Genomic DNA, 72,089 nt, shown 5'->3' with positions numbered 1-72,089 from the left:
AGTCTATTTGCCTGGTGGTTAAGGCGAGTGGCTTGATTTTTATGTTTCAAATTCAACTGCATTTCTTTCTAAAGCTAAGTTGGCTTTTAACTTATTGCAGCAAGAGAGTGGTAAGGATACAAAGACTAAACATACCAATGAGAATTTTTCTCGTGTTCTAAAGGCAGTGGTGCTCGGCAGTGCTGGATTTCGAAAGCAGGATGAGATTGCTATTTGCAAGTCGTTGAGCAAGAGTCAACCTAGCTTCTGATCCCTGCTTCCCACAGGAAAAAGGCCAAAGAGAGAATACACAAGGCAAACACCCCTAGATCATGTTCGTAACCAGTGTAAAGTGACTTCAAGTCCCGCCTTAATTTAAAGTGAAGATTTTTATGAATATCTGCCCAAAGGACCACTTTTGAATTCCATGATTATTGAAGTAAAAATGAGGTAGATGTTATGAAAAAGTCAAATAATAATCACAACATGTAGTGATAAGTTAAAGGGGTTTGAGGATGCATTGGTTGTCAAACAGGGTTCCCCAGAGCCCTGGTGTTCCCAAGTTGCTTCAGGTGGGGAGATGGGATGGAAAGGGGGGCAGCATTCTATCAGTTTATACCCCCACCACCCCAACAGAGCTACTCTGCTTTCTCTGTCTTCATATGTGAGACAATTAAATAGACTTACACACTTTATGACTTTGTGCTGCAGAGTTATACAATTATTTATCATTAGCTTATTTGTAATCCTTTCTGTGAAAGGTTCTGCATTAGCTACAGCCCTGAGCAGTTGGACCAGCATTTCACAGTGGCTGATAAACTGGTTAAGGTGGATCTGACCTGACAGAAATGCCAACTGCAAAAGAGACGACTGTGGGACAGTGAAGGAGGAAGGGGACTCTCAGCCAACTAAAGAAATGAGCCATATAATTTTCTGTGACCAGGTGGGTCGAAGGCCTCTTTTTGCTCCATAGAATGACCACCTCCATTTGGAGTTTGAAACGTTTAGTTTTCTCATACTTCATCTGAATATTTTCCCCAGGAGCTCAGATTTCAATAACCTTTTAATCAATTTACAAACAAACATATTTAATTCATGTTTCGTGCTTGTATAGGTACAAAATCTATGCTTCCAAGAGGATTAATGGCTTACCTAGGATCACACAACTAGAGTGAGGTGATTTCCTAGTTTATTATCCAGGATTATTTCTTCTACAACTGTAATTAAAACCCTCTTTAGAAGTTGATGGGTTCTTGTTTCTAATGCATTTTTACATAGAAGCCCTGTACCTGAAACATGAAATAGAAGAACTGCTTTAAGGGAAGCCACATTGGAGAGGGGCTCTTCAACCTACTCTACCCCTCCCTTTTTTGTCTCTTGCCTCCAGCAACAATCCTGGGGCTCCCGTGGATCACAATTGGAAAATGACTGTCCTGGGCATGGTATTAACAGTGGGTGTCCAAAACCTCTGAATTTCCTTCTTGCTGTACCTACTGTTTATGTAATATTGGTAGGACTGAATCTACTAGACTTTCCACCCTAAGATCTTGCCATGTAATATATTAAAAACACTTTTGCTTTAAATTTATATTATTAAGTGAAATTAAGACAGTACGACATTTACTAGAAGCTTAATGGCCTATTTGGTGAACATTTTATTGCTTAAATAATTTTGAATTAATTATATACTATGTACTTTAAGTCCACATGGTATCTTCTTTTACTTATTTAAATTTTTTTATTGACTTCATTGGGGTGACATTGGTTAACAAAATTATATAGGTTTCAGGTATACAATTTTATAACACATCATCTGAATACTGTATTGTGTGTTCACCACCCCAAGTCAAGTCTCCTTCCATCACCATTTATCCCCCGTTTACCCTCTCCTACCTCCCCCACCCCCTTTTCCCTCTGGTAATCACCATACTGTTATCTGTGTCTATGAATTTTTTTCCCTTTGCTTAATCCCTTCTCCTCTTGATATCATCTTTTACAACATTGTCATGCTTGTTCAAATGTTCCTCAATAGAAACAGCATAAAATCTAATTAAATATGTGAATTAAAAACATGATTAAATCTGTGCTGTATAATTCATTTGAAGATGATCATGTATAATATCACTTAGGTTTTTATGAAAATACTTAACCACAATTACTCTATTGGGTTAACCTAAAAGATGTCCATTCCTCCAATATTCTCCTTCTCCCTTCCCCCACCCCTAGCACACTCAAGTTTTTAAAGCACTTTTTAACTTAATGTCATGCTAACAGTAGACAAAAATATGTACTGTTATTCCTTTATAACAAAAAAGAAAAATGATGTTACAGAAGTTGGAAAACTTGCTGAGGTCACATACATAATAACTTGAAAAGTCAAAACTGGAATGATGGTCTCACTTTCTCAACTTTCTATTATTCCTCCAGTTCTATCAGAGGCACAAGGCATGTTGCTTATTGAGAGTCCACCTTTGTAGAGGAGGGAGTAACAGTGATGCCAGTTCTTACTGAGATGCTGTTTTTGAGAATCCTCCTACCTTGGGCTTTACGGTAAAGCAGGCTCATTGGTTTTCTCAAGATTCATCTACGTTGTCTCGAATAGTTATATTTCATCTTTTTTATGGCTGAGTGGTATTCCTTTCTATATATGCACCACATCTTCTTTATCCAGTCATCCGTTGAAGGACACTTAGGTTGTTTCCATGTCTTGGCCATTGTGAGTAATGCTGCAATGAACATAAGGGTATCTATATCTTTACAAATAAGGGTTTTCAAATTTTGGGGAGTAGATACCCAGAAGAGATTGTTGTTCACTCTGTTCATAATTTTTTGAGGAAAAAAATACTGTTTCTTTTTTATAGTGGCTGTACCAGTTTACAGTCCCACTAGCAGTGTGCAAGGGATCCCTTTTCTCCACGCCTTCACCAACACTTCTCATTTCTTGTCTTATTGATAATGGCCATTCTAACAGGTAGCTTCTCATTGTGGTTTTGATTTGTATTTTTCTTTTAGCTAGTGACACTGAGCACCTTTTCACATATCTGATGGCCATCTGTTTGTCTTCCTTGGAAAAGTGTCTACTGAGGTCCTCTGCCATTTTTTGTTGTTGTTGAGTTGCATGAGTTCTTTACATATTTTGGATTTTAGCCGCTCATCATATGTATCATTTGCAAATTACTTCTCCCATTTAGTTGGCTACCTTTTTTTTTTTTCTTTCTATGCAGAAATCTTTTAGTTTGGTATAGTCCCATTCATTTATTTTTGCTTTTACTTTCCGTGACTTTGCAATTAGGTTCACAAATACCTCTCTGAGACCAAGGTCCATAAGTTTAGTGCCTATGATTTCTTCTATGTACTTTATTGTTTCAGATCTTATATTTCAGTCTTTATTTTGAGTTAGTTTTTGTGTATAGCAGTGTAGTTTTATTCTTTCGCATGTGGCTTCCCAGTTTTCCCAACACCATTTATCGAAGAGGCTTTACTTTCTCCATTGTATGTTTTTGGTTCCTTTGTAAAAAATTAGTTGCCCATATATGTGTGGGCTTATTTCTGGGCTCTGTTCCATTGGTTTGTGTGTCTGCTATTTTTTCTGAAAAGAAAAAGAGGCTCTTTTTAATGCAGGAAATACTCTATGGGCCCTTGAGAAAATGGGTAATGCCAGCGAATCACTAGAATGATCACAACTTGTTTTGTTTTTTTTTTCTACAAAGTAGGCTGTCCTGATCTGATTTACCTTGATGATTAAAATGTATTCTCCCAGTATTATTCTCTCCTGTTTATGTCATTTGTACAGCCCTTGTCTTGGAAAAACAAGTGTTGTTGGTGGTTTAATATAACTCAAGAACAATTACTATATACTTCAAGCAAAGAACATTCTCTCCAGTCCACATTATTTCCTAAGTGAAAATTTGCTAAGCATTCATGGCACTCTCCCAACCTGTACAGAAAACATACTGGAAGTTCTCAAAGTGCAGAAGGCATGGTTGTTGCTATGATGTGAACACAAGAGAGTCAGAAGCTATCTGAGAGATGCAGTGCAACAGCTGGGCAGGGGCAATCGACCCGAAGATTCAAGGATCAAGTCCATGCCTGTGCAGGCACATCCAGCCTTGCTATGGGCCATACACTGGTCCACCAAGAATGCTGCTGTTTTGTTGTTGTGAAATGTTCAATAGCTTCATTCCATTGCTCAGGACGAAGAGTAGAGAAACAGGAAGTTGGAATTTGGGAGACATGGGCAAATCATGAGAACAGAATTCGAGGAACCAACTTGGAAGCCCACAGTGGGCAAGCAGCTGGCAAGAGGTAAGCTGCCTGTGAAAGATGGTAAAGATATAACAGCTTTGAACAAATACTTATTGAATACCTACTGCTGTCAAGGAATAACTTATAGATCCTGATGTTGTCTCAAAGCTGAATAAGCAGAGGTAAGAGCAAGAACAGTAATAAGACACTCAAAGGAAGAATGTAATCGTAGCCTGAGATGTAGAATGTTGGGGGTCAGATGGAGGTTCTGCTAGTGAGTGCATGAGATACCAAACTGCTCAAGGCTTTCAAGTTTATGATTTTTTAAAATTATCTGGCAAAATACTCCCCATTATAAATCTTTACTCCATCTTCTGACAGTCCTCAACCAGTGATGTTTCCCTCCTTTCAAATGCACAAGTAAATAACACTCTCACACAGGTCCTCTGGGCTTCACTGTACCATCCCCAATCTTCTTCATTTTCCTTAGCTCCAGCCTATATTAAGATGAATCATCAATTTTACACAAAATGCCAAAAACTGGCTATGACATATCTGCAATGTTGTTTTACTAAAACAACATCTATGATCCTGAAACTCTATTATTCTATCTCATATTAACAACACACGGCCCATGTGTGTTGTTAATATGAGATAAGTTGGAGTGTTGACGGTGAACGTTTTCCTGGACAGTGCAATTTGGAAGCTCCACCTAATTAAGCAGAGCCAGGGCATGTTCTATTCTGCTGTTGTCCTGCAATGCATCTGCTCCTGGAGGATCTAGGTGAGCACCCTTCACTCCCCCAATACTTCACCTGAGACTAATTTATCTCCCTGATAATTTCTTGCCTTGAGACAATTAGGTTTGATATGTATCCTCATTATAATTTTATGAAGCAGTAAATGCCACCACCTCTGTCTGCCAGGAGGCAGCATCTACTGAAGGGTGAGACTTAGAACCAAATTGGTTTCTGAAAATCATAAGAAATATATCATTCAGCTTGTGTTGCAAATTCTGTCACATTTGAAGTCCTAAGACGTGTATCTTTCTGTTCTTTACAAAACAACAGGAGAAGGAGTGGAGGCGCACTAAAGGGCATAGGCTTAATTTTTAACTGTGTTTGGTTGAAAAGCTTTTCCTCTGCCAGGGCCTTTGCTAGGGAACAGCTAAGGCTTTCTGAGGATATGAATCTAAGTCTTGCCAAAAGAGAGGGAGTGGAAGCAAGGGCAGAGAGGGAACACAGGGCTGGACTGGTTTAAGCTTTAGGATGACTCACAGGATCAAGAACCCTAAAATCAGAGGCAGACAACAGAAAAAGAAAACACTAAAGTTTTGGGCATATTACACAAAACTTCTTGAGTTGGCTATTTTATGGCATTTTGGCTGAGTAAGGCCGTGTGTAATCATTGTTATTAGTACAGTTGATAATTAGTGCCTCTTTAGCCTACTGATAAGTATAATTAATGTAGTCTATGCCTACCTGGAATGAAGCCCAGCAGTTTCTTAGAATGTTGGAATACTGGAGGTTTTGCTAAAAACGAGGAATTTTGCCTTATTCTGTCTAGTAGCAATAGTGTCAACCCAAATTAAATCATTGCTAAGTTACCAGTAAAATAACTGAGGCCCATTGTTGTGCATTGGATGATTCTCTTTAGTGGTTAAGAATCTGACATTTGGATTCATAATGCCTAGGTTCAAATTCTGGCTTTTCTGCTTCCTAACTGTGTGACTTTGGGCAGGTTATTTAATCTCTCTATGTTGTTCCTTCATATGTAAGTGGAAAATAACAATAGTACCTGAGTTATAATATTATAAGGTAAAGCACTTAGCACAGTATCTGACACGTAGAAAATGATTTATAAATATTATTAATGTTATTGACAATTAACTAATGTTAGGTAAATGCTATTTATCAATAGATTTAATAGTGAGCACTAGTAGCACCCTAGTTATATAAATACTAAAGTAGGCAACTTCTAAGGTACTAAAGTTGGCAAGTGTGCTTGTCTATTGATGCACAGTCTACAAGGCAGCAATGAATCAGCTGTAGAACTTTGTAAATCTCGTAAGCAACAAGGCTGTTGGTTCGTGTTCCCACCTATGTAGCTCGCCCCCAAACCATGTTCTTTTTAATTTATTAAACTTTAATCCCTTGAAGACAAGGACAATACCTTATATCTCTAATGCTCAGAACTCATGGTGTGATTTTAAAATGCCATGATTTTGCACTAAAAATTTTAATCACATGAGTAATGTTTTAAAATCAGCAAGGATTCTATTCTTTTTAGATAGCTGTAAAAGGGAAGACCCTTGCTTTGGGAAGGCACTCTCATAAGTCTACTGATTCAAACAAAGATGGTTGACACTAACACTGGGTCAAAGTGTTAGTGTCAACCATTGGGCAGGTGTTGCCCATTTTTATCACCAGAATTTTACACTTTTTTCCTTTTGGCCTCTTACTTTGCTTGAAAGAAACTCTGTATAGTTTATTTCCAGATGCCAGCTCTTATCATCTTGGAATTAGAAGCACATTAATTATTCTTTTTAATTTTAAAGTTCAGGATGCCGCACAGTGAGCATCATGATGGCCCCAAGTGGCTTCTGAATAAACATGTGGTCAGAGAGGTTTGCATATTTTTGAGAGAATTGAATAAGTTTTCTAATTCATAATGTGGGCATTTAGAAAGTATGGAACCTCATGAATACATCAAGAACTTGAGTTGTGAGCTCTCTCCTAACTTCTCCTAATTTCCATTTTTCCATAGCTTTATCTACTGATACGTACAATGTGTTCAGAAAGATTTCCCCCATTTTCTGAATTAAAAAAAGAGGAAGATATATAAAATTTACTGTCTTCCACCATTTAGTAGAGAAGATGTAATTAATCTTTTATTGATAGCTCCGCTCTTTGGTAGGTCAGAGATGCAGACTGGGCAGGGCACTATAGAGTGGGAGTTTCATCACTTTCCCTACCTCTGACATGATGGCTCATTGCATACTTCTTGTCCTCTCTTGAATTCTATGTCTAGCTCATGGCATCCTCCAGAGACTGGGAATTCTACCCTAAATACCATTTGATTAAAACACTGACTAGAACCTAAGCACTGCTTCCAGAAGCTCAGTCTCCCCCTAAGCTGTTCTCTCTACATCTGCAGAAGCCCTGCTGTGAGTACACTATCCCACAGAGTTAGACTGCTCCCCACTTATCTGTATGAATCCCCATGGGACAGAACTCTCTAACCTTGATTTTGCCTGCTTGCCATTTTTGTAGTTCAAATATCAATAGTCACCTACACCAGCATCTCCCAAATGTTAGTCCACAAAACACACGTTCTGGGAGATGCTAATAGATGCCCTTTCATTGTTATGTTTGGGAAATAATTTTTCTCTCTCTTAGAGAAACACATCACATATCAGCACATAAACAATTTGAGATGCGTTCCTTAGGAGAAAAAAGTGTACCTGTTTAATTTTGTTTAACTCACAATTATCAGATTTATTTGAATTTAAAACATTTGTAAAATTGCAATTCTTACCTTAAGTCCTATGAGGTAGTTTTCTATGGAACACCAGTCTGGAAAATGCTAGCCTGCTCCTGGGTTGTTGGAATTCAGCCACCTCTAAGAGATGACTCTTTGACCCTCAGGTTAACCATCTGTGGGTTCCTTTCCTCTTCAACACTTTCTGTTACTAGTATTCTGAAGTTCTTCCCACCACCACCAGCTACATTCATGACATGAGTCATAATCCAAAGATTTTGGCTTATTAGTATACTTCATATTTTTTAGTCCCAACTGTTCCTCCCACCCAAGTGTTCCTTTAGGAGAAAGAGGGCAATTTGTTTTTTTTCAGAGAATTTTTTCAGCTCTTCAACTTTCTAAGGGTATTTAAAGACACTGTTCATCTTCTGAGGCTAGAAAATATTTTCAACATGGCAACTAAAAGCATACCCTGCCAATTAGAGCATAACTATCCTCTCCTCACATCAGATCACAAGTACAGAGCAGGCCCTTGAGCTATACCTCTGTTATATGACATGTCAGCAAAATAATTTGTTGGTCATGTACTACCAATAATGACATTGTATTATCTCCAAACTCTGAATAAATCCATTACAGACACTCATTCGTACTTCAACCACAACTTTAATTGTGGCCCTCCCGATACCAGTAGTATTTTTACCTGTATTCATTATAGGTGAATATTTTGTTAAACTATTGGTTTTGAAAGGTTGTTTTATAGTCCTTCTCCAACAAGTGACATTTTATTATTATTATTTTTAATGTTTTATTGATTTTAGAGAGAGAAAGGAAGGGAGAAGTTTAGAGAGAGAGAAACAGCAATGATGAGAGTGAAACATTGATTGGCTACCTCCTGCATGCCCCTACAAGGGATTGAACCCGCAAGTTGGGCATGTGCCCCAACTGGGACTTGAACTGGAGACCTCTTGGTTCATGGAGCGGTGCTCAACCACTGAGCCATACCAGTTGGGCCAAGTGACATTTTAAAGCAGCAAGGTCACCCATAGCTGGCTAGCTCTCTGTGCTTTGAAGATTGTCCTAATTTATTGCTAGTTCCTTTCTCTATATTGACATTATTATTCCTACTGTCTCTCCAAGTATGCTTCTTATTTCATCAATTTTTTTTCTGTCTCACCTAACAAGAGCCCCTATAACATGTACTTCCACAATTCAGAACAGCAAATTGCACTTCATATATAATGATTAGGTCTTTTCAGACTTTCATCCCCAGCAGTGTACCTGACAGGTAGCCAATGGTCAATATATGTTAATTGAGTGAATAGGTGATTGCTGTACCTCGTTGACTGAAAAGCCATGGTTCTAACCTGTGGAGCTCTCTACTTCTATCTGTGCAACACCTCTTATTTTCCTTTTTATTTTCTTCATCAAGTAGATACCATATCACCTCCGAGAAAGGGGAGAGGGGAACGATTTATAGCAAATGTAGAGAACTGATCACGTCAATAAAGGAAATGAAGAGGGATTTCCAGGGACATTTCTGAATAGCTCAGTGAACGCAAAGGCTGATGAGCATATGGTGTAGCCTAGAGTAAGGCAGAACCTGGAGGGGGAAAGAAAGCATTAGAATGAAATTCCCTAGTGGGAGACAGACCATTTGGGGAATCAAGACTCTGAATTTAACTTTCCTCTTTTATAGCTGGGGTAGGGTGAGTCAACACCATCTGTTACAAATGGGACAAAGGCTGTAGACAAAATGAGGAACTGAGCAGGGAGGCAGGGAGGAATTAGGAAAAATTAAGAGGGGGAAAGTAAAAGAGAAGGAAAACAAGAGATAGCAGGACCTAAGGGATATCAGGGAGAGAGGGTGTAGTATTAAAACCAGCGGGGTGGGGGTGGGGGGAGAGGACTGGCTTTATAGGCTGTTCAGAGGCAGCTACTAATCCTAGTAATAACGCATAGTGTTGGGTCACCTTTGTTAAGTTGCTTGACTTGTTTAAATTTCCTCTTTATTAATAAAAGAGGATAATAACCCTTACTGCTGGAATTTGAGGAATGTATTTACAATAATAACAACAGTAGTGGTTATAGAGTCATTGTGGTAGAGTTGTAGTACTAGGTGCTGTTTATTGGGCCCTTACTCTGTACAAGGCCAGAGATCTTCATTTAATCCTTACAGCCACCAAATGAAGGTTCTGTAATCATCCTCGCCTACAGATTAATAAACTGCAGTCTGGACAAGTCGAACACACTGTCCAGTTCACACAGGCATTATGTAATACAGCTGGGACTTAAATCCAGTCTGCCTGACTCCAAAGCAAAGGCACGTAACCATTAGACCACATTATATTGTTCACTCATTGAAGAATCTCTAAGAATAGAAATTAAGAATAAGATTAAGAAGAAGGGAGTTTGATCTTAAAGAAGAAACAGAGAGGAGACGTAAAACCTGACCCAGAAGGATTTTGCAATATGCAGAGACCATGCAGGGTGAGCCAACACTTTCATTGCAGTACTTCTAATGGGAGAGGGAGAAAAATCATGTGTCCCTATACTCTAGAGGCAGGGAAACATAGCCAAAGTAATCCTTAGCAAGAGTGGCATTACTTAGGGACTCGAAGTATTTAAAAAAGTGCAGATTAGGCATTTTCTTCTGTGACATATCCTGGCTAATACAGCTATATGAGTAGAATTATTCCCTGGTGTGAAGGTAAACATGAAAGAGCACCAGGGTTTCCCAGAGTCTTAGACAAGGTAATCAATTATGCATCATAAAGTGATTTCTGTGTCCGCAGGTCTACAGAACTGCACTCCCAGAAGGGAGGGATAACAAAAGTCCCTTCTGGGGATGAACACCTGAATTAAGAGGCTTCCAAATAATTCCAATGAATTAGGAGAGATTATTTGCATGGAAACCAAGTCAGCATTGCAAATAATTCATAGAGTGTTTTTTTTTTCAATTCTGTGAGAGAAACATTGATCAGTTGCCTTCCATATGCTCCCCAACTGGGGATCAAACCCACAACCCAGGTATGTGCCCTGACAAGGAATCCAAAGAATCCAACCAGCAACTTTTGGTGCACAGAAGGGACTTTACTCAACCAACTGAGCCACTCTGGCTGTGCCATAGAGTTTTAAAAAGATGGGATGAGATGATATATATAAAATGATTAGTCCAGCTTTTCTTTTCCCCAGCCAGTTTTTCTGTCATCATCAACTGCCTGCCTCAGCATCTTCCCCTTACAGGGCAGAAAGATTCACTTTGAAGGAAATCAGATCAATTTCAGAAATTGCAACTTTGAGATAAGGACAAATGTATTAACTTGGGATGAAACCAAAAAATTTTTACTATAATTCAGATTTCTGTGACCAAGACCACAAGAAACTGGATTTAGTTTTGGGCTATTCCCCAAGCACAAAGGAGCAAAACATTGAGGAGAACTTTGTGATGGTTCACAAAATAAATCAGGATCTATTCTGTGCAGCTCAAAACAGTTTGGGGTAATTTATTAAAACCAAAATGAACTTAACACCCTCATATACATAGTTAATAATGGTTCTAATGGAAAGTTAAGCTTTCCTAGATGTTAAATCGGCTCCAATCATTTGGGTTGGTCACAGTTGGGAGAACTTTGCACAAATACCCATGAGTTTTATAATAATGGCTGATATGTTTACTAGGTTCTGACTCATTTAAACCAGCTCTGACTTACCCAAAGTTGTTCTCATTAGTTTAAATTAATGTGGCCTCATCTGGGTCTATTTAAACTTATCAAAACAACTTGAATCGTGTGAACCCTGTAAAGAAGTTTCCTTCAGTTCAAAATGTTTCTGAAACTGCAGGGTGAACTTAAAACTTTGTGATTAGTTGTACTTTCTTTTTAGATCCTACTGTTTCTGAGTAAAATCAGTGATAACTTTGTCTCATCTTGCTCAAACTGCACCAGGCCCATTTCATGAAATTGGACTGGTTTGTGCCAGAATTAGAGGAGAAAGCAGCCTAATGATACGTTGATATAAGTGCCATTATTAGGTCCCCAGGTACAATAAAAAAAATGGGAATATAGTCAACTGGGTATTCAGGAATAGATAAGGAAGGTAAAGAAGATGGATTCATATGGCTGTAGGAATGAATAGAAAATAAAACAAAGGCAAGCAATAAAAAAAAAAATAGTTGAGAGAACCTAGCTTCTGCTAAACAAAGGTGCGATGGCAGGCCTGCCTCACAGGCAACAGATACATCAGAGACAGGAAATAAGGAAAGTCAAAGACATCAGTATATTGTCCAAGATGAAGGGTATAGAAGTCAACCAAAACTCAATCATCACATTATATCACATTATAAATCTCTCAAGACTATTCACACAACAGAGAAGCTTAGTTAGAGTAGCTAGAAACTAGAGCAGGCAAAGAGAAGCTAAAAGAGGGAGTTTGTTGCAAACATCCAGGATCTAAATTAATTTAGAAATGTGATCAATTTACAACTAAAACAAATATTTGTAACACAAATGTTATTTAGACATAAGAGGCCATAGATGTATCCTAAAGGGCTATCAGATATAAAGGACATAAAATTTAGGGAGAAATATGTTTTATCTACGAAAAATACTGGGTTAGTAGTTTTCTGTTGTTCAGAAGAGTTGCAAGCAGATAGCACTCTGGTTCAGTGAATATTATATGGGCATTTGGAATACTTATATAAGACAATAGTTGATTTAAATGTGGACAGCTGACATTTTCACTGTAAGAATAGATATTTCTAAAAGCAATTAAAAACATACAAATGTGTACAAATAAAAGGGCAAAACTACGGGAAGAAGGAATGAGCAGAAAGTATATTAAAATTATAATGATGATAGAAACTAAAAATCTTAGGCATTATAGGTAAAGCAAACGTAAGAAGGATCTTTATTTCATTTCCCCCCCATGCCCACCTCCTCCCAGCCACCGTCCCCTCTGCCCGCTGGCCATCACCAAACTGTTGTCTGTGTCTATGGGTTATGCCTATATGTTCCTTGGTGGAGAGAAGGAGGACTTGCTAGAGACCTCAAGACCCACAAAACTACACAGTAGAAAGTTGTCTGGGTTTTCTTTCTTTTTTTTTCACCTAGACTTGGAGCTGTAGAAGCTAACCCAGAAATGCCAACAGGCTCAAACAAACAAACAAATAAGCCACAACAAAAGCTTCTTCTCTAGCCAATAATGAGAAAAGAGGCAGCCTAGCAAGACAAAAAACTTTGGGACAATAACTTCTGTACATACAAACACCACAGGAAAGGTCATGATCCCACTCCCACCTACAAGAGTAAAGGCTGGGTGGGGAGTCTGGATTTGCTGTCTAATAAGGCTGGAATGAGGTAACCAAACATCCCCCCTTCCCCGGGTGGGGACAGAGAAAGTCAAGGAGGGAACTTGAATTTCATCCCTACTAGATGCTACTAAGGACACCTCCACCCAGCAGTGTCCGTGGAGACCATGTGGGGTGTCTGGACTCCTATCCCAACTGTGCAGTAATGACACATCCCCTCACACCTGGCTGGGAATTTGTTACGTGAGGCCTAGCGGAGAGGCAGACTCTCAACAAGTGGTCATGAGGCCACCTCCACCATGTAGTGCTCAGTGCTAGCGTCTTTCCTTCTACTTATGTGTAATGAAGTTTGTAATATTATAGCACCTGTCTGAAACCAGGTGCTCCATACATGCTCGTTTCCCTCCCATGGAAAGTAAGTTTGCACGGCATATATCAAATCTCAATTCACGTGTGTTTCCTCTCCACTATGTGAGGGAAGTTGTACTAAGCTAGTAAATGGCACATACTAAGAGTTCATTTCATGCTTGTTTTGTGAGTGTAAGGTTCTCCTAAGATAGTACATGGCACACACTAGGTGCTCAATGCATTCCTGCTTCTTTCCCCTATGTCTGAGTAATGTTGCATGGCTAGTATCTAGCACATGTTAGGCACTCTGTGCATGCTAATTTTCCCCCTTTAGGGAATGTTGCACTAGAAGAGTGACTAACAGACTAGGCCTCAGTGAGTCCTTGCTGGTTTCCCTTATGACCGAGTAATGTTGTACTAGAATAAGTGTCTGGCCTGTAGGTGTTGCTCAACGGAATCTTCTTTCTTTCTTCTATGGATGAGTGACATTGTTTTCAAACAGGACTGTTCAGGCACCAGGTGCTCATGCATGCTCGTTTCTTGTTCCATTGTGTGAGTAATTATGCTAGAATCATACCTGGGATATACTTAGGTACTCTCTATATGCTTCTGTCAGTAATGTTGTATGTAGTAGAATAGGACTAGGCCTATAGAGGCTCAGTGGATGCTTATTTCCTTCTACCCGTATTAGAGTAAATCTGTATTGGAATAGTGCCTGCCTGCTATGAACTAGGATGTTGGAGAAGGTCAGCGAAAGGATGTGACTACTGACTGACCCATGGGCTGGACCCAAGCAACCAGAGGCTCCTCAGCTCCTTCCCTGGCCTTGGAATGCATGCAGGCTTCTTTCTGTGCAAGTTATGTTTTACTAGAGCACTGCCTGGCATATAGTAGGTGCTGAATGCATCCTTGTTTTCGTCTACTATCTGTAAGTTTGTACTAAAACAAGGTCTTGTAAAACAGTACATAATGATGCATTGTTTTTTCTTTCCCTTTGTGTAAGTGTTGATGCATTACGATAGTGCCTGGCGTAAACTAGTTACTGATTGCATACTCCTTTCTTTCCTTCAAGTGAGGGCAATATACTCCTGGAACACCACCTGACATATATTTGGCATTAATTCATACCTGTCCCTTTCTACAACATATGAGTTGCGTTATGCTAAAATAGTGCCAGGCATACACCATGTGTTCCTTGTATGTTTATTTCTTTCTCTGTATGAGCAATGACACCCCGGAACAGTGCCTGGCATACACACTGTGTATACTTCATGCATGCATGCTTTTTCCCCCTACACGGAAATAAGATGATACTAAAAAGTATCCACTGCATATTAGATGATTAATTCATGCTTGTTTCCTTCCCCTTTGTATAAGTAATATTAGTGTGGAATCATGTTTGACCTATGAGAGATGCTCAGTATAATCTTGCTTCCTTCCTTCTAATTAACAGCAATCTTATACGGGAATAGTGTCTGGCCTATACTGAGTTTACGCTCATTCCCTTTCCTTATGTGGGAACATTATATAATAGCACTGACATGTACAGGCTATGAATGCACGCTCATTCCCTTCCCTTAGTGTAAGTTTGTAATAGACTAGTCCCTGACATATACTGGGGAGTTAATGCAGCTTGTATCTTCCTATGTGTGACTAATGTTGTGCTAAAATAATGCCTGGCATATACTAAATGCTTCATGCAGACTCCCCTTTCCCCCTTGCGGGTGAGTAATGCACTAGCACAGTCCCTGGCATCTGGTGAGCTGCCAATACAAATTCATTTACTTTATGCATGTCGTGATGCTGTTGTAATATAATAGTAACTAACAGGTACTAGGTGCTTAGTGCGTGCCATTTATTTTGCCCTGCACACGAGTAATGCATTAAACTAGAGTCTATCATAAATTAGGTGTCCAAGGATGCTTGTTTTCCTTTCCTTCTACTTAAATAAGACCATATTAGATTATGCTTGGCATATGCTAGGTAATTAAAGCATGATTGGTTCCTTACGTCTGAGCAATGTTGTACTAGAATAGTTCCTGCCCACAGTAGGGACTTAATTCTTCCTAGTTTGCTTCCCTTTTGTATAAATGATCTTAAACTAGAATTGTGCTTGTAATTGGCGTTTCATGCATGCTCATACCCTATGCGGTCCATGCACGCTCATTTCCTCCCCCTACATGTTAGTAAAGGCTGGTCAGACTAGAGCCAGACACAGACTGGGAGCCCCATTCATTCTTTTTCTCCCTCTATGTGTGAGCAATGGCGTTATACCAGTGTCTTGTATATGCCAGCTGCTGCGTCTTGCTTTCCCTCACATGTGTGAATGGCATGGTCACATAACAACACCTGGAGCATATAAGGCTTCGGTATACACCTGTTTTCCCCTGTGGATAAGCAGTGTTAAAATAGAAGTGGTGCCTGGCATACACTGGACAGTCAGTGCATGCTGGTCTCCTTCCTATGTGTGAGCAGTGTGTCACTAGCATAGTGATGGACATATATTAGCTGCTTTATTCATGTTTATTTCATTATTATTATTAGAATAATACTTGGAATTTGCTGGGCATTTGATGTATGCTCATTTATTTCCAAGGATGTGTGAATAACATTATTCTAGAATCCAGCCTGATATGTACTGAAACCGAATGCAAACTCACTTCCTTTCCCCTAGAGGAGGAACAGTGTATTGGAATAGTGTCTGGCGCATGCCCAGGTGCTCACAGATGCTAGTTTCCTTCCACAGCGCTCAGCAATGTGGTGTGTGAAACTTGTGATTATTGATTCATGTTGAAACACTGTGTGTGCTAGTGTTTGATGTGTGTTATACCCTGGTCAGTGATGTGCATGTGAGACAGTGAGGTTAGTGGTGTGTGCTGTGTGTGATACCATCATCAGTGAGGTGTGCGAAGCACTGCGTTTAGTGGTATGTGGTGTATGCAATGCTGGTTTAGTGACGTTTGTGAGACACTGGTCTTAGTCATTTATAGCGTGTGATATTGCGTTTACTGTGGTGTATGTAACACACTGTGTTAATAATGTGTGTATGAGACAGTGCGCTTAGTGGAGTGTGATGTACGTGAGGCTGCGCTCTATATTGTCTGAGTCACTGATTTTGAAGCGGTTGTGAGACACTGTGTCTAATGAAGTGATATGTGATGTGGTATTTAGTGATGTGTGCGAGGTATTGTGTTAATAACCTGGGCATGACACCATAGTTAGTGATTGTTGGTGTGTGATCATCTGTTTAGTGATGAATTTGAGTCACCGTGTTTAGTGAAGTATGTGAGAGACACTGGGTTGAGTTTTATGTGGTGTGTGTAATCCTGGGTTTCGTGATGTGTGTGTGAAGCACTCTATCAATGTGTATGAGACGTGGTTTTAATGATATGCGAGGTGAGTAATACTATACTTATGACACTGTGTCATAAGTATGTGGTGGTGTTTTTATTGCATAGAACATTCAGGGCATTGCTTTAGTAATGTACGCAGCATTAATAAAATGTCTTAAGTGATAATGTGTTAAACAATATGTGTGTGATATGTGTTTAATAATATATGAGTGAAGCACTGTGTTTTAGGGAGTGTGTTTGAGGCAATTTTTCTAATAATTTGTGTTTGAGGTACTGTGCCTAGTGATGTGTTGCTTGTAATGGTCTTTTTATTGATGTTTTTGGGAGGCACAGAGTTAAGCCATGTGTGTATTAGTCATTGTGTTAGTGGTATGTTGTCTGTGTGTAATAATAATTTTCATGAACAGTGTGAAATGTTGTGTCTACGTGTATGTGTGTCTGAGGCACAGCGCTAGTGTTGTCTGTTGTGACAATGCATTTAGTGACGGGTGTGAGAGACACAGAATTTGTCCCTGTGTGTGTAAAACATGCGCTAACGTTATTAAACACCATGTATCAACATGTATCACTAAACAAACTAGGAGATGTACCATGTGTTGACAAACACAGTGTTTCATGTGTATGTGACTGTACACAGTGACACATGCATCTAGCACAAAAAGTTAGTGTGTCACATATAGAAAGTGAAACAAAACAGTTCGTGCACCAAATATTGCTAAATATATTGTTTCCCATGCATATCACTATGTATAGTAACTCACACATACACATGCCACTGTTAAACACAGTGTTTCAACATATTTCAACATATATGGCTAAACAGAGTATTGCACACACCACACGCTGCCAAACACGGTGCCGAGCAGTCATCAGCCCACATACACAGCACGTGCTGTAAACAGCTGTTCACACCAGTATCACCACATGCAGTAACACACATGTAAGACTATGAAATACAAGTTCAATATACGTCACTAAACAAAAGGCCCAAGTTCCACGCACTGTGAAATTCAGTGGTTCACACATACATCTCTCTAGAAATAACTCACACATCTAATGCTTTTCAACAGTTTTAACATCTATCACTGAGAGTGGAATCTACCATGTTCACCATGTGGTACCAAACAATGTGCTTCACACATATATCTTTATACACAGTGACAAAGAGCTGGAATTATTCGCACACTATGTCAAAATGTAATACTAGACCACGCAGTACACAGACCATGCGCTGCCAGACCTTTTACCTGGAACCATAGAGTCTTACACAAGTATCACGAAACACAGTTGAGTTTGGGGATTGTCTTCTGAGCTTGAAAAGTTTAGCATGTATCTCTGTGTAAAATTCTAAGAGGAGCATTTTTCTAAGTAATCTAATAATGATCCAATTTTCTAAAAAATATTTTTAATTGATTTTTAGAGAGAGAGGAAGGAAGAGGGAGAGAGAAACATCAAAGTTCCAGGGATTGAGCCTGCAACCCGGCAAGTGCCCTGACCAGGAATCAAACCGGCAACCTTTCCGTGCAAGTGATGACGCCCAGCCTACTGAGCCACACTGGCCAGGGCATCTAAGAGGACCATTTCTGTTTCATAAGATATAGATTCTTAGCTGAGGTAATGAGTTGGAATTAATAGATCATCTTAGCTATGTCCAGGCAGTGCTTCTGGGTAAAAAAGAAATGCCAACACTAAACACTTTTTCTGGGCATTACCTCGAAAAAGGCAGATGTTGTGCAAACACAAAATGAACAAAAAGAGAGGGAAACAATGGACACTCCTAAATTGGAAAATTCATCCCCCCCTTACATTATGAAGCCATTAGGCTGAAATGAGATGGATGTTTCTCTCCTAAGAAAATCCTGATGTTGTAAGAAAGAGTACACTGCTTTTGCTTCGGGACGGGAGATGAGGTAGTACTTGCTGCTTATGCTATTGTGAAAAGGCGATTTGATTCGCAAATTGTAATAAATTGTTAATCAAAATCTGAGATTGCTTATGCTAAGTAAGCTTCCATTTTAATCTCTTTATATAATAAATGGATATAAATAAACAGAAGTATAACCCAGGATTACTAAAGCATACATGGATATAAGCTTTATGAATCTTGTAGCTTAATTTGATTATGAGCCTTTGAACAGTATACATTTAATTTTGGCTACTTTGTAGTTAATATATTTGTTATATTTTGTCTTTGTCTTCACTTTTAGCTATACATTTTTAAAAATCCTCATTGGAGGATACATTTTTATTAAATTTTAGAGAGAGAAGGGGGAGAGAATGAGAGATGTGAAAGAGAAAAACATTGATCAGTTGCCTCCCACACAGAACCCAACCAGGGATTGAACCCACAACCTAAGTATGTGTCCTGACCAGGAACGGAACCTGCCACCTTTTGGTATATGGGATGATGCTCTGAGTCATCCAGCTAAGTCTTAGCTATACAATTTTTTGTTTTACCTTTCTTTCTCTCTCTTTTTTTTTAGTGATTGTAGTAAGGATTACAATATAGATCTTTAATTTACCAGTCTTACATGAGTTGCTATTATTCCAATTAACATATAATATAGTAATCTTATAATAATATATTTCTATTTCCCTTTCCCATCTTATTTTTAATGAAAATTAGATCATATTTTATTTTGTTCTGAATCTTATATATTTTCAGTCAACACTAGATCCTGAACAATTTCCATTCCTATGCATATGGATGAATCTTTTTCTATGGTATTGTATGCCATGAACTGACCACAATTTAACATTTCCTCTATTGTTGAAATTAGACTACTTCCAGTGGTTCTATATTATAAGTAATGTTACCATGAACATATTTACAGAAATACCTGATATTTTTGCTTGAGTAGCTCCATAGATTACAAGAAGGGGATTGTGCAGTTAGTGATTTTATTTTTATTTTGTCTTGTTTTGGAGGAGTGCCACATTTACAGAACAGTTGCAAGTACAATACAAAGAAGTGAATTTGTTAGCGTGTTTCCTGCAAATAAGTGTATTTTTCTACAGGGCCATGGTGCAATGATCAAAATCGAGAAGTTAACATCGACTCATCACCACCACCTATTCCTCAGACCTGATTCAAGTTTCTATAAGTATCCCAACAATGTAATTTTTAGCAAAAGGATCTATTTCAGAGCCAGACGTTGTTGTTTAGTTTTCATGTCTCTTTATTTTTCTTTGTGCTGGAAAAATTTCAATTTTCTTTAACTTTCAAGACCTGACATGTTTGGAGCAATTAGTTTGTAAATGTCCCCCAAATTGGGTTTGTCTGATGTTTCCTCACAATTTTAGGTAGGTTCAAGCTACACATCTTTATCACAAGTGTGACATTAAATTGCATCTGATCAGGAAGTGCAACATTTTAATTCACGCTATTACTGACATTTTGTGTTTTTTTTATCATACCTAATAAAGCTGGGGGAAAATCCTGACACCCAATTAAAAAACAAAAATAAAACCTTACCAAATGTCATCTGTTTAAGAAAAATAAAAATGAAATAATAAATAAAATGCTCCCTCCCTTTTCCAACAACAAAGCAATTCAGTGAACAACTTGTGACAATTGCTGATAACTGCTAATTTAATAATAAATAGAAGGAAACAAATTTGAGTAGGAAAGGCTCCATCAGGGATTATGATTATCTCCAGCATATCAGCCTTGTGGAGCTCAGACTAGTCAAGGGAGAACACAGTGACTTCAGTTCAAGAAACTTCAGTCATTGTAAAACACTCGGAACTGAGAAAGTAAAATCTAGTGCCAAGGATGTACTGAACTGGGAAGCTTTTGTTTTCTCTGAATGCAATCATGAAAAGAACATTATATTCAATTGGCTGTGCTTTTGACTGTCTTTGGGGTCAAAGCAATTCTTATTTAACTCTCTAATTTTCCTTACTTGACCCTAACACCAAGATGTACAAGAAGACTGTAGGACCTCACATTTTTTCATTAGACACACATTTTTCAAAGAGAACAAACCCTCTCATGAAAGCATTGATTTTTCAAATATATTATCAGTTTAATTATAGGTTTTTCTTGGATGCTTTTGCATAATTCCTTTATATCTAGAGCCCAAAAAGAGCCTTACAAAGGTCTCTCTTGTCCCTTGTCTAGGAAAAAATAGATATTTTAAAAGGCCAAGTCATTATTCCAATCTTCAAAATTGCCAAGGGCACTAAAAAGTATATATTATAATTATATAGTCATTGTACTTCGTATTAGCCTGACATCATGCAATCGCTCATTGGATTTGATATTTTTGAGCACCATATATTCTAGGCAATGGTCCAAGTGTCATGGGAGAATTGTGCAGGTATATAACGTATCTTCTATAAGATGTCATGGAACTGAGTGAATTGAATCAGGTATGGACCCTGTCCTCCAGAAGATTACAAGAAACCAAGGACAGTAAAACATAAACACAAATAATTTTAACAGAAGGTAAAGGACCAGTATTATGAGAGACATATGTTAAAAAACTAAGGAAAGACAGAGGATATGAGAGATAATTTTGGATGCAGAGCTGAGGTGGGGTAGAAACCTTCATGGAGGGGGAAGATCTGAAAAATATCTGTATTCTATTGAGAATTTTGCAGGTTTATTTCAAATATCCCTAACTTTCTCAAATATTAAAATAATTAAGCATAAGTAGCATGGGCACGTTTATGTTTGGAACAACAAAACTAAAGGGAAAGGTAGACATACACAGAGAACCAATCCCTCGATTTCTTACACAGGCACTATTCTAGGACTGTTTTCCTTAACGTTACACCACAGGCACCTTGACAAGTGTGTGGAACTTTGTAGACACTCAGTACACATTTAAACAATTAAAGAGAAACCACAGGATACAGGAATCTCATGACTTGGTCTTCATTTCTCAAAATAGGTAACTTAAGGTCTTAGTAAAGGGGATCACAGGAAAAGTGGTATGTAGAAGACAGAGTATTTTTATTTCAATTATTTTTTACTAGTTCTCTACTTATTGATTTATAAATTAGAGCACCGAAAAAAATTTTTCTTAAAAGAATGATCTAATGTCAACTCTCTATGTATCTTTTCTCCCAGAAGAAACTGTGGGGGAGGTGGGACTTAGTCAAGGTTCATGCTGCCACAGTTTTCATATAAGCCAGCCCAAATCTGTGCAGCTCATCTTGATCTTATACTGGAATTCTTACGAAGCAATGTTGAGCATTTCAGTGCAATTTTTATTTTATTTATTTTATTTTATGGTTTGCTCATGCTAAGATGATTTATTTTACATCTGTATAAGAGTACTAAAGGGAAAAAATCATGGTATACAGAAAAGTACATATAAATACTAAGGCAATTATAAACTCTAGAGAAAACAAAATTTTGTATAAGAAAATAAACGTACTTATATCACATTTTGTATCCTAGTTTGAATAATTTTAATAAAATTGTAATAATTGTTAGTGGGAACAGGAAGAAAGATAAAGTGTGCATGTGTGTATATATCAGAGAGAGTGTAAAAGAGCTAAATTTCATCTCAAGAGTAAGAAAAGAATTAATAGTTAAATATTAAGTCATGAAATAGTAGGATAAGCCTATTATTTTTTAGTTTTTCTGTGATTTTTTTTATTGTTGACACTTCTACAGACAAATAGTAAATAAGTGAGGCAAAAATGACAAAAGGGTAAAGATTGATCATCGCTTATTGTTTGGAACAAGTGATATACAGTGTATTAAATATTAATGCAAAGATTGAGTGCTTTCCCCCCCCAAGCTTTGTGCAATGGAATTGTGTGAATCCTGTCCACAGGTAAAGATCTTATTATATTCGTATTAAGTGTTGTATTCAACAGTGCTTTCAAGCACACATTCTCTCATACTGTGGACTTTAGACAATTTAAGAAAAGAAACAGGTAGAGAAAGGTGACGCAGAGCAGAATGAGTTCATCATGCAAGTTTCAGTGGTTCCTACTCAGAGTGTGAGATTTACTGCTGAGGGGAAGCCGGGCTGCTACTTTGGACTTGTGCAAAAGAACCCCTGGCACCGAGGGATGCTGCTCGTATTGCTCCTGTTCCTCCAACTTCATAATCACAGGAGAGAAGTGGCCACCGATGAGAATGAGACAACTTTTCACATAAAATTGGACTGAGGAGCCCTGCTCCCCTCTTTAAAGTACTCCTTGAAAAAAACGCGCACTTTCCTACTGAGGGCCTTACAAATTATTGCTTTTAATGGCTCTTGCACCATAAAGTGCACTGTGCTTGAACTCCAAACTTGTGTCACACCTTGGTGAGGATTTTATGAATTGTAAAATTGAAAAGTCAGTTAAGATGCAAAAGCGGCTGCTGGTTCTTCCATCTGATAAATCTTATTTGGGATTAGAATGTAATATCCCCTTTAAGACCTCTTTTTTTTTTTTTACAGAGTTTAACTAAATACTAATAAAAATTAAAATATTCTATCCCGTATCATTGCTTCTCTATTGTTAACTGTTCATATATACATTACTCAGCTGTGCAAATTTTCTTTCTTGTAAATGATTGCAGGTTTTTGGAAAATGTCAGCATTGGATTGAACTGTGTTTTCTAATTTTCAGACATTGTACCGTGACTGATAATGTGCTTTAAGGTACAGTACACTCTTTAAAACAGATGTTAACCAGGAGAGGCCAACTTCTGGAATGGCAGAGTAAGGGCCTCGATGAACTCCCCCTCCCTCTAAAACAGCAACAACAGAAAACACAGGCAAAATAACTGAAATCAATCATTTCAGAACTCTGGCGATTAATCAGAGCCACAGAATGAAGTGAAAATTGTCTATACAAAAGAAACTATTATTACACTTTGGTAAGACAGCAGGGTCTGTGATGTTTGCATTCAGGCCTTTTCACGTCTCTCACTTCCTCCCCAGCTTAGTGGTATAGTAGGCAAACCCCAGCATCACTGCAAGGAGTGAAAAGTTTGCACTGCTCTTGGAGCTCCATTAAAAACATTATCCTCGGTGCAGTCAATATTTGTCTGAAATTTCAGCTCAGTGGGGTATTTCTATGCTTAGATGGCTATCTGAGTAACTCAAAGAGCTTAGCTCAGTGGGAGGTGGAGGAATCTGATACCAGAGCTGTTACAAACAACTCTGCAACAAACAAACAAAAAAATACCAGGTCTGGGAAGAAACAGGAAAGTGAGTCCACACATAACAGATGTGTGTGTGTAATTTTTTCCAGGTCTAACAACTGAATTTTCTAAAAGTTCTCAAAGGAATCTCAGACTCACAAAAGCCTAAGGACCAATAACCTAGGTTCTACCTTTAAAATTTAGTTGTTTGAAGAAAGAAAGAAGTCAATTAAGAAACAGAAAAGCATCGAGAATGTAAAAATAAGTCACTTTATATTGGTCAGCCTTAAAAAGAAATGAAATTCTGACACACGCTGCAACATGAATGAATCTTCAAAACATTACGCTAAGTGAAATTAGCCATACACAGAAGGACACATATTGTATTATTCCACTTACATGATACGCCTAGAATAGTCAAATTAATGAGACAGAAAGTAGCACAGCGGTCACCATGGACTGGGTGTTGGGGCAGGATGGGGACTCACTGTTTAACAGGTAGAAGTTTTGTACGGGAGATGAAAAAGGGTTGGAGGTGGATGGTGGTGATGGTAGAACAACTACGTGAGTGGACGTAACGCCACTAAATTGCACATTTAAGCATGGTTAAAATGGTAATTTTTATGTTATATATTTTAATACAATGAAAAGCAAGTCACCTGAGGTTAGCCAGGTGTGTGCATTGGTCAAAACTCAGCAAATGTATCTTTAATTAATGAACAAAATAGAAACGGACTCATAGATGCAAAGACCAGGCTGACAGCTGTTCAGGCAGGGGGTTTGGGGGGCTGAGAGAAAAAGGCGAAGGGATGAAGCAGGAGGCGGGGACAGACACAGACGCCCGTATGAGGACTGCCAAAGGGAAAGGGTGAGGGGAGGTGGAAGGAGGCCAAGGGGGCACAAATAGTGGTGGGAAGAGACTTGACTCTGGGTGGTGAGTACAGGATGCAGTGTGCAGCTGACGTGTTATAGAGCTGTATACCTGAAACCTGTATGTTTTTTAAAAATTTATATTTATTGTTGAAAATGTTACAAATGTCTCCTTTTTTCCCCATTAACCCCTTCCACCCCCCACCCACTCCCCGCCCCAGGCCTTCACCACACTATTGCCTGTGTCCATGGGTTATGCATATATGCATATATATTCTTTGGTTAATCTGTCCCCCCACCACCTTCCCTCTGAGATTTGTCAGTCTGATCCATGCTTCTATGTCACTGAATCATTTCTGTTCATCAGTTTATTAAGTTCTTTAGATTCCACATATAAGTGAGATCATGTGATGTTTGTCTTTCTCTGCCTGGCTTATTTCGCTTAGCATAATATTCTCCAGGTCCATCCCTGCTGTCCCCAAGGGTACGAGATCCTTCTTTACAGCTGAATAATATTCCATGGTGTAAATGCCCCACAGCTTTTTATCCACGCTTCTACTGATGGGCACCTGGGCTTTTAATCAATGTCACTCTAATAAATTCAATTAAAAATTTATTTACACATCTGGATTATTTTTAGCACCTTATTTATTTATTTCTAAAAATTACCTGATAACATGTTAATGATAGTCTCTTATGTTTTCTTTTACAACATTATTGTTTTGTGTTTTAATTTAGATTTTTAAGTCATCTGAAATTGATTTTTTTGTTTGGTGAGAAGAAAGAGTCAGTATTTATTTTGTCCACATATATGGCCAACTGAAGGAACATCACTTACTGAAAAGACCACTCTTTCCAGTGTTTCTGCATTCCTTATTATGTTTAATTGGGAAATTGCAGATTTGTTGATTCTTAACCAATACCACATTAGTTTAATTACTCTGGACTTATTTAGGATAAATCTTGATATCTGGTAGTGTATGCACCCTCATTTTGTTCTTTGAAATTGCCCTGACTATCCTCTGCCTTTTGCTTTTCCATGTAAATTTAAAAATTAACTTGTCAATTTATATACATACATCTCAGCTTGCTAAGATTTTTATTGAGATCTTATTAAATCTATAGATCAATCTGTGTAGATCTGACAACTTTGCAAGATTGAGTCTTCCAATACACAAAACTTGGCATAACCCTCCATTGGTTACATCTTTTTTTACTTTCGGCCAAAAAATGCTTTGTAATTTTTGAAACAGAGGCCTTACTCATATTAGACTTATTCCTCAGAAAGTAATTTGATTTTGAGTGCTATAAAATTTTAAACTTCATTTTTTACTTTTATTTGCTTGCTTAGGGAAATATCATTGATATGTGTGTACGATCTTTTAAAAACACATATTCCATCCTGACCCAGCTCCTGCACCTACTACTAAAGCTCAAGTTTGAAGAATCCAGTAACAATATCAATAATATACACAATATGTGTGTAATATACACAATATGTGTGTGTGTGAGCACATTTGTCTGAAATCAGGATTGTGTTTTGAGTTATTTTCATTTTCAGAGACAGGGCTTTATCACTTGCTTGGTGATCCTTCTGGTAAAGAGTCAATGTTCTTAGTTGCCATAGTTCGAGATGAGGCAGTTCCTTTTAGTGAACCCTCATGCCCAATGTGGAATTAAGTGAAATCCTTTTGGACAATTCAGAATTTGCTCTAATAGTAGATATTCTTAAAGACATTCAGCAGATGAGAAAATAAAGATCTGGATCAGTTCACATTTACATCACTCAGTTTTAAATGCTGCTGTGTGCCAATCAATTAAAAGGATGTAGGACTGGTTTATATTTTCCATTATCTGGCTAAATTGAACATTAGTTTATCTTTATCTTTATTGGTTTGAATGCTTCCTCACTGTTTTCATGTTGCAACTAAATTTATGCTAAATCCTAGTCTTTGTTTCTTTTCTGGATGACAACGCTGGCTTCAAAAATGTCCCTGTAACTAGAGCGTGCCCAGTACCTGCCCACTTTGTCATCCTCCAGGGATGCAGTGGACCTGAGGCAACAACCTTTATATAGGTTTTTATTCCTCTGCTGAAAATCTAGCAAAAGATTTTCAATCCAATTCAAAGTCGTATTGTTTAAGCTTATTAAATTTAATTTTCCTAATAAAAGTCTACACGTAGATACTAAATCATATACTAACACCTAATTATACAGTATGCTTTAATATAATAATATGAGATCTTGTGTCTTAAATAGTGCCTTTTAATTAGAGAATATATATATACACACTCATATATATACTAGTGTGACACAGCCAAAGAGAAAATAATTCAGTGATCTAGTTTGAGGTTAACGAAATGATTCTGAGACAAGTGCAGAGGATACTAAAATCCTCCCCATGCCCCCCATTGCTCTGCGTGTATTTCAGATCAGAGAACCATTGTTTACTAATAGTTCGTGTCTGAGACACAGAGTTCCATGCTGTGGAGTACACAAATATTTCCAATAGATTGTCCCCCAATGTGTGTCCTTGGCTGTATTTTATGATCACAAACATTACATATATTACCTCTGGACAATTGTTTTCATACACCTTTTAGATGGCTTGAATTTGTTCCTATGCCTCAAACCCCCTAAAATTATTGTCAGTTGGCTACCTTGTGTGTAACTCAAATTCAATATGCACAAAGTTGAAATCATTGTTTCCCCTCTCCTCCCCTCTTTATGCCCCATCTCCCATTGAAAACACAACATGAGAGCATAATCCTGTTTCCACTCCTGACTTCAATGTCTCTTTTATTGCGATCTTTATTTCTAAATGGCTCAGAATCCATATCTCTGAATGGTCTCCAACAATTCCATTGGCAAAGTTGGTAGAGTCCTGCTATTCTTTTTAGAATACTGGACTTAGCTGTGTGACCATCCTTCACTCTCCCCTGTCCATTTAATCCTTCCTGCTAATGCACACATTCAGGTTTTCAATACAGGTTCCCAGATCACCGCAACTTTCTGGTACCTACCACATTCCTGCTCTGTCCACCATCATCCTACTCTAAAAGATTACAACAAAACTTTGCCAAAATTCCAGGTATGATCATGTTAGTTTTCTGCTAAGCAGTCTTTTATAAATTTTATTTACTTGATTATATTCAAGAAACTATTCACCTGGCATTTGAACTTTACATTACCTAAATTTACCTCTTCAGTTACAACAAATGATATATCACTCCATCAATATTCTGAATATTTCCATATCAAAGCATTCAAGCAGACTTTCTGGCTTTTTCTTTGCATAGTGACCGTTCTTACTAGTTACCTCATCTATTCTGGAAATATTTCTATAGAAATTCGATCTATTTATCTTCTACCTGCTTTGAAATGTACAAAGCATTAAAAGGTATCATATGCATAATCACCCACCTCCTTGCTTCTTATACGTGTTTTATTAGGAATATCCAATTGTGATATTTTGCATATCTCTATTGTCAGTTCAGTCCATGGACTGTCGCTGCTCTCTTTACCATAAGAAATCAAGTTATTAGTATCTTTAAATCTATTCCAGAAGTCCCAGAATCTATTTGAAACCTCATTCTTAAAATTCTAAAACCTCTTCAGTACCAAAATATATATGAGCTTTTTCAGAGAAACAGAATCTATCTATTATCTATCTATCTATCTATCTATCTATCTATCTATCTATCTATCTATCTATCTATCTATCTATCATCTATCTATCATCTATCTATCTATCATCTATCTATCTATCTATCTATCTATCTATCTATCTATCTATCTATCTATCTATCTATCTATCTATCATCTATCTATCTATCTATCATCTATCTATCATCTATCATCTATCATCTATCTATCTATATCTATCTATCTATCTATCTATCTATCTATCTATCTATCTATCTATCTATCTATCTATCTATCTATCTATCATCTATCTATCATCTATCATCTATCTATCTATCTATCTATCTATCTATCATCTATCTATCTATCTATCTATCTATCATCTATCTATCATTATCTATCTATCATCTATCTATCTATCTATCTATCTATCTATCTATCTATCTATCTATCTATCTATCATCTATCATCTATCTATCATCTATCTATCTATCTATCATTATCTATCTATCTATCTATCTATCTATCAATCATCTATCTATCTATCTATCTATCTATCTATCTATCTATCTATCTATCTATCATCTATCTATCTATCATCTATCTATCTATCATTATCTATCTATCTATCTATCTATCTATCTATCTATCTATCTATCTATCTATCTATCTATCTATCATCTATCTATCTATATCTATCTATCTATCTATCTATCTATCTATCTATATCTATCTATCTATCTATCTATCTATCTATCTATCTATCTATCTATCTATCATCATCTATCATCATCTATCATCTATCTATCATCATCTATCATCTATCTATCATCTATCTATCTATCTATCTATCTATCTATCTATCTATCTATCTATCTATCTATATCATCTATCTATCTATCTATCTATCTATCTATCTATCTATCTATCTATCTATCATCTATCTATCTATCATCTATCTATCTATATCATCTATCTATCTATCTATCATCTATCATCTATCATCAACTATCTATCTATCATCTATCTATCTATCATCTATCTATCTATATATCTTTCTCTCCATCTGTAGACATATTACATAGAGGTGTTATATAGTGATATTACTTTATTGCTTTATCATAAGGAATTGGCTCATGCAATTATAGAGGCTCATAAGTCTTAAGAGCTAGAGACCCAGGAGAGCCAATGGTTTAGTTCTAGTCCAGTCCAAAGGCTTCAGAATCAGGAAAGCTAATGGTTTGTTTCGGTCTGAGAGCTGGCAGGCTTAAGATCCAACAAGAGCCTGTTTTATTTTGAGTCTGAAGGCTGCAGAAGACTATGTCCCAGCTCAAACAGTCAGGCTGAAGGAGTTCCCTCTGACTCAGCCCTTTTATTCTATACAGGTCTTCAGCTGATCGTATGAGGCCTACTCACATTGGGGAGGGCAATCTGCTTTACTCAGTTCAAATATTTACTACCAATTCAAATATTAATCTCATCCAGAAACACCCTTGGCGACTCACCCAGAATAATGCTTGATCAAATGTCTGGGCACCTCTGTTGTTTAGGTAATTTACATTAAAAATTAACCATTACAAGGTCAGGTACCTTTTATTGCTAGTGACAAAGTTTGTCATTTTGATCTGCATCTTAAATGGCCCATGATCCCTCAAAGCTAATAACATCCCATTAACTAAAGCATCTATTAGAGAATTTCAGGTAGAAAAAAGTCTAAAAATGGAGAGGAATATCTAGTGTGTTCCTGACATCCACTCTGTGGGTGTAGATTACAGATTTTTGCCAGTAGAGAGTCAAGAATCTTTTCCTTTAGTGGTTTCCAAACCTGTGTAATGTACATTATATCATCAATGAACCTTGAAAGAGAACATTTTGTTGTAACACAGGACATCATTTTCCAAAGACTCTTGACATCATCTGAATCCTTGAGTCTTAGATAATCTTAGGGATGTACTCTCCCTTCCACATTCATTTCTGAACTGAACACACAGCAGACTCTAGGCTGCCTTGACCCATGGTGTTTTGCCAGGCAGAATTTTTTTTTACTTTACAATGTAGTAGCGATTAATGTTCTGATAGTCAATACTATCAGCCTTTTAACTTTAAAGGGAATTTGAGCAAAGCTTTTTTGTCAACGTAGACTATCAATATTACTTATATTACATGCTTATATTACTTATAAGCCGTTAAGTCTTTATATTTCTATGGAGAAAACATAAATAGTAAATAGTGGCTTAACATATTGCTCTTTCAGAGGATGTTTGCATTTTATGTGTGTTCTCAAAATAAAGCCCGTTGTTTTCTCAAAGCATGCTCCTAGGGACACAGAATGATTCTTTGTAACATAACATTTCCTAGTCAAAACTTTTGGAAAACACTGCAGTGTATGTCCTCTTGGAGATTCAAAAAACATGTGTGTGTACTAAGTGCTCTGAGAAGGCCTGCAATAAAAGAGTTAATTAGTGTTTCTCAGACTTTATTGAATACTGAGGCTTTTTCATCTATGCTTCTTAATGTTGATTCCATCTGGTAACATAATTAATATTCATTAAGCCGTTACTATATGTTAAATACTACATGAAATGGTTTATATATTTTCTAATTTACTCTCATAACCATCTGAGACATGTTACTGTTATTATCACCATTTTATTGATGAGATCATTGAGGCTCAGAGATGTTCTGTAACTTGCCCAAGGTCCTACAGAGTAAGGTGTGGAAGACCAGGGTTTAGGCCTGTATTCATTTTATTTTGTTGCAGTAATGAATGACCACAAACTTAATGGTTTAAAGTAACACAAGTTCATTATCTTATAGTACTGTGGGTTAGAAGTCTAGCACAGATCTCACTGGGCCAAGATCAAGGTGTGGGCAGGACTGCATTTCTATGTTCCTTAGGCCCCAAGGCAGGAAATGTTTCTAGCTCATGTGGGTGTTGTCAGAATTCAGATTCATGCATTTGTAGGAATGAAGTCTCCATTTCCTGCTGGCTTTCAGCCAGGGGACTTACTATTGGCCCCTCCCTGGCCTTCACACCTTGCTCCCTACATTATGAGCACCAGAGCATATTTTTCTCATGTTGCCATCTTTCTTGCCTATATTTCTGTCTTCCTCTTCCACTTAACATGAGATATACTCTTAAAAAATTTTAAATATACAATACAGTAGTGTTAACGAAAGGCACAATGCTGTACAGCACATCTCTAGAGAGCATTCGTCTTGTGTAACTGAAGTTTTCCCCAGGCCCTGGCCATTCCACTCTCTGCTTCTATGAGGCTCACTATTATAGATATTCCATATATGTAGAATAATATAGTATGTGTTTTCTGTGACTGACTTATCTCACTTTGAATAATGTCCCCAGTGTTTATCCATGTTGTCACATATTGCAGGATTTCCATCTGTTTTCAGACAATAATATTCCATTGTATGGGAACTCATGTGATTAAATTGGGCTCACCTGGATAATCCAAAGTAATCTCCCCACTTCATGATCCTTCACTTCGATTGTATCTGCAATGTTTCTTTTTCCATGCAAAGTAACAATTATTACAGATTCCAGTGATTTGGGCACCAGCTTCTTCGGGGGGGCAGTTATTCTGCCATCCACAGAGTCCAATGGCTTGACTTCGAGGCCATGTGTTTATTCACTGTGACCTTCTGTTGTTGTTTTAAGAATATCCTGTACAGCATAGAACTTTGAGAAATATTTTTCTAGTTGAAAACAGCAACACAAGTAGTAAAAATGTCCACATGGGGCATGCTTGGGAAAAAGCTATTTGGGTTTCCAGGGTCTCACAACACAAAAGTGGCTGCAAAATGCTCATTTGGGGGAAGCAAAGTATGTCAAGCACAGAACAATTCAAGGAACTCCAAAAAACTTATTTCTTAGACCTTTAGAAATCAGTGAGAAAGAAAAAGTATACCCTTAAATATGATTTCTCTGGCCATATTTCCCTGATAAACTGCCCCGTGACTCTATGAAGCCCATTTTGTTTGTAGATGATTTGTTTCTAAAACTCACTGTAGTAATTTCAACCAGGGACAGCAAAATTGCTTCATGTATTTGCTATATCACTATAGCTTTGGTTTTAACACTTCAGACTTTAGTAAAGCCACATACTTGACCATTTTTACAGGGATCTTTTTCTCTCCCATACGCAACATTGCTTTTTGGATAGTTCTTGAAATGGCTGAACACTTATGATGTCCTGGCTGCAAAATACATTCCTTTCCAGATGTTCAGTATGTGTTCCGTGATGTCAGAAACTCGTCTACTTGGTGCCCTAAGGTATCTTCAATATTTTCATCCAGGTTTTGTTTTAATTTGAGAAAAAAAAAATAGTGGCTCACAGTAGTTATCAACCTGGGGTGGAGTGGCTTATTTTTCTAGAATTCTTAGTCCTGTTTTCTAAAATTAATCAGTTGCTATCAAGTAAGTACTAACAAGGTCATAAGACTGTATGGGTCACGCTGTGAGAAGCCGTCTTTGGTAAAACCTTCCTCATTGCTATCGAATGGTTCCCCTGACTGTATTCCTCAGGCAGAGTCTAGACCAATATTTGTTTTGCAAATATTTTCTCTCAGTCTGTGGCTTCTTTTCCATTTTATTAGCAGTTCCCTTTTTAGAGAAAAACTTTTACAATTTTGTAAAGGAATTTAAGTAGCAGGCTGACTATTTTGAACTTGTTACTATGTTAATGTTCTTTTGAGCACTTCTAATAATCCAGGATTTATCCTCAGTCTTCTCCTACATTGTATTTTAGCTGCTTATAACATTTCTGTGAAATAGACGTCATTTCCTTTCACAAAAGAGGAAACCAATGTTCTAGGAATCCTGTGGACAGTCTGTACGTATATATTGCATTTTTCCTTGTCTCTCATTGTTACTTTGCAAAATCAATATGTCATAGTATTTTGCCTTTAATTGATTAAGGGGACAGAACTATATTTATGGGAGAGGGAGGCATTTTAGGGCTTCGTGAATGACTTTGTAGTTAGAACCTTCTACTTCTGAGAAATAATTCAGTCGTAATCACAAGTAAACATTCCATGTGAAATCAATGACGTTTCCCTTTGGAATATTTCAGTTTCTTTAGAAGGATCCAGGATATGCTGATGTGAGTAGTATGTAATTACTTGCACCTTGCTTATAATTTTCTTTAGCATGGTTTTCCTGCTGTGTAACCTTTAGCTACCTTATGAGCTGCTAATCTCTTTGACTAGCTTGCAGTTCCCAAATTTTGGGATTGACACTCAAAGGCAGCATAACTTCATTCACTTACAGCAGTAGAATCTCCCACAATTTGGCCAAAGTAGTTAGATGTTTTAACACTTAGTATGTATATTCTGACATTTATATTTTATTTCTGAGATAGGTAAGGTCGGCTGTGTTTATATTCGGCTTCATTCCTCCTCTTACTCACTGTGGCGCTTCAATACTATGCCAATGTTGATAGTTTAAGACCAACCCTCTCTCCGTAACTGTGTTAATGATGTTCCCCTTCCCGGTACAAATCCCCGTTGACTGAGCTGGCTATATGAATAGCTCCCTTTAAGACTAAGTGCCAAGTCCTTCACTGTGACTGGTTTTATTCATCACTAAGAAAAGAAAAGAAAAACTTACAAGAGAAAAAAAGGCTCAGACCTATTACCCAACCTCTGATAGGTGTACATGTAAGTAGCATCACTGTTTACCACTCTTTCTATACAAAAGCCAATATAATTCTGTGAACTGCCTTCTTAAAGTATAATGTTAGAGGACAAGTTAGTTATAATATGTGGTATGTTTGAAATTGTGGACATAATAATGAGTTGTTCTGTAAAAAGTTATTCTAATATCTAAACTGGCATAATAAATTTTTCCCCCTGAACTGGTTATATTTTCACAGGCCCATATTTACATGATGACTGAGGGCTTATAATGACTTAACCCTGAACTAGCAGAAGGCAAGGCCGGCAAACATTTACACATCCCATCGCTTGGTAAAAATGCTATCTAGATAAACTTTTACTCGTTTCAAAATTAACAAATAGAAATACCAACATGGAAGCTCTGGAAAGCAGACTGCAAATGAAGGGAAAGGGATTTTTTTTTTTTTTTTTCAAATTTCAAAAATTATAGCTTAATCAAGATGCAGATCAATTAAAAACAGCACAGGAGAACTCAGGAGTCATAGGAGGAAGCAGATCATGTGGGAAATAGTGAATAACATAGAAACATTTTCCATTCACAACTCATGTATTAAAAAACTGGTGTTTTTTTAAAAAAATATTTACTTTAATGTACATTTCTTACATACTTACGTTTACTTTATATTCTGTTAAAAGAATAAGAAGAAAACATAATTATATTCACAATGTACACATTAATATTGATAGGACAAAACTTTAGTAAAATTCTTTATTATAATAAGATCATTTTGGTGAAAAGTTAAGGTCAAAAGGAGTGAGCTCATTTCTAACAGTACGTATAGAGGTAATATATATTTGTTAAACTGCCACGGTGCTGAAATTGAAATCCACTTATGCCTATGGCATTTTTCACATATCTGACAGTGTAAAGAATATCTGAAATTCCGTAATGATATGTACTAACACGTTTCTATTTGCACCTTTGCACAACACTCTGAATGTTTCTCTAATAGTAACTTCTGAAATTCAGGAGTAATAGTTATCTCTTAGAAGCATGCCTGTGTGCTCAGCATAACGGATCTTTCAGAAGTGTTTTTCAAAACAGGAGCCACTCTGGAGGAAGACTTTCATTGTTGCAAATTTAACAGTCATTGAAATCACAGTGGAAACATCCGATAATGACATTTCTTAACATTTTATATGTTTTACAAGCCGATATCAACAAATCTCTTTATAGGATCTTCAATAACGAATATGAGGCAATGCCTTAAAAATTAAAGAATGTATATTTCTATAAAACAATTTGATATTCATCACTGACAGATTTTCAGAACATACTGGGCCCATTTAGTCTGATACCTAATGTATTTTATAATTCTGAATTTTTTTCTATAATTCTAATTTTCAAAAATGTTTTTAGTGGAACATGTTACCATCTATTACTAGAGCATCATGGTCTAAAAATGCAGGCACCACTCTTTTAAACTGTGGAAACTTTGACACATTAATGGGAATTAAAGCCCCTAAAAGTACCATGACATGCAGCATATGCCAAGCATTGTAATACAAGCAGGTGAAATAAAATTATTTGAATAGAATCTGTACTGTATTTTGGAAAGGGATTTTTATCATAGATGACTAAGAGGGAGAAGACAGTTATAAAGTTAATTTACTTTCTCAACTGAAAGAAAATTTCAGGCAATTATTCTAAAATCTCAAGAGGATAGAAATATGACCGACTCCTTTTCATTGAGTTGGTTCCTGATCAGTCATCTTCTCAAGGGATAGGGAGTGGGATAGACTTTCCTGACCTCTACATAAATTAGGTTAACCCTTTTATTGTTGCTTTTCACAATTTATTCACTTTCTTCACAATACAAATTAAAATTTCAAGTTATGTACTTAATTGTTTTTTAATTCACTGGCTCCTGAAACGGAACATAACTCCGTAAAGACAGTTACAACATAGCACCCAACAAATTTTTACCATAAGTAACTGATAAAATTTTTTGAATAATTTAATGAACAAACAAGATATAGGAAGCTATGAGGGGATTCCAGGTTGACCCAAGAGAAAACAATAGTCAATTAAAAAGTTATAATGAAATTTTGTCCCAGGAAGACCAAATAATTTAGGCTTTAAAGATACACTCTTCAAAATTCTCTAAGAAATGATACTGTATGGCTTATTCCAGAACAAAAAACATCATAGGAAATGCACCAGTTGATGGAACATTGTGGTTAATAGCATAGACTATGATCCTAAAAGGATGAGATTTAGTGATTTGAATCTACCGTTATCAGGGGTAAAACCATAGGCAAATACTTAGTGACTCTAAAATGTATTTCATTTGTCTATAAAGTGAACACAAAATAAACTCTACTAAATAGAATTGTTTTAAGGATTGCTCATGACATTTTATATAAATTGAACATTGCAGAGCAGATAGAGAACAGTTAGTAAATATATACAATTTATCACAGTATGGGGCAAATAATAAACATTTATCATACATGAGCTATTGGTATCATTTTTAGTTAAGTGAATAATCTCAACACTAAAATGAAACGTAGCATGTGTCTCATCAAATATCTTGTACAAATATCTTTAAGAAGTGACCAACCAGTGCTTGCTTCGGAAGCAAATACACTAAAATTGGAATGATAGAGAAGATTAGCATGGCCCCTGCGCAAGGATGACACACAAATTTGTGAAGCGTTACATATATTTCTTTATTCAAGAAGGCTGAAATCACATCAAGCATTTTCTCGGATCACAATGCCATGAAACTAGAAATAAACCACCATAAAAAAAAGCAAAAACATCCAAACACATGGAGGCTAAATAGCACGTTATTAAACAATGAATGGGTTACCAATGAGATCAAAGAAGAAATCAAACATTTCTTGGAAAAAACCAAAAATAACAGACAACAACCCCAAATCTATGGGACACAGCAAAAGCAGTCCTGAAAGTTCATAGCACTATAGGCCTATCTCAAGAAACAAGAAAAAATTCTAATAAACCATCTAACACAACAACTAAAAGAACTAGAATGAGAAAAGCAAGAAAAGCCCTGAGGAAGTAGAAGGAAGGAAATGATAAAAATCAGAGCAGAGATTAATGACATAGAGACTAAAAAAACAATACAAAAAGTCACTGAAATTAAGGTCTGGTTCTTTTAAAAGATAAACAAGATTGATGCACCTTTAGGCAGACTCACCAAGAAACAAAGAGGGCCCAAATAAATAAAATCAGAAATGAAAGAGGAGATATAACAACCGACCCAAGAGAAATACAAAGGATTGTAAGAAAATACTGTGAGCAACTATATGCCAACAAACTGGACAACATGGGGGAAATGGAAAAATTCCTAGGAGCATACAATCTTCCAAAGCTGAATCAAAAAGAGGTAGAAAGCCTGAATAGGCCGGTAACAACTAATGAAATTGAAGCAGTAATTAAATAACTCCCAGCAAACAAAAGTCCTGGTCCAGATGGAGTTACAGCTGAGTTTTACCAAACATTCAAAGAAGAATTAACATCTATTCTACTTAAACTATTCCAGAAAATTCAAGAGGAGGGAAAACTCCCAAACTCTTTTTATGAGGCAAGCATCATCCTAGTCCCAAAACCAAATAAAGATGCTACAAAGAAAGAAAATTATAGGCCAATATCCCTGATGAACATAGATGCTAAAATCCTCACTAAAATACTAGCAAACCAGATCCAGCAATACATTAAAAAGATCATACATCATGACCAAGTGGGATTTATTCCGGGGATGCAAGGCTGGTACGACATCTGCAAATCAATAAATGTGATACATCGCATAAACAAAATGAAGGACAAAAATCCTATGATCATATCAATAGATGCAGAAAAAGCATTTGACAAAATCCAGCACCCAGTTCTGATAAAAACTCTCAGCAAAGTGGGAATAGAGGGATCATACCTCAATATAATAAAGGCCATATATGACAAACCTACAGCCAACATCATACTCTATGGTCAAAAACTAAAACCATTTCTCTTAAAAACAGGAACAAGACAAGGATGTCCACTTTCACCTCTCTTATTCAACATAGTACTGGAAGTCCTGGCCATAGCCATCAGACAGGAAGAAAACATAAAAGGTATCCAAATTGGGAAGGAGGAAGTAAAACTGTCATTATTTAAAGATGACATGATATTGTACATAGAAAACCCTAAAGACTACATCAAAGCACTATTATATTTGATAAATGAATTGGGCAAGGTAGCTGGATACAAAATTGACATCTGGAAATCAGTGGCATTCTTATACACCAACAATGAACTTTCAGAGAGAGAAACTACAAAAAGCAGTACCATTTACCATTGCAACTAAAAAATAAGATACCTAGGAATAAATTTAACCGAGTATGTAAAAGACTTGTACTTGGAAAACTACAGGACACTGAAAAAAGAAATAGAGGAAGATTTAAACAAGTGGAAGAATATACCATGCTCATGGATTGGAAGAATTAATATCATTCAAATGTCCATACTACCCAAAGCAATTTATAAATTCAATGCAATTCCTATTAAAATACTTACAGCATATTTCACAGAGCTAAAACAAATATTCCAAAAACTTATATGGAACCAAAATACCCCAAATAGCTGCAACCATCTTGAGAAAAAAGAAGAGTGGGAGGGATCACTTTGCTGGACATCACACTGTACTACAAAGCTGTTGTAATCAAAATGGCCTGGTATTGGTACAACAACAGACATAGATCAATGGAACAGAACAGAGACCCCAGAAATAGACCCAAGCCATTATGGTCAGTTAATATTTGACAAAAGAGGCAAGAGCATACAATGGAGAAAAGACAGTCTCTTCAATAAATGGTGCTGGGAAATTGGACATTTACATGCAAAAAAATGAAACTAGACCATCAACTTTCACCATACACAAATATAAACTCAAAATGGATAAAAGACTTAAATGTAAGTCACAAAACTATAAAAATCCTGAAAGAAAATATAGGCAGTCAAGTCACAGATATCTCACATAGTGGAATTTTCACAGATATATCGCCTAGGGCAAGAGAAACAGAAGAAAAAATAAACATATGGGACTATATCAAACTAAAAAGCTTCTGCACAGCAAAAGAAAACAGCCTCAAAGTACAAAGGAATCCCATGGTCTAGGAGAACATACTTGCCAAGGATGTATCTAATAAAGGGCTAATTTCCAAATTGCACAAAGAACTCATACTACTCAGCAAGAGGAAGACAAACAATCCAATTAAAAAATGGGCAAAGGGCCTGAATAGACACTTCTCCAAAGAGGACATACAGATGGCCAAGAGACACATGAGAAAATGTTCAATGTCGCAAATTATCAGAGATGCAAATTAAAACCACAATGAGGTATCACTTCACACTTGTGAGAATGGCTACCATCAACAAATCAACAAATCACATGTGTGGGTGAGGATTTGGAGAAAGGGGAGCCCTGGTACACTGCTGGTGGGAATGCAGACTGGTGCAGCTACTGTGGAAAACCATATGGAGGTGCCTCAAAAAATTAAATATGGAGCTACCTTTTGACCCAGTGATCCCAATTCTAGGAATATACCCTAAGAATCCTGAAACACTAATCAGAAAAAATATATGCACCCCTATGTTCATAACAGCACAGTTTACAATAGCTAAAATCTGGAAACAGCCCAAGTGCCCATCAGTAGATGAGTGGATAAAAAGCTGTGGGACATTTACACCATGGAATACTACGCAGCTGTAAAGAAGGAGCATCTCATACCCTTTGGGACAGTATGGATGGACCTGGAGAATATTATGCTAAGCGAAATAAGCCAGGCAGAGATAGACAAACATCACATGATCTCGCTTATATGTGGAATCTAAAGAACTTAATAAACTGATGAACAGAAACGATTCAATGACATGGAAGAATGGATCAGACTGATGAATCTCAGAGGGATGGAGGGGGCCGAGTGGGTGGAGGAGGAGAGATTAACCAATGAATGTGTACGAATATATGCACAACCCAAGGACACAGACAATGGTGTGGTGAGGGACTGAGGGGGGGGGGGGGCGGGTGGAATGGGTTAATGGGGAGAAAAAGGGATATCTGTAATATTTTGAACAACAACAACAAAAATTTAAAAAGTTCTATTATCCAATAACAAAACAAAACGTGAGCAACCAGACTTGCCAGTACCATGACTAAATAAGAATACAGTATGGACAAACAAGCCAATATATTCGCTCATTATTACATTCTATAAGACAAAAATATTTTATAGTGGGATATTTAAAAATGTATTAAAAATAAAATGTCAATGACCATTATTGTTAAAAGTTTTTAGATAATGAGAAATATTGGGAATCTTTCTGATCATTTAATGACTATATCAACTCTAAAAATGTTTCTCATTCATTTATTCACTTATACAGCACCTATTGAGTACCAATTATGCTAGTCAACATGGGTATTGTGATAAACAGAATAATGTCATCCCCCCAAAATGTTTATTAATCTCTTGAACATTTGAATATGTTACTTTACATCAAGAAAGAATATTAAAGTTGCAGATGGAATTAAGGCTGCTAATCACCTGATGTAAGAAAGGGAGATTGACTAGGTTTATTCTAATCACACGGGATCCTTAAAGTAAGTGAGTGAGGCAGATACAAAGGTAAGAGTGAGAAGCCATTAACCGACCTGTAGAAGCTGGAAAAGGCAAGGAAATCAATTCTCCCTTAGAGCCTCCAGAAGGGGACACAACCTTTGCTGATACCTCGATTTTAGCCCATTGTGACCCTTGTCAGGTATCAGACCTACAGAATTGTAAAATGATAAATCTGTGTTGTTTTATGCCACTAAATGTGTGATAATTGGTTGCACAACAATAAAATGGGTCTGACAATAGATGCAAAGAAGCATGAGTCCTGCCCTAATAGAGCTGATAGTCTGGTAGGAGAGTAACTAATCCTTTAATAATAATAAATATCAATGTAAAGCAGTAACTGTGTGAAGTGCTGTGAAAGAGTGTAGGCTTTAAGATGTTTACATTTAAAAACAGTTATGTTCTAAGGTCAGTATAAAATGTGCAAATCACCATAGTTATGATAAATTCTGAATAGTTCTTAAATAGTCCATATGAAGTTTATTATACATGACTTTGGATACAGTCATTCTTAGAAAAACTAAACCACGATAACCAATAAAGCAGATTAAAAAGAAGCAGAGTTTATATGTAGAGTGACTGGATATCAAAAGTGTCCTCTTTTTAGAAAACAGTCAAATGACTAACAGTGACTGGAATTGGGGATGCGGAGAACACTAAAATATCTCTGCTTTCCTTCAGTGTTCGCTCTGTTTTATTTCTCACATCAAGCTTATAAAACCTCCTTTTGAATAGTGAAATGCTAGATATAGTCATATTAAATTTAAAATAAAATAAGTTCCCCACGAATTTTAATACTTTAAAACTAATTCTAGACACTCTGCTCAATGTAATGTGACAAAAATAAGAGTTGTAATCATTATAAAGTTTAAGATAAAAAGAATCTTATTTTCATTTTTATTTTATTGTGGTAAAAACACTTAGAGATGATATTATATACCTAGAAACCACAAGAAAATCAACTGACAACCACTACATTTACCAGTAAAATTGTTCATAAAAAATGAAACAATAGCTTTCTCTTAGAAGTTATATCTTAAAAGAAAACAATCCATTAACAAGCAAACCATAAAGTTCCAAAGAAGGCCCTAACCAGTGAATAAATAGAATCTGAATTAAGGGAAAAGATTTAAAAAAAGAAACAAACAAACAGACATGCAAACAAACAAAAAAGGCATGGAGAATGCAATGTGGATTAACTAAGAACATTTTAAAGAGCTTAACTTAAACGTGCTTGTCAGCATGTTTGGGTGGGGTGAGCATCTGGGGAGGAATAGCGGGAGGCACAGTTTCTGTAAGAACCCAACAGGGTTTCAGAAATCTCACGAGCCAATGGGAAGTGAGAGCGTTCAGCAGATTATTTTGGACTAAAAACATTGGGTCCTCATTGCATATAATTTACCAAAATATATGCCAGGTATATTAAAGTGCTAAATTTTAAAAATTTAAATCTTATTGCTATGTGTGATATAAGAGAAAATGTAGATGACCTTAAATTAACCAATAATGGAAGACTCAATAAGCATCAAAGAAATGAAAGATCAATAGATTTAACAGTACAAAAATATAAAATGTCTGCATGAAATTTTAAAGATGTACTATAATCAGACTAATATCTGTAGCAACTGTGGTTAATATAAAGTTAATATCCTTAGGAAGAGATCTAAAGGCACAATGGGAAACTTGCTAATTAAAAAAAATAAACACGAATGTGTTCAAATTCTCTACTAATCAAATATTATACATGCAGATTAAAGTAACAAGAATATATGAATTTTTACTTATTACCTTAGAAATGGCCATGTATTAAATGTCAGTATTGAATACTATTAATTTTATAGTGGGATGCTGCTGCTTCTGGGATTATTAGTGAAGATACTATTTTCTTTTAGAGAGAGAGGAAGGAAGAGGGGGAGAGAAACATCTATTGGCTGCCTCCCACCCCTACCCAGACTGGGGATTGAACCCACAACCCAGAAACGTAGTGCCCTGACCAGGAATCCAAACTAGCCACCTTTTGGTGCAGGAGACAACACTCAATCAACGGAGCCACATCAGCCAGGGCCACTTGAGGTTTCAAAAACATACTTAGAATAAATTTTGACAAGAATTTATTGCAAAATCTGATAAAATGATAAGTAAATACAGCACAGTATCTTAAATTCCTATATAAGCCAAGATAGATTTACCTGGACTTTCCTGGGTTAATACTCTCACTTCCTTTCAGTGCTTTTCATGATGAGTTCAAGGGCAGCTTTTAAGTATTTTCCTACCTCACCTTCCCTCCCCTGTTGACCTCCACACACATTCTGGAAGCACTATAAATAATTCTGTATCTCAGATCATGAGCAAAATTAAGCCTACGATTTCAAATACTGGTAAACATTTATCCCTCACGCCAGTTGCTTTAACTCCTGTCCTCCAAAATAAAACCTTGAGTTGAGGATTCACATGCCAGCGATTTGTTAAAGAATTGCTCCCAGGAGAAATGTGTAAGACAGTAGGAAAAAGGAGGGATGAAGTCAAGCAAGGACACAATTACAGGCAAAATCTCCGTTGCAGCCTGGTCCATAGGGAGCCCTGACATGGATGTTACACCTCAGAATTTGTGCCAACTTGAGGTAAGAACCTAGGCTATTAGACCCTGACATTAGCCATCGGTTAGGGGCTGCTCCAGGAGCACATAAGCTTGCATGAACTTCCAGTTCCAGTAGCCAAGGACAGCCACACAAAGAGAGTCACAAATGGGGGTCTTTGAAAGCAAAAGCTCCTAAGGGCAGAGATGTCACAAAAATGGTCAAAGATCTCCCGGGGGATCTGATGTAGCAGATCTAATTCTTGTCTCCCCATCTTCATTTCCTACCACTGGACTGACCTTCCTATGAATGAAGACAATGGAGATACCTATTTGCTTTGGAGGAAGCTCCACAGGGACCTGGTGTGGGCCACTGGCTCCTACAATACAACTTTACACAGCAGGACCTTCGTCTGTATCCTGAAACTTATTTTAATTTAATTTCCTGAAGTTCTTTATTTTAAATATCATCCCCTAAGGAGCATCTCATGGCAAATTTAGATTTCCTTGCTGCAAGTTCAGTTTTGTTTCCTTTCTTATTCTTCTCCCAGGACAAGTGTTCATGAACGTTGGGGGCCAGCTTAGCATTTGTCACATCAATGGATATGTTAAACATGTAGTACATTGCCCGGTGCTGTGTAGATCCTAAGTACATAGCAGTTATCTTTATGATTGTTTCCCTCTAAAGTCCTGTAAGAACAGGAAGTTAAATGCTAAGCCAGACAATTACCTCTTTTTTTGCTGTTATTGACCACTTATCTACTATCGTTTCTTTCCTCCCAAGACTGAAGGATGTGTTGACCACACCATGTGGACAGGTCCATCTGTAACTTGTGTTTTTTGGAACTGGAATGTTTTCTTCCCTTATATTTATCCAGCATAGCTGCAATGGCTCAGTAACAAACACATGTCTTGCCTGATTTTGTGGAGGGAAGGTTTCCAGAACTCTCTGCGACTGCCTGGAGGCAGCAAAGGGAGGGAAGATAAGCTGCCAAGATACCTCTTCCATCATAATGAGCCCTAATTGAATGTCTATTTGAAAAATATGCAACATTATAAAGACATCATCACTCAGATGATTTGGGCTGCTGCCTGGCTGATGCAGCTCTATGTCTCAGGCATGATGTCATAAGCCAGTTAAGATATGTTACATATTTTAAATATTGTATTTGCGTGGAGTCATCAAGTATTATAGGACTTTTTTTGGACCAGCCCTCAGGAAAATGAAGACGAGAGATGTCTTCCCTAAACCTTCTAGGTTCTGACCTGAGCATACCCTGCCTTCCAAAGGTGCTAGCCTTTCCTGTCTCCTCTGACTCCAATTACAACTTGCTTGTCTACTATATGCAAAATCATTAGGCCCAAGGGTTAAGAAACAGGGAAAAGCAGGGACTTAGCTACGGAACCTAGCCTAGGACTATCCAGTTAGTTGGGACATGGATTTCATAACAGGTTGCATAATCTTATTGAATTCCTTGATAATAATAAGGGTGGAATTTTGGTGGTATTTTAATGGAGTTATGGCCTGGTTCTTTCGAATGCCTAACTGCTGCTCTATCAATCACCACATCCACTCTCATCAAGTTCAGAGAAATCCCAGTGCATAGGGAAAAGAAAAAAAAAAAACACAGAGAACAAGAAGACAGTTATTTGAAATATATTGACAGGTATCTATTGATCTCTAACACAATGCTATTTGGCAAAACATTAATTTAAAAAATGCAGCCTGGACTCTGTTCGTGAAAGGGATGTCTGGGGATCTAATCAATCCAGGTATCATCTCTGTTGATGCAAATGCTGGGCGTGGACTTCAGCAGATTCAGTTCTAGAATGGACAGAAAGCTTGACATTTTCCTTATCTGACCTTTCTTGGTATTTGTGTTCTTTCAACCGAACAGAGAGTCCAGAATAAAATCAAGCAAAGCCGTGGCTGCCCTGACCCACCTCTGTGAGACTCCTCCAATATCTTTCTCTGATCCTTTCTAATCCTCTTGGAGCAGCAATTTTCAACCCCTGTGCCGAAAGAATTTTTAAAACATGCAATGCCTGACTATTTAGTCAGGGGCACTGACCTCTTTTTCCTTAGATTGTCAAATATAAAAATGACAACAGCCAACACAACAATAGCTGTCCAGTGTGAATGCCCTGTCTTGAACCATAAATATATAGGTCATATAATAGAGATGCATCTTACTGGTCACGTCACATAATAAGGTTATGTCTGGTTAATTCTTGGTACCAGAAATCCTTATATACAAGTATAGGCACCTGGCTTTTTAAAAAGTCACTTTGGAGCAAAAGTAAATCAGTCAACATTAGACCTATTCTTTTTTGTCAGACCAGCAAAAAATATACGTTTGATCTGCCGCAGAATTTTAGTAAGTAAAGTTTATGTGTGCCGTGAGATGAAAAAGGTTGAAAACCACTGTTTTAGAGTAACTGAAATGGTTGTCACTAAAACTGACCAGAACAAACATTAAATTTAACTTTAAAGCCAAGCTATTTCGTGAGACCGAAATTGCCTTCTCTATTCTATTTAGTAACCAATATTAATGGCGGTAACCAATTTTTGATCTAATTCCAGAATGAGGTTTCAAATAAAACCAAACAATAATGACCCAAATATGTAACTTCTTTACAAGGCCCTTTTTGTTCTGACCCTTGATTGCCCAAGAGAAACACAAGGCTCAGCGCTTAAGTGCACTGGGCTCTGAGCAAGCGTGCCTGGTGCGGTCCAGGCTCTGACATGTGGGAACTGGACGACGCTGTTATACAACTTATTTAAAGAGACTTTCCTCCAAAAAATGGATTATGCTATCTAGAATTACTTTCCAACAGATTAGTACAAATCCATTCAAAAACCCTAATGTGGAGGGAAGATGGCGGCGCTGTGAGAAGCGGCAGAGGCCCCGCTCCCAGCCACAGACTCGATTTCCTCCTAAAATCCTACGGAGCCAGCTTGGAAAAAACAGAGAGACATACCTGAGTGGACGGAGAGCGAGTGGGGAGCACTGAGGACACATCACGGAGTCCGGTAAGGAGGGTGCCGTTGGAAGGGGGAGGCCCCCTGAAGCCTGTGCTGGGCGCCGAGCCCGGAGGCCTGGAGGCTGCAAAGCTCCCTCCCCTCGGGAGTGCGGACGGCATCCAAAAGCGGGGACCCCACACCCGGAGCAGAGAGGGGAAGGGGCTCCCCACGCACAGGGCAGAGGGGTCCAGGGGAGCGGTGAGTCCCGGACGGGTCGGCGCCTTCCTAGGAAACAAAGCCTCTAATGGCAGCTGCAACCGGCGTCTAGTGCTAGGGGGCTGACCATAGGGAAGGCTGTCCCAAGGTCTGTGGCACCCACGTGGTAAGGGACCCGAGGACTGTGCTGGGCAGCCCCACACGGGGACTCTCTGCCTCCCTGTGGGGCATTGTGTTGAGCCCCAGAAAGCGCTGAATCTGCATGGCGTGGGGGAGGGGAGGAGCCTTCCGGCCTTGAGCTGCGGGTGCCGAGAGGCTGGGATCTGTGACCAGCCCTGGGGGGCACCGTGGTGGCCCTTGAAACTGCCCCAGTTTTGCTGAGACCAGCGGTGCCGCGAGCTGCGTGGAGCTGACTTTGGGTCCCCTCCCGCTGGGGGCCTTGGCGTGCAGGCGGCGGGACTTTGCAGGGCGGGCTCTCTGCCTGTGTGCTGCTTTGTGCATTTTTGCCTCTGATCGCGGAACTGGCTCCCACCTTCCCGGCGTGCACTGGGGGACAGACCAGCAGAGGCAGGGGTTGGGGTCTGCACAGTAGACGGTCTGAGGGGCGGGCCTGGGGCGACCAGCCAACCAGAGCTGAGCAGGGAGGGGCGGAGCCCGCTGGCCTCTCCTGCAGCCACGAGCACCCCCCCAACAGGAAAGGGGCGGGTCCCGCTCACTGAGGCCCCAGACACCCCACAGGGCACAGTCATGAGGGGGAAGGGAGAGCAGCACACGGGAGGACATCACAAGAATAAGACCCTCAGGGGCTGTTGTTTGGGAGCTGGAAGAAATGCTAAAACCCCCTGCTGGGGGCAGGGCAGGCAAAGGGCTCACCAGAATGTGTTCTTAATGGAACCCACTGAGCCCAGGCTGCTGAAACGGCCCAGACAGAAAAGGCAACAGGCTGAAATCAATCTGAAGCTGCAGCAGGCCAGAGCCTGGGGAACTAGAATCAGAGGGCAGGGTAGGGACTGAGGAGCTGGCAGTGGAGCAGAGACTAACTCCCGCAGAGTGAGCGCCTGACAGCGACACCTCTAGGGGGAGTGACACCCTGGGCTACACTAGCCACCCTGCACCCTAAAGACTCTACAGAAGACTCTGGAGTAAGACCAGATAATTAAAAGGTTGCAAAATAGCTGACAAGAGGAGGTGGCTCAAGGAGAGCCTCAGATCAACCATCTACCTAAGGACACCAGAGCCAAACCTAGACGGCTCCTCACACTGGGTGATACACAAGCACCTCCCAGGAGAACGGAAACCAGCCCACAAAACAGTGACCCTCAGACAACATAAGCTGCCCAGAAGAAACTCACCTGACTGACTACCTTTTTTTCTTCTGTTTTTTTGTTTTGTTTTGTTTTTTTTGGGTTTTGGCTTTTTTTGTTTGTTTTTTGTTTGTGGGTTTGTTTATTTTTTCTTTTTTCCTTAGGGAGAAAAGGGAGAAAATTTGTTTTTTCTTCTTTTTAAAATTTTATAATAATTTTTTATACATTTTTTAAATAAATTTTTTTTCCTCTTTTTTTATAAAAGAATTTTGTCTTGCTTAGCTTGTTTTTAGTTTTGTTTTGGTAATTTGTTTTGTTTTCTTTTATCCTTGCTTCTAATATCAAGACATTCTTGATATCCTAGCTTAACGACTGGGACTTTATCATTATAACCAAGTTTACTGCTTTCCTCTATAGATTCCCCCAAATCTCTTACCAGACTCCCTCCCTGCCTGGGCTTTATCTCTCTCTCTCCTCTTGATCCACTAGCATAACTTTTTTTTCTTCTTTTTTCTTTTTCTACTTTTCTTTCATTCTTTTGTTATCCTCCCTCTGTCTTCCTGTCTTTTTGTTCGATTGTTAGTTTCTCTTATTCTCTTTATTGTATTTTTGTTTTCTCATTTTCAACTATTATCCTATTCCTATTCTCTCCCTTAATTTTTTGCTGGCCCTTCTTTCAGAATCTTATCTCTGCTTCTGTTATCTCCCAGTAGTTTCTCTATTTTTTACATTTTAGTTTATTATTATTTTCTAAATTTTCACCAGTATTAACAACAATCTCTCTCTCTCTCTCTCTCTCTAAGCGTTACTTTTCTCTCTCTCTCTCTTTTTAAGCATTTGTGTGTGTGTGTGTTCTCCCTTCACTCTCCCAGTTCTATTTTCATGTGGGTTGTTTTCATTGTGCCTGTCAAGATATTTTGTAAGATACCTCTTGTTTCCTGGAAGTTTAGTTGTGTATTGTCCTGCGTTGCCGGCACCTGTACAACAGCTTACACAACGAGGTTGGGGCTGAGACACAGTTTGCCAACCTGAGGAGGGTCCTCCCAAGGACTGATCAATGACTATCTAGACCCAACCACAACAGGAGAACATAAAGAAACCACAAAAGGGACATCCACAAGAGGGACACTCCTAGAGCAAAGAGCTCAGAAGTATAAGGAAAACACACCTCTGGGCTCCACTGGACCCACAACACAAATTCCATCCCACAAGACTGGGGGACAGCAAATATATCTAATATATAGATACAAACACTAAGACCTACCAAAATGGGGAGACAAAGAAACAACCCCCAAATAAAAGAAAAGGAAACATCACCAGAAAAAGACTTTGATGAGATGGATTTAAGCAAGTTATCAGAAACGCAGTTCAGAGTATGGATGATTAAGATGTTCAAGGAACTTAAGAAGACTCTAGATGATAAGATCTAGGACCTTAGTGAAAACATGAAAAAAGAGATACATACCATAAACAAAACTCAGACACAGATAAAGAATGCTGTATCTGATATCAAGAATGCACTGGAAGGAATTAAAAGCAGGCTCAATGAAGCAGAGGATAGAATAAGTGAATTAGAAAAAAAGGTAGAAAAAATCACACAATCAGAGCAGCAAAAAGAAAAAACACTTAAAAAGCATGAGGACAGTCAAAGGGAGCTTTGGGACAACATGAAGCGAAACAACATTCGCATTATAGGAGTGCCAGAGGGGAGGAAAGAGAGCAAGGGATAGAGAACTTGGAGGAGGAAATAATTATAGAAAATTTCCCTAGGCTGGGGAAGGAGAGAGCCATACAAGTTCAGGAAGCACAGTGGGTTCCAATCAAGAAGGACCCAAAGAGACCCACTCCAAGACACATCATAATTAAAGTGGCAAATGTCAAGGACAAAGAGAAAATATTAAGGGCTGCAAGACAGAGACAAGCAGTGACCTACAAGGGAACCCCCATAAGGCTGACAGCTGATTTCTCAACAGAGACTCTTCAGGCCAGAAGAGAGTGGCATGAAGTTCTCCAAGTAATGAAAAGCAAGAATATGCAACCAAGATTGCTTTATCCAGCAAGGCTATCATTTAAAATTGAAGGTGAAATAAAAAGCTTCCCAGACAAAAAAAGACTAAAGGAGTTCAGTACCACTAAACCAGCATTGCAAGAAATGCTAAAAGGACTGCTTTAAGAAAAAGAAGGCATAGTGACAGAAAGGTACATCAGCATAAAGGGGGAAAATGGCATTAAATAATTTGATATCAATAGTAACCTTAAATGTAAACGGAATAAATGGTCCAATCAAAAGACAAAGGGTAGCTGAATGGATAAGAAAACAGGACCCAAATATATGCTATCTACAAGAGACCCACCTGAGAGCAAAAGACTCACACAGGCTAAAAGTGAAGGGATGGAGTAAAATATTCCATGCAAATGGAATGGAAAAGAAAGCTGGAGTAGCAATGCTTATTTCAGACAAAAAAGACTTCAAAACAAAGACCATAACAAGAGACAAAGATGGTCACTACATATTACTAAAGGGATCAATCCAACAGGAGGAAATAACCCTTATAAACATTTATGCACCCAATATAGGAGCACCAAAATATATAAAAAATTTCTTGGGGGACTTTAAAGTGGAGATTGACAGCAACACAAACATAGTGGGGGACTTTAATACCCCACTGTCAGCATTGGACAGATCATCAAGACAAAAAATCAACAGGGAAATGCAGACCTTAAATGAATCACTAGACCTAATGGATTTAATTGACATTTACAGAACATTTCACCCCAAAGCAGCAGAATCCACATTCTTCTCAAGTTCACATGGAACATTCTCAAAAATAGACCACATGTTAGGGCACAAGGCAAGTCTCTACAAATATAAGAAGATTGAAATCATATCAAGCATCTTCTCGGATCACAATGCCATAAAACTAGAAATCAACCACTATAAAAAAAACTCAAAAATATTCAAACACATGGAGGCTAAATAGCATGTTATTAAACAATGAATGGGTTACCAAGGAGATCAAGGAAGAAATCAAACACTTCATGGAAAGTAACGAAAATGAACAAACAACAACCCCAAATCTATGGGACATGGCGAAAGCAGCCCTGAGAGGAAAATTCATAGCATTACAGGCCTATCTCAAGAAACAAGAAAAAGATCTAATGAACCATCTAACACAACAACTAAAAGAAGTAGAGTGAGAACAGCAAGAAAAGCCCCAAGCAAGTAGAAAGAAGGAAATAATAAAAATCAGAGCAGAGATTAAAGACATAGAGACTAAAAAAAATACAAAAAATCAATGAAACCAAGAGCCGGTTCTTTGAAAAGGTTAATAAGATTGATGCACTTTTAGCCAGACTCACTAAGAAACAAAAAGAGAGGACCCAAATCAGTAAAATCAGAAATAAAGGAGCGATATAACAACTGACCCAACAGAAATACAAAGGATTGTAAGAAAATATTACGAGCAACTATATGCCAACAAACTGGACAACATGGGGGAAATGGAAAAATTCCTTGAAGCATGCAACCTCCCAAAGCTGAATCAAAAAGAGACAGAAAACCTGAATAGGCCAATAACAACTAATGAAATTGAAGCAGTAATCAAAAAACTCCCAGCAAAGAAAAGTCCTGGACCAGATGGATTTACAGGTGAGTTTTACCAAACATTCAAAGGAGAACGAACACCTATTCTATTCACACTATTCCAGAAAATTCAAGAGGAGGGAAAACTCCCAAACTCTTTTTATGAGGTCAGCATCATCCTAATCCCAAAACCAGACAAAGATACTACAAAGAAAGAAAATTACAGGCCAATATCCCTGATGAACATAGATGCTAAAATCCTCAACAAAATACTAGCAAACTGGATCCAACAATACATTAAAAAGATCATACATCATGACCAGGTGGGATTTATTCCAGGGATGCAAGGCTGTACAACATCCACAAATCAATAAATGTGATACATCACATAAACAAAATGAAGGACAAAAATCCTATGATCATATCAATAGATGCAGAAAAAGCATTTGACAAAATCCAGCACCCAGTTCTGATAAAAACTCTCAGCAAAGTGGGAATAGAGGGATCATACCTCAACATAATAAAGGCCATATATGACAGACCTACAGCCACCATCATACTCAATGGGCAAAAACTAAAACCATTTCTCTTAAAAACAGGAACAAGACAAGGATGTCCACTTTCACCTCTCTTATTCAACATAGTACTGGAAGTCCTGGCCATAGCCATCAGACAGGAAGAAAACATAAAAGGTATCCAAATTGGGAAGGAGGAAGTAAAACTGTCATTATTTAAAGATGACATGATATTGTACATAGAAAACCCTAAAGACTACATCAAAGCACTATTATATTTGATAAATGAATTGGGCAAGGTAGCTGGATACAAAATTGACATCTGGAAATCAGTGGCATTCTTATACACCAACAATGAACTTTCAGAGAGAGAAACTAAAAAAGCAATACCATTTACCATTGCAACTAAAAAAATAAGATACCTAGGAATAAAGTTAACCAAGGATGTAAAAGACCTGTACTCAGAAAACTACATGACAATGAAAAAAGAAATAGAGGAAGATTTAAACAAGTGGAAGAATATACCATGCTCATGGATTGGAAGAATTAATATCATTAAAATGTCCATGCTACCCAAAGCAATTTATAAATTCAATGCAATTCGTATTAACATACCAACAGCATATTTCAGAGACCTAAACAAACATTTCAAAAATTTATAGGGAACCAAAAAAGACCCCGAATAGCTGCAGCCATCTTGAGAAAAAAGAACAGAGTGGGAGGGATCATATTACTGGACTTCAAACTGTATTACAAAGCCACAGTAATCAAAACGGCCTGATATTGGTACAACAACAGACATAGATCAATGGAACAGAACAGAGACCCCAGAAATAGACCCACGCCATTATGGTCAGTTAATATTTGACAAAGGAGGCAAGAGTATCCAATGGAGTAAAGACAGTCTCTTCAACAAGTGGTGCTGGGAAAATTGGACAGATACATGCAATAGAATGAAACTAGACCACCAACTGTCACCATACACAAAAGTAAACTCAAAATGGATAAAAGACTTAAATGTAAGTCACGAAACCATAAAAATCCTGGAAGAAAACATAGGCATTAAAGTCACAGACATCCCAAGTAGTTGACTTTTCACTGATACATCTCCTAGGGCAAGAGAAACAAAAGGAGAAATAAACACATGGGACTACATCAAACTAAATAGCTTCTGCACAGCAAAAGACAACTGCCTCAAAATACAAAGGAACCCCATGGTCTGGAAAAACATATTTGCCAAGGATGTATCTAATAAGGGGCTAATTTCCAAAGTGTACAAAGAACTCATAGCACTCAGCAAGAGGAAGACAAACAACTCAATTAAGAAATGGGCAAAGGACTTGAATAGACACTTCTCCAAAGAGGACATACGGATGGCCAAGAGACACATAAGAAAATGCTCAATGTTGCTAATCATCAGAGAGATGCAAATTAAAACAATGAGGTATCACTTCACACCTGTCAGAATGGCTCCATCAACAAATCAACAAACAACATGTGCTGGCGAGGGTGTGCAGAAAGGGGAACCCTATTACCCTGCTGGTGGGAATGCAGACTGGTGCAGCCACTATGGAAAACAGTTTGGAGGTTCCTCGAAAAATTAAAAATGGAGCTGCCTTTTGACCCAGTGATTCCACTCCTAGGAATGTATCCTAAGAATCCTGAATCATTCATCAGAAAGAATATGTGTACCCCGATGTTCATAGCAGCACAGTTTACAATAGCCAAGATCTGGAAACAGTCGAAGTTCCCATCAGTAGACGAGTGGATAAAAAAACTGTGGGACATTTACACCACGGAGTACTACGCAGCTGTAAGAAGAAGGATCTCATACCCTTTGGGACAGTATGGATGGACCTGGAGAATATTATGCTAAGTGAAATAAGCGAGGCAGCGAAAAGCAAACATCACATGATCTCCCTTATATGTGGAATCTAAAGAACTTAATAAACTGATGAACAGAATAGATTTGATGACATGGAAGCATAGACGAGACTGACGAATGTCAGAGGGCTGGAGGAGGGCGGGTGGGTGAAGGGGGAGAGAGTGACCGAAGAATTTATATGCATATATGCACAACCCAAGGACACAGACAATGGCGAGGAGAGGGATGGGACAGGGTGAAATGGGTCATTGGGGAGATAAAGGGACATCTGTAATATTTTAAACAAAAATTTAAAAAAATAACAAAAAAACTTAAAAACCCTAATGTTAGAAAGTTATCTTTCATTGAGAGTAGATTTGATTTTGATTTTTAAAAATAACCACTATTTGGGTATAAGAGAAATAAAATATATAGTAATATGTTCTTCCCCTCCCCCAAAATGGTGCCATGAATAAAAAATAGTGTTATTTTAACTTTATTTTTTTTATTTCAAGTACTCATTTAATACATTTTCCTATGTTGTTGGTCATCCCCTTCACCGCCCCCCCACCAATGTTGAAAGATAAATTGCCCGCTCATGACCTTTGCCTATTTTTATGTTGAGGATTATTTTTCCTTGTGAAATTGTATCTACTCTTGTTAAGACCTTCATACATCACTTTCAGATGCCAGGGGAAAAGTTACGTTCTGAGGAGCAGGGCTCATGTTATAAGGCTCATGAATGCCTTCCTTTCATTTTCTCTTCATTTGCTTTGGCTCCAGGTCCCCATGTAGTGACATCATGTTTATTTCTGTTTCTTGTGAACACTGACAGTCTTTGCCCTCCTCAGTCTGTAATATTCTCTCTCTTTCTCCCTTTCTTTCTCTCAGTGTCTTTCTCTTTTTCTCTCTTTTTGGTGAGAATTCATTTCTCAGGATCTTTCCTGCTGTTTTTCTTATGTGTAGAGTCTACCCATTATTTCTCTCATTTGATGCTGAGATTACCTTTGTTAATTTCAAGAAACATCTCATTGAACTCCCCTGTTCAAGGCAGAGGTCTCCTTCCTTAGTTATAGTAGAGTTCCTCAAATAATTATGAAAAGAAAGGAACTGGGAGGAGTGAGGGCTGCTTCCTTTAGGAGAGAATCTCTGGAAAGACCCAGAATTAGCAGAAGAGGAGGGGAGAGGGATGTGCTTTTAAAATCTTGTTCTACCAGTTCTTTCCATGCTCCTGTTCCCAATCATAGATGTATAAGATGATGTTTAGACAGGCAGAGAAGCTGTAAATATGTGTGTGGACATGTGGAATTGATAAAGGTGAATATTTCCTAGAGCAATGCCAATGCATCTTCCAAATTATTTATAAATTTATTGACATCAGCTCATGTTCTCTTCTTCAAGAATTTGAATATGAGAATTGGTTAACCCTGAGCAGGAGCAAATTTTTATATCTATTGATAATCGAGACAATAAGCTGTCCTTGGACACTCATGGTGTCAAAGCACATTGGCAAGGACTATGCAGTAAGCAAAGAAGAAGGGAACTGAATGTCTGCTTTCAGGCTTGAAGAATAAAAAAGGAGATTTGAGGCATTAAATAACAATTAAGAAATTTAGAAATTTATTCCATAATTATTGCTAGTTAACAGAACATTTGAAAGTCTTACCTTCTATGCTCTCTTCATTATTTTTTGAGAAAGTATTACTTGAACATGGTCTTGTATTCAGAATCACTCAAATAGAAAGCATATTTCCTTCTGATCTCATCCTGGTGGTGCTTGAAGTAATTTAACTGTTCTATGGTGAAATATGACACATAGCAACAAGAAAAGGTAAGGCTGATGGTGATAGCTGGGTAAGCGATTAGGAAAACAGGCAAAAAATGTGGGTGAGGAAACATCCACATTTAAAGGTCAAAATAAAAATATCACTCAGTTATTATTAATTGAGTACCTACTAGATTTTATACAAGTGCATTTGGACTTTGGCCTTAGGAAAGTGCTGTGTGAAGCTTGACTTAACATATTTAGACATATATTTTGCCAGAAATGATAAAGGGTTTTATATATATATATAAGACAATCACTGTGGAAATTAAGAAGAGGCCAAATATTGAGATTAAAATCTATAAAATTTGGAGGGCTTTTTTGGGAGGTATTAAGGAGATGATAATTATGGAGAAATCAATGAATCAAACATGGGGAAAAAAGGAAAACAGTGTTTATTATAATGGGTAAAAGAAAGGATCAGGTACAAATAACCTGGGAGGAGTTGCCCTTGGTGAACTGCTTTGTTTGAACTGGTTTTTATTGGTTCATTTGTGGAGAGACCAACTTCTCTCATGAGCTCTCTTAGAGGCAGCGAACAGTTTATGACAGAGCTCACCAAGCCAGGCCTTTATGAAGTGATGAAGGATTGTTCCTGGATGATAAATGTTGCCACCATACCAGGGGAAATTGTTAGGAGCTCAGAGGGGCTTAGCAGATAACAGGCATTTGTTCCGAGGTACACCGACACTGCAGGGCAAAGCAGGCAGCAATTTGTTATTTCATGGTTGGGCAGGGTTTACGAAAGCTGATTTAAAGGACAGAGCAAGGGAACAGCCCTGTGATCATGCAGATTGTCAGAAAACCTGGAAAAGCAACATACTGTTTCCCCACCTATAGCTAGCTGCCATAAGAAGAGATATATCTCCTTTTCAAGTTTTCCATTCAGTTGGAAATCACATGATGGACCAAGTCAGCTGTGAGCAGACTGCACTCATCCATGGGCACATTTTCTGACTCAGATAGGAGCGTAGTAAATGCTGTTAAACACATTTTTCTAATTTGCTTCTTTGTAAAGATTTTACAAGTCTTTATGAATCTTATTCCACAAATGTTTATATTTCTATTTCCCACTTTGTGTCACAAATAATGCACCTGTGTAAAGAGCTTGAGCATAAGACCAGCTTTATGGTTAACATTAATATCAAGCCAAGAGGTTCCAGATGTTCATTTGAAGCAGTCTGGCTGCACACCTGTATGTCATCAGTGTTGAGTGACCCTAACTTCTTTAACACATCATGAACCCATCCTTAGAAAGAGACGTGAGTCCTTTAGTTGAAAGGGTAAAACATTTACCTCATAAAACCCATCTGGTGCCACAAATGGTATTTTGGGTTTCAATTTCCCATTCCAGGACTTCTGCCAAAACCTTTTAAATGAAACAAGAGTTGTGATCATCTTTGTAGTTCCCAACTGACCCACCAATACCAGGCATAAGATTTATATCAGTTATCATTTTAGAGCATACTTTTCTTTAATTTAATATACATAGCATTTCACTGTACTGTTTGCAATTAGAGATAAACACCTTGAAGAAGCACAGGGATTTTTATATCTTATAAAATTTAATTTTAACATGTATCTGTCCACGTCCCATTGTTAGCTTGTATTTTCCTATTGTTTTTATTAATAGACTAGGTGGGATTTAGTTTCTATTTGTAGCTCAGTTATTCCTATTTGGTTTCTCTAGAAATGCTTCAAATACTTCACGTAAGATTAAAATAATTTACTTTATGATTGAAAAATACTTAAGTACTTTCCTACCCTTCTGCTAATTTTTACCAGATATAGCCTAATGGTTCTTTGAACTGTTTCCTAGGAGAGTAATTTAGACCCTTATAGTTTTAGTCATTCTTTGCCGAATGAGTTGATATTAGACCCAATATTACCATGAATGCACCCCAAGACCCATATTTTCATCTTTTGTGTTGACATCTATGGAACATGAAATAAACCAAAAAAAATCATGCTAATATTATTCACTTATTAAATGATTTTCTTATTTCCCTGAATCTATCAAAGGACAAAACTCCCCTTTTACACTGCCTTCCAGTTCTCATTATCTTCTCATGGGTGTTTTGATAGTTTAATAGTTATTAAACTATCCCCAAGGAGCTTTCAAAAGTGGAAGGCAAAATACTAATAGTTTTCTATTCCCAATAAATTTAACTAGCTATTTGAGGTTATATTTTCACCATGTCCAAAATAACTATGTTTGTCCAAAGGAGGGATCGGCTCAGTGAAATAAACAAACACAAAGTAAAACCTCTTGTATGGAATGGACTGTGTTATAAAATGGGACTGATGATCAGTGCATATCAAAGTATTCAACCAAGAGGCCCAGCTGGAGATAAAATGGTGGTGTCTCCCTCCAGAGGTATTTTGTGGTAATTATCTAGCTCAGAGCTGCCTTACATATAGAAAACACACAATGACTATTGCATAAAAGGAAAAATAGGTGAATAAGTGAATAAATACCAAGAAAATCTGGCCACCTCTAAACCAAGAAGGGCTGCTGCATAAGCTACTCTCTATAAATGTCTTCTCTTTCGCTGTGAAGAGCATACATCTTTTCTGTTTATTGAATTAGTTAGTAAAAATGCCTGCACGCCCAGATGCATCTTGGGAATATTTGCATCTATGTATGATCATATATTAGGAGGAACCCATTTTGAAAAAAGTACTAGCTGTTGGGCTAACATGCCTGAGGAGGCTGACAACAGGAGAGAGCCATAAAAGAGAATTGATTTCCAGCCATCAGGATCTTTCTCTCCCTCTCAGGTGTTTTTATCCTACTCTGCTGACATGGAATTGTGGAAATGGAATTATAAATATGGTTATGGGCATAGAGGAGGAAAATAAATATTATCTTTTGGGACAGCACAGGCCTCCACAAAAATCCATACTGCAAATAGGAAAGCTTGAAAAAATTTTATAGAACACAAATAAAGAGAACACAGGCTGAAATGGAGACCTGGGGTCATCCCAAGGTGCTGCCTTGGGTTAGGAACTTGGTTTACAATCTGAGCCAATGCATCTTTTCACCAAAATTTAAGTAAAATTTCCATTGAAGGCCCAAGGTACAAGTTATTTATTCTTTTGGAACTCTGCTCATCATAATGTAAACATTGGTGTTTAATTTTTTAGTGAGAGAATGAATTAGACACAGATTCCAACTCCTCTATGGAGAAAAATGTATAGTTTTTAAAGGATTTAATGTTGAACAACCTAAATCATCATCTTCAATATCATTATTAATATTGACTCAGTGTTTACTATGAAACTGAGGCTGCTAAGATCCTTACATGAGCCATCTCATTGACTCTTCCTAAAGCTGAAAGAAGTGAATGTTATTATTCCTATTTTAAACTGAGAAATCTGAAGCTTAAGGAAGTTAAATTTTACAAAACCACAAAGCTCTGTGCTTTGTGTTGGTGTTTGTGCTGGTTGGGTCAGAATTTAAACCTGGACAATCTGGGGAAGGAGAAGTATGGGTGAGGAGCTCAGCCGAACTGGAGACAGCTGAGCTGGAGACAGCTGAGGTGCCAGATGTTGGAGTAACCAATTAAAGCAACAAGCCAAAAGGGAAGTAACAGTCACACTTTAATTGCTTACAGCAATAGTAGAAACAAGAAGCTACAGCATAGAAAGTGCTAACTCCCCCTGTTCCATTTCCCCCCAGGGAACAGCACAGTGGTTGAGGGTCTGGTGGATCAGCACCATCTAGAGTTGTCTCACTGTTGAAGAAGCTTGAACAAAAGACTCTGCAGTTCTACGGTCCCTAGGGCTGGGTGGAGACCAAGGGGAAGGAGGTAGGTCCAGAAAAGTCCTGAGTACTACAGATTTGGAAACAGTGTCTTCAAGTTTCTGTCTCCATCCCCACCTCCTCAAGGAGGCCTTAGCTGAGCACCTGAAGACAGTATTTACTTAATTCCCCAGATAAGGAGTCTTTGGAATGGAGGCTACAAGGCTAGGAATGCAGATATGTTTAAGAGCATGGCAGCCTTAGAGGCTGCAATGCTGTTGGTGCCCTGCTTGGCTGTACACCAAGTCTGGAGTGGGGAGGCCAGCTTTCTTCTGCAAGGTAAAGTCTTTGTAATTGCCTATGGTGGGGCCTGAAAAATCACATGTAGGTTTTCAGCTTGGGCTGGACTCCCCAGTAAGCAAGCCCAAGGTCAACTTACACATGTTCTTTCCCTCACCTCTCGTGATTCTGATATGGCCTCTGCACTCTGTTTTGAAAGTTGCTCCATAAGGGTGCCACTGTGATGGAGAGAATTGTGTTCTCCAGCGTGCTGGGTTAGAAAGAAGATTAAATTACTGACTAGATGTCTGACTGAGCATAGAAAGTCACGGTAAATTTAAAATTCATTAATACTCAGGATTAAAAGGAATGAAAAGGAAGAACACTAATGAATAGGAGATGTCAACACAGTATTGGAAGGTGGAAAGATGATGGGCGCTTAGGAAAAGAGAGAGAACCGAAGGCAGAGGACAGCAATGAAAAGCGAGATAATTGCAATCTAAGATCCAGTAAAGACTCAGAAATGGGAGGGTCCAGGTACCACAAAAGGTGATCCTGATTCAAGGGTGAAACGGGCTTGTTGCTTGACAGGTCTAAGGCACAGTCCAGTGACTTCCCCTCTCCTGTGAGAGGACCAAGGGTATATTCTATGGAGCAGTCAAACCCCAAAGGCTGAAGTATGTGGTTTACCAGGCACAGTAGAAGTTGAAGGTGAGGTGTAGGAATGAAAGTGAAGAGTCACGTGCAAAGCTGGCTGCTGAGGGCCGAGAAGACTAGCCCCCTTTTTCATCTCACTCGCATGATTCTGGTGGGCACACGAAGATGCTTCAGGCAGGAGCCTTTCTCTGGCGAAGCTGGCAATTGTGCATTCAACAACCAACATTCAGTTACCTGCCTAATAGCCCAACAGGGGAGACATAAGAAAAGATAAGGATTTTGCATACCTGTACAACTTCCAGTCAGCCTTCTAAATATGACCAGAGAGTCCAGGAGGACTGACTTTTGAAGAAATCCTCCAACATGAAACACAGATTCCCAAAGAATCAGAGAGGAAGCAAAGAGAGAAACTAAATATTCTGTAGTCAGTATCCTCAGAGAGGTAAAGAAGGTATTGCATCTATTTACAAAAAACGATGCTAGAAAACTGGAATCAGAAATAATACATAGGTTTTAAAAAGGACCAATATGTTAGCTTAAATTATATACACATATATAAAAACGCACTCTAAGCTGGAGGACAAATGGCACAATGCTTTCAAACTTCTGAGAGAAATGTTGTTGTTTTTGAAGTTTTATTTTATTTTAATTGGTTTAAGAGAGAGAGAGAGAGAGAAACATCAATGTGGGAAAGACACAGTGATCGATTACCTCCTATGTAAGCCCCTACCAGGGATCAAACTCACTGCCTAGGTATGTGCCCTTACTGGAAATCGAACTCACAACCTTCTGGTGCAGGGGATGCGATGACACTCCAACCAGCTGAGCCACACTAACCAGAGCTGAGAGAAATGTCTTCATAAGTTATATATTTTAGATAAAATCAAATTAATAACTTGAAATCAGAATCTTAGGTACTAAGATGAGTATTTCCTATAATCTGTCTTAGTTTTAGTGAGAAATAAAAACTAAAATTGTAAACCATTTTCTTGTTCTTGCCAATTCTTTAACTATATATTTTCAGTTAACTCACACAAAGCATTTCAAATATTTAGTGCTGAAAATACTTTTTTGTAAGGGAGGTTATTAAAATTTAGAAGCTTTAAAAAATCTTTCCTTCAAAGTGAAGTGTGCTAGTAACTAAAGTAAGAACCAGCATTAGAATACAGGTCTGGTGGACCTCAAGATCTATATATTTTTTCCATTACTAGAAGTATGGCAGAATAATCTACTAAAATAGTTTTGTTTATTCTACTGTCCCCACAATACTTGTCCCCACCTTTCTAGAAAGTACACAAACTTAGACTCAGAAGGGCTAAGGCTTCTCTGCCTCAGAACCTTTGCCACAGCTCTTTGCTTATGAAAACCCCTTAATCTCTTCAAGAATGAACCTTGATGTCCCAAGTGTTCCTAACCCAAGTAGTGGGAATATAGGAGCAGTCCAACCAGAAGGTAGAGGGAAGCTTAGTTTCCTGAGTGCTGGAGGAGTGGCTTCCAAGAATTCCTGGAGTGGTGGAGGCCCTGGCCTCACTTATCAGGGGCCCAGATAAGAGGAGAGCTAGATAATTGATAACTGAGGGCAAGTGTGGTAGGTATTACTCATGTTCTCTGACACTGTGTTCTCTTCTTCCATGTACATGGAAGATCATAATAGTTTAACCTTTGAGGTCACATCTACCCATGTTACTTTTTCTGGGCAATGCAAAGTGAGAAGAGAAATGCTTCTGGAAGCATTTAATGGCCAGTGTTTGGTTCTCTTGTCTTGATCAGGTTGCTATGTAGATAAATTCATCAATAGGAAGAAGGAAGGGAACCAAACATAAATAGAATTCATCTTTTCTCTCTTTCATGTACTATTTTAAATGTAGTTCTTAGAAAGGGTGGTGAGGGGTAAACCATTCTTTGGAATCAAACATGGAGAGATAAAGAAGGCTTCCACCCTCTTTCCTGTCCATTGGTCAAAGATCATTCCATTAGGGACTCCCTTCCCCTAAAATTTAATTTGACTTAGAAAAAAATAAAGGTGTTTTTTTATTGCTCTAAATTATAATTCACCAAACTTTTACTGATGAATGTCTTCTCCAGTAAGAAAAACAAAATATTTGTGATGGGCAGTGTGTTTTGCTTGGGCATGTTTATTAATCTAATTGTGTTGAGCGTAATATTTTCAATATTTTTAATCCAGTGTAAGAGGACAGATGCATGCAAGTGATTTTAAGAAGTAAAGTTGCTGCACTGTCATTCATCCCACTGACTTGCTGACAGAAATAAGTGTTCTGTCCTCAGGTTTTTTTAGATGACTGGTTACACACTAACAGCTTGGAAACATGACCTCTTGAAGTAATTTATTTGAATCATAAATCCTCTTGACCACGGCATCTGAGTGAGCCATGGAGTGTTTCTGGAGGACATAAGCAGTGATGTGCCAAGGGTATGTGGGATGTACTTATTTCTCTGACTGTGATCACTGTGGACCTTCATTCTTTTAATGTTATTTCCAGCTTTGCTATGTGATCTGTACATGAATCTTGGATGCCTCCTCAGATCATTAATCATAAAACATTTTTCAACAGTATGGATGGGCTTTGGTTTTCAGTCCCAGACCAGGCCAAAGCTTCTGATCATTTAATACTTCCTTTAAATTCCTGGATGTGCCTAATAGAACAAAAGTACTAAGAATGATCGAAATGACCTATTTAGAAACATTTTACCATCAAGCGAAGCAATATACTTTCCTTACTACTTTTAAAACAGTTTGTGTATGACTGATATTTATTCATAAATGAACACATTGCTTTAATTTCAACTTGAATTCACATGGAAATACAAACCAATCACACTGGACAAAAACCAAAAAACAAAACACACACAAAAACAACTATTGTATATCAGCACTAGCCTGAGAAATTTTGTCAAAATAACTTTTACTCTTGATTTCTTTCATTATGGGGTAAAAATAGACTGACAGCCCTTCTCACCATCTGTGAAAATACCTCTCTCCCTCAAGCCACTTGCTCTATTTTGGTGCTGGAAAATATATTGGAAAGATTGGAAAATATATTGAGAAGAGGAGTGATGTTCGAAGAATAGGGGTATGAGATAGAACAGAAGGGATTCCAAAGTGGATCATTTCCAATAAGAAGTAGGGAGCTAGAGTTAAAACTACAATAGCAATGTTAACTAAACTTACTGTGGTAATCATTCAACAATATGTACATATATCAAATCATTATGTTATACACCCAAAACTAATACAATGTTATATGTCAATTATATCTCAATACAAGTAAATAAAAGGTAAAGACTACAATAGTAAGGTCAGGATTCTAGAGCCCCGGAATCTTTATTCTCTGCATTCAGTTGCTCAGTGCTTCAAGCAGTTGTTCTGGGTTTTCAACACAAAATCATTTCATAACGATGTTCAAAATAGAAATATGTGGCATCTGTGTGTGGCCAGAAAGACTACCTTGGGGCTTACCTTACATGCAGAAATATAATTTTTGAGAGCTTTTTGAAAAGTTAGAATTGACTCGCATTAACCAAGTCCATAAATTAATGTGTTTAACTGAGGTGCTAACTTATTAAATTTCACAGGGGAAATAAAGAACTTTGAAGAATGGAATTCTTATCTGTACAATCTATCCCCGTATGTATATCTGTATGTATGTATATATCTATCTATCTATATCTATCTATTATCTATCTATCATCTATCTATCTATCTATCTATCTATCTATCTATCTATCTATCATCTATCTATCTATCTATCTATCTATCTATCTATCTATCTATCTATCATCTATCTATCTATCATCTATCATCTATCTATCATCTATCTATCTATCTATCTATCTATCTATCTATCTATCTATCTATCATCTATCTATCTATCTATCTATCATCTATCTATCATCTATCTATCATCTATCTATCTATCTATCTATCTATCTATCTATCTATCTATCTATCTATCATCTATCTATCTATCTATCTATCTATCTATCTATCTATCTATCTATCATCTATCATCTATCTATCTATCTATCATCTATCTATCATCTATCTATCTATCATCTATCTATCTATCTATCTATCTATCTATCTATCTATCTATCTATCTATCTATCATCTATCTATCATCTATCTATCTATCTATCTATCTATCTATCATCTATCTATCTATCATCTATCTATCATCTATCTATCTATCTATCTATCTATCTATCTATCTATCTATCATCTATCTATCTATCTATCTATCATCTATCTATCATCTATCATCTATCTATCATCTATCTATCATCTATCTATCTATCATCTATCTATCTATCTATCTATCTATCTATCTATCTATCTATCTATCATCTATCATCTATCATCTATCATCTATCTATCTATCATCTATCTATCTATCATCTATCTATCTATCTATCTATCTATCTATCTATCTATCTATCTATCATCTATCTATCTATCTATCATCTATCTATCATCTATCTATCTATCTATCTATCTATCTATCTATCTATCTATCGTCATCTATCTATCATCTATCATCTATCTATCATCTATCTATCTATCATCTATCTATCTATCTATCTATCTATCTATCTATCTATCTATCATCTATCATCTATCATCTATCTATCTATCATCTATCTATCTATCATCTATCTATCTATCTATCTATCTATCTATCTATCTATCTATCTATCTATCTATCATCTATCTATCTATCATCTATCTATCATCTATCTATCTATCTATCATCATCTATCTATCTATCATCTATCTATCTATCTATCATCTATCTATCTATCATCTATCTATCATCTATCTATCTATCTATCTATCTATCTATCTATCTATCTATCTATCTATCTATCTATCATCTATCATCTATATAATCTATCTATATCATCTATTTATCTATCTATCATTTATCTATCTATCTACCATCTATCTATCTAATATATACCAACATGAGATGCACAATTATGTAGGATGAGCATAAAATTAAAGGGATTGAGTAATTATGCACTGGCTAAAATTGAAGGTGGTATAAATCTTATCAAAAAGGATAGTCTCAAAATTATGACTGGGCTGCTCAAAAGTCTGTCTAACACATTCAGTCTTCTGAGTAATGATGATGTGGCCCTGCCATTCACATCTCTGATTCTTCCCCCTTCTCTCAGGCTTCCAAAGCCCACAGTTAACTCGCCTTCATACTTGCACACTCTTCTGATTTTCTTGATCCTGGAAGCTATTTATGCCTCTTGAAAGCAGTCTTTATGAGGAATCTGGACTATCCTGTGTGAATGTCAATATTATTTACCTTATTGTATATTTGTGGAGTTGCCTCCGTATGTTCCCATTACTTATAATGGCTTCTTTGCTATTTGGGAGACATTACTTTCCAACTCCTGATAGCTCTTTACATATCAAGGGATGTTGATTATTTAACACCGCTGGCATCTCTCTGTTCCACAATCTGTTTCATTTCAAGTGAGTGACTTACCTGGTAGGTAAATCTGAGATGGGTACACTGAGCATATTCAACTCATACTCCCATTAGCTTCCTTAAAGAACAGCTATACTTTGCTCCTCCATGTCATATTTCAAACCTGGACAGGGTCCCTAAGCACTGCTTGCGATGGCATCAGTAATAATCCATAATTATGGGTTTTATTTAGCTAATCCATTTTGCTATTATACTGTACTATATGTTATAATTTAGATTTTATAAGTAATGAAGTGATTTTTGTTTTCTATCTGCATTCTTTTTTTATTTTTTATTTTACCAACTAGTTCAGAACTTGAGTGAGAAAGAGGAATAATATTTACTGGTCTGCTTAAAGAGCTCAAACATCTGCACTGTGAGATGACTTGGAAAATACTGTCTTAATATGATGGTAATGAAGGAAAGCTGGACTAAGTTTTAGGTCTATTTTTCCTATAACTTTATGATGTAATCTTGAGATAGAGAGAGAGAGAGAGAGAGAGAGAAACATCAACAATGAGAGAGTCATTGATTGGCTGCCTCCTGGGGGATTAAGCCTGAAACCCAGGCATGTACCCTGACCAAGAATCGAACCGTGACCTCCAGGTGCATGGGTCCGCACTCAACCACTTAGCCACACTGGCTGGGTGGGAAACATTTTATTTCTCTAGGAATCAAATTTTCTATTGCAATATGAAGTAGATTAGGATAGATGGTTCTAAAAATTAATTAACCATTAATAATTTGTGTTTTTTCATAGATCAATCAATTCAAGTAACTGTAATATAGAGGTATAGCAAATAGCCCTAGGTACACTCAAGGGGCTAATTTTCTAGGTCAAATTAAATGGCCATCCTGCAACTTCTTCCATAAATTTGTGGAAACTGAATAAATACCAATTGAAATTTATGTCTTCCATTCCTTACCTACTGCGAAAACCCTTTAAGCTTTCTGTGTCCCTGCCTTAATTTTCTGTACACCTTGCCTTTCAGTCACATGACCTTCTCACCTCCATACCATTCCTTTTATTCTTCTTTCATAGTCACATTCTTGACTATGTCATCACCTGGAAACACACAATTTCTGAAATTCAATCATCATCTCCCTCATGGCATATTGCTGCATAGAGGTCGCTGTAACATTGTGTTGACCTCATTGAGAACCACAGGCTTTACTCATTAGCTTTTTTTCTATTAGTCTCCTATGTCCTCACCACCTTCTTTACCTAGTTTAGGTCCCATTTTTCACAATTACCACCTCATTCAAATACCTTAATCTCTGAAAAATGTCTCCAGATAAATTCCCATTCTGGTTAAACCCTTAGGGACTGGTTTTACTGTGTCCTCAGTCAGTCTCTAGTGAGTGAACGAATGGCTGAGTAAGTATGAAGGAAACAAGAGGCAGACTATTGAATTTCTGGAATGCGTGCCATGTGCCTGGACCCTTGGTTGATGTATTCTCTAGATGAAGAAACTAGATTCAGCACACCTCATAGACGTGTTTACGATTACACCATACCTAAGAGAAGAGGAAAGACTGGAACTCAGTCCTGGCTGTGAGTGTAATCTTCAAGGCTGGAGGAACCCTCAACTCCTTCTTAAAGCTATCTCTTTGGACTGTCTCCTATTATGGACCTCCAAGGGGCAATTTCTGCAATAACTATTCTGTATATCTGTGCCCTAGGTGTTACGGTATCTCCTAAAAAAATTTGTGTCCTGATTTTGGCTACTCTGGAGGAAGCAGTTTTCAGATCTGTCCCCAGATGTTTGATTCCAGCTCATCTTCTGCTGACCTCTCCATACATTTATATACTTAACAAATGTTAGTGTACTTCTTTTCCTCAACAAATAGTCATTGTATGAATCATTATTTTAGTAAGGACGTTCCTGTTATCTTCTGACATCAAAGTCTCTGGAATGAAAGCTTAACATAGGAGAGCAATACTTGATCCTTTTATGGTCAGTCCATTTCTTTGCTTGTCCCGTCCAACCTCACAGAGTGTGTAAGAGTTAAAGCCACAGGAGATCAGGGCAGAAACATGGCACAGATAATAAAGGAGTCAGCAGAAATAGCTTCTGTCCTGCTACTTCTGCTGCAGGGCCTTTAGCAATATTACAAACTATGACTATATATACGTTTATGTGCCCTTGTAAATATGTCACATGTAAATATTTTTCTGGAAGCCTGAGAGGGCTGAATCAATGTATGAGCATTTTTCCTCCTGTCAGAGCAATAGAATTTTTATTAGCATAATTTCCATTACTCAGCATTGACTATGATATCTTGGCTCAAACTAATTAGAAATAGTTACACTTTGTACCCTAAGATATATCAAATTTATTAGAAAAATTATGTATGTGCACACATAGAAAATAAATAGGGATATTAAATATAAAAATATGACATTTACGCCAATGGTTGGAGTGAGGAGGCATTCTAATTAGATAGTGAATATCCTTAAAGTATGGATTTTCTTTACGTGATTACACTATTTGGCTAAAACTACAATTGCTAACAGAACTTAAATGTATGGAGGAAGGCAAAGATTTTTTTATATATGTGAGAAATCAAGTCAACCTGCATTTTTTGTACACTGTTTACGTGTCTTTGCTAGATGCTATGATGAGAAAAATGGGTTTCAGGCATTGAGAAGTTTTTTAATGTAACTTGAGGACAAAGATTACTCTGATTAGCTAGTATACAAACACAGAACATTGTAATATCTTTAAATATATGCTAAAAGAAAGAATTGATGGACTTGTTTAGAGAAAATATTTAACTCTGTGGTTGGAAGCCCTATGAAGTTGGCGAGACTTAATTTGTTTTAAAAAAATGAGTTAGGGAAAGAAGGGAGCGGTAGGGAGTCTATGTCAGGGAGAGAATGGATGAGAACTGGAGCTTACTTCCTGCACCCAGGGACTTAAATCACCCACGATGGAGAGACTCAGACCCCAGTCATGAATATGCAGTGTGTCCAATGAATGTTTTGAAGCTTATGTGGAAGATACTGGGCTAGGAGTTGAATGGGATAAATAAACCAGAAGTGCTGGGTGCTGCTGTGTGGTTTCTCTTGCTGTTATGATTTTAAGCATCTTTATTGAGTAACATCGGAGTTCATGAGTAAGGAGGCTTTCCTAGTGGTTGGCAGCTGTGGAAAGTGTTGATGTGATTTATGTAACCCGTATGCCCCCAGCTCTTACCAGCCTGTGATACACTTGCTGTCACATTGTTGTGATAACCCACATGTCCTGCAGTCTCAGGTTTTGCTGTACCATCCCCACTGGTGAGCACGAAGGTGCACATTTACCAACAAGGCAGCCTTCGGCACTCACACAGTGCCTGTTGGTGGCCATCCCTATGGCTGTGGCATCTAATGCCCTCCAATGGGGAGATCACGGACTCTGAATTCTGGCAAAGCTCCACTCACAAACAATATCCAAATCTTGGAAATTTGTACCTGCTGAGACCCTTGATAAGATTATGTTGAACTAAAATTAATGCCTGTTTGTCTCTTAATAATACGATCTATCAGCTCTTCAGTTTGGAATCCTCCTGCCTCACTTGATGGACATTCAAACATGGGGTAGTAACTGTCATTCCTCTAGAGGCCGGGAAAAAGCGTCTCTCCTCCTCACAGAAAATTCCTTGCACTTGCTTTCATATGGCCAAATGTTCTCTTTGCTAGTTCTGAGCTTCTCAATCAATTTTTTCAGAGTGACGGACAAAACCAATATATTTTCAGTCATTTGAAACTCACAGTTTCATCATGGATTACTCTTTAAAATGTCTGTTTTCTTCTGCCCTTGGTTTTTATACACACTTCTTTGTTCTTTGTTCAGAACACACAATGAATGACTTAGAACAGTAATTCTCTTTGAGAAAAATAAATCTGCATTGGCAAGAACTAACAGAGGTGAAAAGATTTATTTGAATTGCTAGCAACTAAGCAACGACATACACAGTCACATAGAAAGGGCAAAGTTATAATGTTTAACTAGTGGGAAGCCATCAGGTGGGAAGCAAAAGTATAACATTTTTTACTGTATTCTTTCTCTTGTCCTCTCATTTCACTTTATGCTTTATTCAATTAAAATATATTTAGATTACTGATTACTAAAAGTGCTAAATATGCTGGAAATAATAGGAGTGGTATACACACAAACACACACAGGTCCATATTTCTTTTATTTTTATTTTTTATTTTTTTAAAACATATCTTTATTGATTTCAGAGAGAGGAAGGGAGAGAGAGATAGAAACATCAATGATTATCGACTGTTCTTTTTAAACTATATTACAATACATAATTGATTAATAAATTATTGACTAAAAATGATAACAGGAAAGTATTTTGACTCCTCAAAATATGTCTATTAGATGTTTTTATATGCCAGAAAAAATTATTAAGGCAAAATTCGCATAACATTAACCATTTTAAAGTGAAAAGTTCAGTGACTTTTAGTAAGTTCAGGATGTGCAATCACCATGTCTTTGTAGTACAAGGACGCTTCCTTCCTTCACTCCAGACTAAAGCCTTAGGCCTTGGGCTACCCACGCCGCTCCGTGTCCCCAAGCCCTGGCAGCCACCACTGCCTTTCTGTTCCTATGGATTTACTTATTCTCAGCCTTTCAGAATAATAGAAAAATACAGTATATGGCCTTTTATGTCTGGCGTCTTCCTCTTAGCATCAGGTTCCTGAGGTTTTATCCACATGGTAGCATGTGTCGGTGCTTCATTACTTTTGCTGAATAAAGTCTCATTCTAAGTGTACAGCACAATTTGTTTATGCATTTGTTCACTGATGGACATTTGGATTGTTTCTTGGCTATTCTGAATAATGCTGCTATGAAGATTCATGTACACATTTTTATGTGGGCGAACTTTTCCATTTCTTTTGGGTATATACCTTAGGTAGGATTGCTGGGTCATATGGTAATTATTGACTTACCTTTTTGAGTAACAAACAAACTGTTTTCTACAATGTATGAACCATTTTACATATAATCGTCAAGATTTGTTATTTTCTGTAAAAAATTATTACTATAGCCCAGCCGGTGTGGCTCAGCGGTTGAGCATTGACCTAGGATCCAGGAGATTGCAGTTCGATTCGTGGTCAGAGCTCATGCCCAGGTTGTGGGCTTGATCTCCAGTAGGGGACATGCAGGAGGCAGCCAATCAATGATGATTCTCTCATCACTGATGTTTCTATTTTTCTCTCTCCCTCTCCCTCCCTCTCTGAACTCAATAAAGATATATTTTTTAAAAATTGTTATATAGCCGCCTTGTGGGTGTAAAATGGTATCTCATTGTGGTTTTAATTTACACATCCCTAATGGATAGTGAAGTTGAGAATCTTTTCATGGGGTCGCTGGTCATTTGTTTATCTTCTTTGGAGAAATGTCTAGTTAAGACCTTTGCCTATTTCTTAATTGAGTTGTTTGGTGTGTTTTTTTGTTTTGTTTTTTTATTGAGTTATCAAGTTCTTTATATATTCTAGAAACTAGAGCCCAATCAGATATGCTGTTTGCTCCCATTGCGAGGGGTGTCCTTACACTTACACTTTTTTGTATTGATTTTTAATACAAAAATATTTTAATTTTGATCAAGTGCATTTTATCAATTTTTTCTTTCATTGCTAATGCTTTTGGTGTCATAGTTACAAATCCATTGTTATATTCCAAGTCATAAAGTTTACCTCTATGTTTTCTTCTAAGAGTGTTATAATTTTAGCTCTTATATGTAGGCCATTGATTTATTTTTGAGTCAATTCTTATGTATGGTGTGAGGTAGGAATCTAACTTTTTTTTTTTTGCCTGTTATGCTATTCAGTTTTCCTAGCACCAATTGATAAAGATACTATTACTCTTTTGCCATTGAATGGTCTTGAAACCCTTGTCAAAAGTCTATTTGCCATAGATGTATGGGTTAACTTCTGGACTTTCAATTATATTCTATTGGTATTTATGTCTATACATATGTCAGCACCTCAGTGTCTTGATTAACATAGCTTTTTAGTAAGTTTTAAAATAAGAAGATGTGTGTGTACATATGTGTGTGTGTGAATGTGAATGTGCATGTGTGCGAGTGTGTGTGCTAGATTTGCCATCTGGGGTTTCAGCTTGAAGAATCCTTAACATGTATCAAAGACCTAAATGTAAAAGCCAAACTACAAAACTCTTAGAACTAAAAAAAACATAAGGGTAAGTCTTGGTGTGTTTATGTTTGTTTGGCAATGGTTTTGTAGCTATGACACTGAAACCCGGAGAAATAAATCTGCATGGCTGATATGGGAAGCACCACCCCTTTATCTTCTTCCTCAAAATTCTCTTAGATAGCCTTGGACTTTCTCTATCCCAAGAAAATTTTAGAATCACCTTTTCAATTTCCATGAATAAAGCCTGTTGCAGATTTATTAAAGAG

The 72,089-nt window shown here is 37.5% G+C and overlaps 1 pseudogene; it reads left to right on the top strand.

Moving 5' to 3' along the window:
* Positions 1-36,589: 36,589 nt before the first annotated feature.
* On the top strand, positions 36,590-36,690 carry LOC148091669 (U6 spliceosomal RNA; annotated as a pseudogene).
* Positions 36,691-72,089: the final 35,399 nt, after the last annotated feature.

This window comes from Miniopterus natalensis, chromosome 13 (assembly GCF_054644295.1).
Source record: "Miniopterus natalensis isolate mMinNat1 chromosome 13, mMinNat1.hap1, whole genome shotgun sequence".
NCBI lineage: Eukaryota > Metazoa > Chordata > Mammalia > Chiroptera > Miniopteridae > Miniopterus > Miniopterus natalensis.
This window is presented reverse-complemented; position numbering and strand designations above follow the sequence as displayed.